General features: G+C 35.7%; 6 protein-coding genes and 1 pseudogene across 7 annotated transcripts; 3 read left to right on the top strand and 4 right to left on the bottom strand.

The window, feature by feature from the left end:
• Nucleotides 1–28,759: 28,759 nt before the first annotated feature.
• LOC130949529 (protein FAR-RED IMPAIRED RESPONSE 1-like) lies at nt 28,760–31,055 on the bottom strand. The gene is made up of 5 exons (XM_057878219.1): nt 30,981–31,055; nt 30,178–30,342; nt 29,672–30,008; nt 29,130–29,516; nt 28,760–28,989 (listed from the first exon to the last, which is right to left on the bottom strand). Exons 1-5 carry the CDS (start codon nt 31,053–31,055, stop codon nt 28,760–28,762), a joined length of 1,194 nt encoding a protein of 397 aa, XP_057734202.1.
• Nucleotides 31,056–31,466: 411 nt separating this feature from the next.
• LOC130948380 (cysteine synthase-like) lies at nt 31,467–37,872 on the top strand. 2 transcript variants are annotated; one of them, XM_057877096.1, is made up of 12 exons: nt 31,467–31,534; nt 31,629–31,677; nt 31,967–32,024; nt 32,145–32,254; nt 32,365–32,422; nt 32,569–32,832; nt 32,911–33,048; nt 33,196–33,247; nt 33,895–33,974; nt 34,511–34,570; nt 34,670–34,750; nt 37,568–37,872. In XM_057877096.1, exons 3-12 carry the CDS (start codon nt 31,977–31,979, stop codon nt 37,655–37,657), a joined length of 981 nt encoding a protein of 326 aa, XP_057733079.1. In that variant the 5' UTR covers nt 31,467–31,534; nt 31,629–31,677; nt 31,967–31,976; the 3' UTR covers nt 37,658–37,872. The 2 variants fall into 2 exon arrangements, 1 of the variants encoding a protein (XP_057733079.1); XR_009073029.1 differs by having other exon boundaries at nt 31,525–31,677; nt 33,343–33,974; nt 37,568–37,595.
• On the top strand, nt 34,244–34,393 carry LOC130953225 (U1 spliceosomal RNA; annotated as a pseudogene).
• A 2,842-nt stretch (nt 37,873–40,714) lies between the features above and the next one.
• LOC130949528 (protein FAR1-RELATED SEQUENCE 5-like) lies at nt 40,715–41,230 on the bottom strand. Its single transcript, XM_057878218.1, has one exon. It carries the CDS (start codon nt 41,228–41,230, stop codon nt 40,715–40,717), a length of 516 nt encoding a protein of 171 aa, XP_057734201.1.
• A 7,284-nt stretch (nt 41,231–48,514) lies between these two features.
• On the bottom strand, nt 48,515–49,876 carry LOC130949527 (uncharacterized). The gene is made up of 2 exons (XM_057878217.1): nt 49,552–49,876; nt 48,515–49,311 (listed from the first exon to the last, which is right to left on the bottom strand). The coding sequence occupies exons 1-2, from the start codon at nt 49,874–49,876 to the stop codon at nt 48,515–48,517; spliced, it is 1,122 nt and encodes a 373-aa protein (XP_057734200.1).
• Nucleotides 49,877–50,702: 826 nt separating this feature from the next.
• LOC130947682 (proteasome subunit beta type-4-like) lies at nt 50,703–54,635 on the top strand. Its single transcript, XM_057876384.1, has 6 exons — nt 50,703–51,017; nt 51,173–51,249; nt 51,803–51,932; nt 52,206–52,365; nt 52,440–52,625; nt 54,241–54,635. The coding sequence occupies exons 1-6, from the start codon at nt 50,974–50,976 to the stop codon at nt 54,352–54,354; spliced, it is 711 nt and encodes a 236-aa protein (XP_057732367.1). The 5' UTR covers nt 50,703–50,973; the 3' UTR covers nt 54,355–54,635.
• A 1,364-nt stretch (nt 54,636–55,999) lies between these two features.
• LOC130947699 (probable rRNA-processing protein EBP2 homolog) lies at nt 56,000–58,475 on the bottom strand. The gene is made up of 2 exons (XM_057876400.1): nt 58,236–58,475; nt 56,000–57,233 (listed from the first exon to the last, which is right to left on the bottom strand). The coding sequence occupies exon 2, from the start codon at nt 57,226–57,228 to the stop codon at nt 56,359–56,361; it is 870 nt and encodes a 289-aa protein (XP_057732383.1). The 5' UTR covers nt 57,229–57,233; nt 58,236–58,475; the 3' UTR covers nt 56,000–56,358.
• Nucleotides 58,476–71,911: the final 13,436 nt, after the last annotated feature.

Here is a 71,911-nt window from a genome sequence, read left to right as displayed (position 1 = left end):
GAAAGTATCTTTGAAAAAGAAAAGAAATTGATTTTGAAAAAGATTTGATTGAAAAGATATGATTTGAAAAAGATTTGATTTTGAAAAACTTTGAAAACTTGAAAAAAAATTGATTTGAAAACAAAATCCTCCCCCTTGTGCCATCCTGGCGTTAAACGCCCAGAATGGTACACATTCTGGCATTTAACGCCCAATGCACTACCTTTTTGGGCGTTAAACGCCCAACCAGGCACCCTGGCTGGCGTTTAAACGCCAGTCTGTCCTTCTTCACTGGGCATTTTGAACGCCCAGCTTTTTCTGTATAATTCCTCTGCTGTATGTTCTGAATCTTCAATTCTCTGTATTATTGACTTGAAAAGACATAAATTAAAAATATTTTTGGATTTTTAATAATGAGGAATAATCAAAATGCAACTAAAATCAAATAACAATGCATGCAAGACACCAAACTTAGCAGTTTGTATACTGCTGACACTAACAAAATGAGAATGCATATGAGACATATAAACACTCAAGTCAAGAGAATTAAAAGATCAGAGCATGGAAATCATCAAGAACATCTTGAAGATTAATGAAGACACATGAATGAATGCATGAAATTCACACCAAACTTAACATGAGACTCTAGACTCAAACAAGAAACATAAAATATTTTTGGTTTTTATGATTTTATAATTTTTTTGGATTTTTCGAAAATTGAGTGAAAAAGAAAATAAAGGTATCAAAATTCTTAATGAGAATTCCAGGAATCATGCAATGTTAGTCTAAAGCTTCAGTCTAAAGGAATTAGACATGGCTAGCCAACCTTCAGCAGAACATTGCATTCAAGAGCTAAATTGATGAAGATCAATCAGCTTTGGTGATGATAAGAACATCACCTTGAAACACTAGAATTCATTCTTAAGAACTCTGAAGAAAAATACCTAATCTAAGCAACAAGATGAACCGTCAGTTGTCCATACACGAAACAATCCCCGGCAACGGCGCCAAAAACTTGGTGCACGAAATTGTGATCATCAATGGCGCCATCAACATGGTACGCTCATTGCAATCTCAACTCTCTATCACAACTCCGCACAACTAACTAGCAAGTGCACTGGGTCGTCCAAGTAATAAACCTTACGCGAGTAAGGGTCGATCCCACGGAGATTGTTGGTATGAAGCAAGCTATGGTCACCTTGTAAATCTTAGTCAGGCAGACTCAAATGGGTATAGATGATGAATAAAACATAAAGATAAAGATAGAGATACTTATGTAATTCATTGGTAGGAATTTCAGATAAGCGTATGAAGATGTTGTGTCCCTTCCGTCTCTCTGCTTTCCTACTGTCTTCATCCAATCCTTCTTACTCCTTTCCATGGCAAGCTTATGCAAGGGTTTCACCATTGTCAGTGGCTACCTCCCATCCTCTCAGTGGAAATGTTCAACGCACCCTATCATGGCACGGCTATCCATCTGTCGGTTCTCGATCAGGCCAGAATAGAATCCAGTGATTCTTTTGCGTCTGTCACTAACGCCCCGCCTTCAGGAGTTTGAAGCACGTCACAGTCATTCAATCATTGAATCCTACTCAGAATACCATAGACAAGGTTAGACCTTCCGGATTCTCTTAAATGCCGCCATCAGTTCTTGCCTATACCACGAAGATTCCGGTTAAAGAATCCAAGAGATAAACATTAGAGCCTTGTTTGCTTGTAGAACAGAGTGGTTGTTAGTCACTTGTTCATAAGTGAGAATGATGATGAGTGTCACATAATCATCACATTCATCAAGTTCTTGAGTGCGAATGAATATCTTGGAACAAGAACAAGCGGAATTGAATAGAAGAACAATAGTAATTGTATTAATACTCGAGGTACAGCAGAGCTCCACACCTTAATCTATGGTGTGTAGAAACTCCACCGTTGAAAATACATAAGAACAAGGTCTAGGCATGGCCGTGAGGCCAGCCTCCCAAAGTGATCAAAAGATCTAAAGAACAAAAGATTCCAAAGATCAGAAGATTAAAATACAATAGTAAAAGGTCCTATATATAGAGAACTAGTAGCCTAGGGTGTACAGAGATGAGTAAATGACATAAAAATCCACTTCCGGGCCCACTTGGTGTGAGCTTGGGCTGAGCAATGAAGCAATTTCGTGTAGAGACTCTTCTTGGAGTTAAACGCCAGCTTTTATGCCAGTTTGGGATTTTAACTCCCATTTTGGTGCCAATTCCGGCGTTTAACGCTGGGAAATCTGAAGGTGACTTTGAACGCCGGTTTGGGCCATCAAATCTTGGGCAAAGTATGGACTATCATATATTGCTGGAAAGCCCAGGATGTCTACTTTCCAATTCCGTTGAGAGCGCCCCAATTGGGCTTCTGTAGCTCCAGAAAATCCACTTCGAGTGCAGGGAGGTCAGAATCCAACAGCATCTGCAGTCCTTTTCAGTCTCTGAATCAGATTTTTGCTCAGGTCCCTCAATTTCAGCCAGAAAATACCTGAAATCACAGAAAAACACACAAACTCATAGTAAAGTCTAGAAAAGTGAATTTTAACTAAAAACTACTAAAAATATACTAAAAACTAAACCAAATATACTAAAAACAATGCCAAAAAGCGTACAAATTATCCGCTCATCAGCCAACCATACCGTTGCATCTATCTCGGGAGCTCAAACCCTAATATCGAGCAAGTGGAACAATGGCAATGCATCTATCCAAGCAGGTATATCTCAATCATAGTCAATTTTTTTTTTATCAAATTCACCCTAAATCTCATTTCACTTCATTCAAAATCAAACTCAAACTCAGTCATCGTTATCTCTCATTATCTTAATCATTGTCATCATCCTCAATCAAAATCAATCATCATCATTTAGCATTATCATAATCATCCTCATCATATCTCTCATTACATTTAATCTATCTTTCTCCAATTCATTGTCTCGCATCTCATTCTTAACTCCTCTTCCCTCTATTACACCGGTTCTAGACTCATAACAAGGTTTATAGAGGTTTAGAAGGCTAGAAAAATGTTTGAGAACTTAAAAATTTATTTTCAGCAAAACAAGGTGGTCATGCGTATATGTGCCTTCCGCGTACGCGAGAACATTGGATAGAAGCAGTTGCTCGCATACGCATGACACTTCTGCATACGCATGAGTTTCAAAATGGAATTGTCGCATACGCGAACGATGTTTCATACACGATTGCACTTGGCAGAACCTGTTGCTCACATACGCATGACCTACCGCGTACACACGAATACAGATTTTCAGAAAAGTTGCTATGGTGCAAAAATTTAGTTTTCAACCCGAACTTTGAACTTTCATAACTTTTAATACAAAACTCATTTTTTCACCATTCTTGAATCATTGGAAAGATCATTAAATAAATTCTTATAAAAACTAATTTCATTGAATTTTTATCTCCGAGGGCCGGGTTACGGCCAACTGAAGTTGGCCAAAAATCAGTTTTTAACCAAAAATAGAATTGATCAATTTCCAAGGGGTTCGCAAGCCATATCCATTTCTTTATTAATATAATACCTCTCAACTATCCCATTCACTCCTTTACTTTCAACTAAATTTAAGCCTACTTAATGTACACACTATAACTATAAATCATCATTTTCACACCTCAATTTCACGCTTTAGAATTCAAAGCATTTCATCAACTTATTCATTTTAAAAACCAATTTAAACCACATTTTAAACCTCATTAATGACCTATCATCGTTCTCAAATTATATCAAAATCATTCTAAGCCTAATCATTTCTTCCTAACTATTTCAATCAACAATTCAAAAATCCAACAACTTTTTACATAGTCAATACCAATTTCAATAATTACCAATCCAATAAATCACACATTCTAATCCATCACACTTATCCAGACTTACCCGGTCACAGGTCAGGCCCAAAATTCACAGCCTCCAACCCAACATTCATCAATTCAACTCATAAATTATAAAGGCATAATCACCTTCCAAAATCAATTTCAACAATGCATCAATTACAACATATCAATTCCATCCAATTACACAATTTAAGCTTATTTCTAGGGGAACCTAGCCTAGGACTTCATATCATATTATATGGTATTTAAATGAAACTTAAACCATACCTTAATGTCAGTGATTTTTAAACTCTCGGAACTTTGTAATCACTCTTGCACCAATATCACACAGAGCAAGCTTTGCCTTACACCCAAAATCAATCCAACAAGCTCTAATCCATCTAATTACATAATTTCACATAGTTTCAACCTAGGATTTTTTTATTAAATGGAGAAAATTGAAAAAATTGAAATTTTTTACCTTGCTTCACCTTACCTTAGCCTGAAGCCTCATCTTACCTTGGGCTAAAACTTCAAGAGCACTTAAAGTTGGACCTCTCCTAAATGCCAAAAAAACCTTCAATATTTAACCCCAAAAATGTGAATTAGAAAGAATAGAAAACTGGGCAAATAATTTAAAGTTTTTTACCATTTTATTCAGATAGAATCAAAGAGAATTTTGAGATAAATACATGACCACAAACGGCTCATCAATTGGAGCTCCGGAGAAAAAAATTAAGGGCGAAAGAAGGAGAAGATGAATAGTAAAAATTACTTCTTCTCCGTCTCACTCTCTTCTCACTAACTCGTGCTCTCTCTCTTTCCTTGTTGAAATGAGCTAAATGGCTCTTTGGGTGAGGGTTATAAGGATTGGGTTGTGGGCCTTAGGTCCAATTTGGGCCTAACTTAGATCCGGTTCATTTGTTTTAGCTCATTGGCTCAATTTTGGGCCAAAACCTTTAAGATTAGCGCTTTAATTCATATTCCAATTGTTTCTACTTTCCAAATTATAAATGTTAGTTTCTTAACCTTCTTTACTCATAATTAATTGTCTCGTTTGTAGTGCCAGACAGACTTAAGCCAGTACTACCAGTTAAATTATGAATATGCATTTTTACGCGTTTTTCCGAAATACATTACATGTTCCCACTCGAAAAAATTCTCCGAATCTAATTATTATTGTTAAATTTTTAAATTTCTAAATTTTAATTTTTGACCCCGTTCGGGAGCATTTTTTAACTATTTTAATTTAATGATTAATTATCTAATTAAACCTTTTATAATTTTTTCGAGCCTTATGGTGCGCGTAAATTGTGATCATCAACAATAGTGCCAAAGACTTGGAGCTCTCAAATGTGAATCACACTTTGTCACAACTTCGCACAACTAACCAGCAAGTGCACTGGGTCATCCAAGTAATACCTTACGTGAGTAAGGGTCGATCCCACGGAGATTGTTGGTATGAAGCAAGCTATGGTCATCTTGTAAATCTCAGTCAGACGGATTCAAATGGTAATAATGGTTTTCGAAATTAAGGATAAATAAAACATAAAATAAAGACAGAGATACTTATGTAAATCATTGGTGGGAGTTTTGGATAAGTGTATGGAGAGGCTTTTGTCCCTTCTAAATCTCTGCTTTCCTACTACCTTCCTTCAATCATTCTCACTCCTTTCCATGGCAAGCTGTATGTAGGGCATCACCGTTGTCAATGGCTACTTCCCATCCTCTCAGTGAAAATGGTCCAAATGCTCTGTCATAGCACGGCTAATCATCTGTCAGTTCTCGATCATGTCGGAATAGAATCCATTGATTCTTTTGCATCTATCACTACGCCCAACAATCACGAGTTTGAAGCTCGTCACAGTCATTCAATCCCTGAATCCTACTCCGAATACCACAGACAAGGTTTAGACTTTCTGGATTCTCAAGAATGGCCGCCAATAATTCTAGCTTATACCACGAAGATTCTGATTAAGGAATCTAAGAGATATTCATTCAATCGAAGGTAGAACGGAGGTGGTTGTCAGGCACACGTTCATAAGGACGGATGATGATGAGTGTCACGGATCATCACATCCATCAGGTTGAAGTATGAATGATATCTTATAATAAGAATAAGCTTGAATTAAATAGAAGAATAATAGTAATTGCATTAATTCTCGAGGTACAGCAGAGCTCCACACCTTAATCTATGGTGTGTAAAAACTCCACCGTTGAAAATACATAAGTGATAGTCCAGGAATGGCCAAGAGGCCAACCCCCAAAGCGTGATCAATAGTCTCCTAAGATGAACAATCGATTAAAACTGAGACCAAAGATAAAACGTGGTCAAAAGACGCCTAGTACAATAGTAAAAAGTTCTCTTTATACTAAACTAGCTACTAGGGTTTACAGAAATAAGTCTGAGTGCAGAAATCCACTTCCGGGGCCCACTTTGGTGTGTGCTTGGGCTGAGCTTGAGCTTTACATGTGAAAAGGCTTCTCTTGGGCTTAAACGCCAAGTTGTAACGTGTTTTTGGCGTTTAACTCTGGTTTGTGACATATTTTTGGCGTTTTACTCCAGAATGCAGCATGGAACTGGCGTTGAACGCCAGTTTGCGTCATTTAAACTCGAAAAAAGTATCGACTATTATATATTGCTGGAAAGCCCTAGATGTCTACTTTTCAACGCCATTGAGAGTGCGCCATATGGGGTTCTGTAGCTCTAGAAAATTTATCTCGAGTGCAGGGAGGTCAGAATCCAACAACATCAGCAGTCCTTTTTCAGCATGAATCAAATTTTTGCTCGGATCCCTCAATTTCAGTTAGAAAATATCTGAAATCACAGAAAAACACACAAACTCATAGTAAAGTCTAGAAATGTGAATTTTGCATAAAAACTAATAAAAACATCCCTAAAAGTAGCTAGATCCTACTAAAAACTACCTAAAAACAATGCCAAAAAGCGTATAAATTATCCGCTCATCACAACACCAAACTTAAATTGTTGCTTGTCCCCTAGCAACTGAAAATCAAATAGGATAAAAATAAGATAATATACTATAAATCTCAAAATATCAATGAATATTAGTTCTAATTAGATGAGCGGGACTTGTAGCTTTTTGCTTCTGAACAGTTTTGGCATCTCACTTTATTCTTTGAAGTTTAGAATGATTGACATCTATAGGTACTCAGAGTTCAGATTGTGTTATTGATTCTCCTAGTTAAGTATGTTGATTCTTGAATACAGCTACTTTTATGAGTCTTGTCTGTGACCCTAAGCACTTTGTTTTCCAGTATTACCACCGGATACATAAATGCCACAGACACATGACTGGGTGAACCTTTTCAGATTGTGACTCAGCTTTGCTAAAGTCTCCAGTTAGAGGTGTCCAGAGCTCTTAAGCACACTCTTTTTGCTTTGGATCACGACTTTAACCACTCAGTCCCAAGCTTTTCACTTGGACCTACATGCCACAAGCACATGGTTAGGGACAGCTTGATTTAGCCACTTAGGCCTGGATTTTATTTCCTTGGGCCCTCTGGTGCACGAAATTGTAATCACACTTTTGCAATTCCGCATAACTAACCAGCAAGTGCACTGGGTCGTCCAAGTAATACCTTACGTGAGTAAGGGTCGATCCCACGGAGATTGTCGGCTTGAAGAAAGCTATGGTTATCTTGTAACTCTTAGTCAGGATATCAATAATTATCAGGTTTAATTGTGAAAAGTAAAAGAACATGAAATAAGTACTTGTTTTGCAGTAATGGAGAACAGGTTGAGGTTTTGGAGATGCTCTATCTTCTGAATCTCTGCTTTCCTACTGTCTTCTTCTTCATGCACGCAAGACTCCTTCCATGGCATGCTGTATGTAGGGTTTCACCGTTGTCAATGGCTACCTCCCATCCTCTCAGTGAAAATGTTAAACGCGCTCTGTCACAGCACGGCTAATCATCTGTCGGTTCTCAATCAGGTTGGAATAGAATCCAGTGATTCTTTTGCGTCTGTCACGAACGCCCAGCCTTCAGGAGTTTGAAGCTCGTCACAGTCATTCAATCCTTGAATCCTACTCAGAATACCACAGACAAGGTTTAGACCTTTCGGATTCTCTTGAATGCCGCCATCAATTCTAGCTTATACCACGAAGATTCTGATTAAGGAATCCAAGAGATATCTACTCAATCTAAGGTAGAATGGAGGTGGTTGTTAGGCACACGTTCATAGGTGAGAATGATGATGAGTGTCACGGATCATCATATTCATCAGGTTTAGGAACAAGTGATATCTTAGAATAGAAGCAAGCGTGATTGAATGAAAAACAGTAGTAATTGCATTAATCCATCAAGACACAGCAGAGCTCCTCACCCCCAACCATGGGGTTTAGAGACTCATGCTGTAGAAGATACAATGAGAAATGTGTAAAGTGTCATGAGGTAGAGATACAATGTCAAAAGGTTTTATTAATAGTGAACTAGTAACCTAGGGTATACAGAAATGAGTAAATAACATAAAAATCCACTTCCGGGGTCCACTTGGTGTGTGCTTGGGCTGAGCATTGAAGCTTTCATGTGTAGAGACTATTTCTGGAGTTAAACGCCAGCTTTTATGCTAGTTTGGGCGTTTAACTCCAATTTTTGTGCCAGTTTCGGCGTTAAACGCTGGGAATTCTGAAGCTGATTTGTAACGCCGGTTTGGGCCATCAAATCTCGGGCAAAGTATGGACTATTATACATTGCTGGAAAGCCAAGGATGTCTACTTTTCAACGCAATTGAGAGCGCGCCAATTCGGCTTCTGTAGCTCTAGAAAATCTACTCTAAAATAATGCCAAAAAGCGTATAAAATTATCCGCTCATCACCCTCCTATCCATTGATGCTCAAAGCCTTGGATTTTTTACCCTTGTCTTTTGGTTTAAGGGCTATTGGCTTTTTCTGCTTGCTTTTTCTTTTTCTTTCTTTAAATTTTTTTTTTTGCCATTTTTTTCGCAAGTTTGTTCTTTTTCACTGCTTTTTCTTGCTTCAAGAATCAATTTCATGATTTTTCAGATTATCAATAACATGTCTCTTTTTCATCATTCTTTCAAGAGCCAACAATTTAACATTCATAAACACAAGTTCAAAAAATGCATTGTTCAAGTAATTCATTTAGAAAACAAAAAAGTATTGTCACCACATCAATATAATTAAACTAATTTCAAGGATGAATTCGAAACTCATGTACTTCTTGTTCTTTTGTATTAGAAACATTTTTCATTTAAGAAAAGTGAAGGATTCATGGAATTATTTATAGCCTTAAGACATAGACACTATACACTAATGATCATGTAATAAAGACACAAACATAGACAAACATGAAGCTCAAAAACCGAAAAATAGAGATATAAGAACAAGGAAGTTAAGGAATGAGTCCACCTTAGTGATGGTGGCGCCTTCTTCTTGAAAGACCAATGGTGTCTTTGAGCTTCTCTATGTATCTTCCTTGCCTTTGTTGCTTGATCCCTAGTGATTTTGGTGCTCCTATCCTTAGTTGCTCCCAATAATTGTGTGGAGGAAAATGTATCCCCTGAGGTATCTCAGGGATTTCTTGATGATGGAATTCCTCATGCTCTTGTTGAGGTCCATGAGTGGGCTCTCTTGATGTGCAGTCAAATGCTCTACTACTGAGCTATGGACCCTTGAGATGAATCTCTTCATCCCCCATGACTCGGAGGCGGAAGCGTTTGTCTTTCCTTTCCTCTTTCTAGAGGTTTCTCCAGCCTTAGGTGCCATAAATAGTTATGGAAAAACAAAAAAGCTATGCTTTTACCACACCAAACTTAGAATGTTGCTCGTCCTCGAGCAAGAGAAGAAAGAATAGAAGAAGATGAAGAAGATATGGAGGAAAAGGAGAGATGTGTGGATTTCGGCCAAGGGGGAGAAGAGAGGGTTGTGTTGTGTGAAAATGAAGAATGATGGAGGGGTTTATATAGTGGAAGGAGAGGGAATGGGGTTCGGTCATTTAGGGTGGGTTTGGGTGGGAAAGTAATTTTGAATTTGAAGGTAGGTGGGGTTTATGGGGAAGAGTGGATTTAGATTGTGTGAAGAAGAGAGAATGCGAGTTGAGGTAGGTGGGGATTCTGTGGGGTCCACAAATCCTGAGGTGATTCTGTGGGATCCACAGATCCTAAGGTGTCAAGGATTTATCATCCTTGCACCAATTAGGCGTGTAAAATGCCCTCTATATGCAATCCTGGCGTTTAACGCCAGATTGATGCTTGTTTCTGGCGGTAAACGCCAGCTCTATGCATGTTTCTGGTGTTAAACGCCAACTTGGTGCTTGTTTCTGGCGTTTAATGCCAGCTTTCCTCAGGGTGCAATCCTGGCGTTTGAACGCCAAACTACTGCTTGTTTCTGGCATTCAACGCTAGCTTCATGCTCTGTTCTGGCGTTGAAATGTGAATTTTGCATAAAAACTAATAAAAACATCCCTAAAAGTAGCTAGATCCTACTAAAATAATGCCAAAAAGCGTATAAATTATCCGCTCATCACCTTACTGTTTTTCAACTCTTTGATTTTCTCTCCGAATGGACTTAAGCTTTAACCAATAAACTAAGCTTTCACCAAGTGCTCCGCAAAAAACTCAAGCACCAAAATTCACACCAAGATCAACCAAGCACCCAAGCTATTCCCTATTATCTAGTTACATCAATCATTCAACAATTACACTAGTGTTTGCACTCAAAATTGGAGATAATAGATATATTGAGTTTTCTTACCTTGTATCACATACTCTTGGGTTAAAACCCCGATAGAACTCAAGGTTAAGCTTCTCCTAAACATCAAAATCATAAAAATTTTAACACCACATAACCAAAACGTGAATTAAGAGGAGAAATGAAAAATAGGGCAAGAATTTCAAAGTTTGTTACCATAATCTTAAGATAAAATCTAAGAGGAAGTTGAGACGAATGAGTAACCACAAATGGGTCATCAATCAAAGCTCCGGATTGAGAGAAAAGTGAAATTGAAGTTAGGAGCAAATAATAGCTAGGGCTTGGTTCTTCCCCTCTCTCAATCTCTTTATGGCTCTCTCTTCAAAATAGGGGGATGAGTTGTTGAATTGTTAAGTTTGGATGGCTTATAAGCCTTGGACTTGGACCCAATATAGTCTCGTTTGTGATTTTTCTTGTCATTTTTCTGGGTCTTACAATAACACCATAATTGTAAAAATTGAAATTGACCGACCAATTTTTCTGAAAAATTAATGAACCAAAGTTTAAACCGTTTTAATTCATTTCTTGGACCGTTTAGGGATGAAAACCAATAAAAATCAGTCAAATTCGATTAGAACTGACAAAATCTGATCCAACTGAACTGTTTTGGTAACACTATGTGCATGCTCTATGGTGCTCCATAGCACTACTTGCCTCCCAATTGCCACTCTACTATCATGCTTTCTAATATTATGCATGACAAAAACTAATTATACAATAAATCTTGAATTAAATAATTTTATAGATATCTAATTTAATTTTAATTTTATATTCTCTATTTTTTCGAATTAGTTATATTTTTAATTATGTACTATTATTAATAAAAATATAAACTTTACTAAAAACTTATGGATTTCCTATATCTATTTTAATGCTAGTGTTGTAATTAATATTATCTTTTTTGATATTAGTGTTAAAATCTACTGAAATTATGGTTAAATGATAGATCTTGTGAATTAATTAGGTAATGTACTAATGTGATTATTATTCTTATTCTGTTAAATTAAAATACTATTGTAATAATATTGATAAACTTAATATAAATTCATATTTATTTTTGTATTAGTTATTTTTAAAATTTGAAATTTGATTATTTTTAAATATTAACGAAGATGTATATTTTAAATTTTAAATTTTTGATTATTTTATATTTTTTATTTAGATAACACTAAATCAATTGATTTAACTAATAATTTATTAATTGAGTTAATAAACCAAAAACGAACATGTTCAATCACCAATTGAATCCTGACAATTATGCATAACACTACCGTAACACACGTACAATCTTCGTCTCAAGAAAAAGAGCCATATTTTCACTCACATCAAAGGGCAGACGTATATATATTTATTATTTCAGTCATGCTACAAATCTGTGTATCCATGTATCCAAGTTAGCCCAAGCCCAAATAGAGTCACACGTATTAATGGCGAGTGAAAACATGTGCCCGAAAACCTTTCGTTACTTCACGCACATTATGAAAAAATATTACTTCTTCCTCAACACGAAACCACTACACGAAATCGCTCATTCTCTTCGAATTTCTCTCAAAATCACTCAAACTTCAGTCACGTTCTCTGGGGAAACCACTACTGGAGAAGAATCGCGACAAAATTTCGCCACAAACAAGCAAAAATGAATGAAAACAGCAATAGAGACTAACAAAGGTATGAGAAAATTATTGTTCATTTGAAATCTTGCAATGTAGCATTTTTCCTAGTTGTATTTTACCTTTACTGGATTGATTTCCTTCGTTCAGTAGATCGACGTATTCTGATTGCATTTTTACAGTATAACTAGGGCTTTGAATAAAATTTTGTCTTATTTTCATTCAGTTCAATGGATAGTGTAACTAGGGCTTTGAACTTGATTGTTACTCTGTTCAATTCTTCTTTTGCATGAAGAAATACTATTCTTGATGATTGAAATTTATGAAATACTATTCTTCAAGATAGAAAGCTTATTATGATTTATTCACCACATGAATTCTGCTCAGTTTGGTGGCCTTGTTGGTTTTCATTTACTTGATATTTAGTGTGTTCAGGGTTATTCTGATTACATTTTTACAGTGTAACTAGGATTTTGAATGAAATTTGTTCTTATTTTCATTCAGTTCAGTGGATAGTGATGACAAGTCATCATATACCTATTTTTCTATGCTTTTCATACAATAAATTGATGATTTGTGCTTAAATATTGAATACTTTTGTACTTAAATGATAGATTTCCTTGATCTTTTAATTTTATAAATCTTGTAGGAAATAAGAAGAAAAAGAAGCAAAGAAGCACAAAAAAGGGAGAAAAAAAGAGCTTTGGGACACACTTTGAAGTTGGGGTACACTTTGGAGCTTTAGGCCACGCTTTTAAAAGCGTGGCCCATGACAAAATCAAAGAAGAAAGCAACCAGCACGCACACTGCCCTGCCCTTGCCAAGGGCAGGGCAGAATCATGATGAAACAAAGTGAGGTTGGAGCAAATTTTCGCTAAGTTAAAATCTGGCCGCTCACAGCATGACCATGCTTCCTTCAAAGGGCTATAACTTGAGCTACAGACGTCCAATTGATGTGCTTTCAGTTGCGTTGGAAAGCTGACATTCAGAGCTTTCCAACAATATATAGAAATTCATATTTGGCGTACAATTGTGGCAGGAACGAAAGGCATCTTTAAGGGCCAAAAATAAGCAAAAATAAACCAAGGAAAAGAAGTAGCGTGTGCATCCACCGAGTTTCGAACACGGAGCTTCACTTTTGGAAACATTGCCCTGCCCTCCGCAAGGGCAGGGCAGCATTTTGGTGATGCACACACGCGCACCATTCTGGCGCACCAAGGGAAGGCTCGGCAGCACCAGCAGCACGCACAGGCACCAATCTGGTGCACCAAAAAGTTCTGCCCTGCCCTCCCCGAGGGCAGGGCAGCATCCTGCAGCATCACACACCAAGCACGCAAGCACCAACACGCACCATTTTCTGCCCTGCCCTCCACAAGGGCAGGGCAGCCTCCTGGGAGCAACACCCATGGGCCAAAATTTAATTAAAATTCCCTTTGAACTCAATTCTTCACCAATTGAACCAAGGCCATCCAAGACCCATTTCTCCTCAAATCCAAAGCAAGCAAAGCCCACATCATCACTCAAAGGCACATGGATAAATTAGATTAGGATTTTTATTTTAATTGTAATTTGTTTTAATTTCATTTTCATTTTCACTTTGAAAAGCCTATATAAAGGCATCACTCTCATTTCAGAGGGAATAGCTCTTTCCTTTATTTTTTTTTCTGTCTTAAATCTGGGATTGAGAGTGAAGGAATTCTGTTTCCCTCTTGGTCTAAGATTTCTCTTGTTATTCTTCTGCAAAATTTCAGTGAATTAAGGATTTCTCTTGTTTTGAACCAAAACTCTCTTTACTGCTTTCATCTTCTTTCCATCTGCAATTGTTCTTGGTTGGATCAAGGAAGGGAGTGAGATCTAGACTTGTTTTCTAGTCTCTTTGATTCCCTGAGATCTTCAATTTTATTTTGCAATTGAGTTGAGTTCTTAGCTGCTCTTCTATTTTTACTGTTCCATTGGCTTTCAATTTACTTTCAAGCAATTTAATTCTTCTGCACTTGTTCTTCATTTTACATTTCTGTTCATGATCCCAATTTACTTTCCTACAAGTTAAGCTTTTTGCAAGCGTTCTGAGTTTTGATCTATTGCTCCTTTAAATTTCCTGCACCCAATCCCCTTTACATTTGATGCAATTTACATTTCTTGTCATTTAAGATTTTGTTAATCTACTTTTCTTGCTCTTTAAGTTTCCTGCCACTTTACTTTCTGCAATTTAAATTCCCTGCAAATTTACATTCTGTTGCTCAACTTCACACAACTCATTCAATGTTAGCTTGACTAAACTATTCACCCACTAAAGTTGCTTGATCCATCAATCCTTGTGGGATCGACCTCACTCTAAGTGAGTTATTACTACTTGATGCGACCCGGTATACTTGTCAGTTGGATATGTGTGTTGGAAATTCATTTTTCCACAAAAACACCATCAAATTTTTGGCGCCGTTGCCGGGGATTGATTAGATCAACAATGATTAAGTGGGTGAGAAGTCTAGATCAAGCATTTTTTTTGTTTTTGTTCTCTGTTTTAAAGTGAAACCAAGGTGTTTGATTTTTTGCCTCACTAAGAAATTCTCATCTCTGATATGAGTAATTTCAATTTTCCTTGGTGTTGTGTTTTCCAAAATTTAAATGGAGTTCAACTCATCTTATGATCAAACAAATTTTATGGGATATTACCCACCATCACCAATCTCTAATGGTGGTTGGGAATATCACCAAGAAATCACAGATTCTGAGCACTCCAATCCATGGAGATTTGCTTCACAGACACAAGATGAGCAAGAAAACCATATGGGATATTTTCTTCTACCACAAAATGATGCTAGTCATGATTCTAATGGTGGCTGGGAAGAAAATTCTAATGCTCCATATGATATTCATCCAAAGATATCATCACTTGACCATGCTTCAACAGAAAGCCTCTATCAAAATTCACCACCCACACAAACTTCCATGAACCAAAGCCTCTCAAAGCTTGAGACCATGATTGAAAAATATGAGAGGGAGGCACAGATATCCTGGAACGAGCAAGAGAATTCATTCAAAAACATGGAAATAATGTTAGCTCAATTGGTGAGTGCAACAAGGAAAGAGGAAAAACAAGAGGAAGAGGCTACTGAGTCAAGTGAATTTTTAGTGAAGAAGGAAGAGGTGGTGGAAATATTTGAACCTGAAACTACACTTGAGATGACAAGAGCACATGACAACTCACAACTCTCACAAACTTCCCTGGACCAAAACGCCTCAACACTTGAATCCATGATTGAAAGGTATGAAGAGGAGATGAAGAAAGCTTGGGAAGATCAACAAACCTCCTCCATGAAAGAGCTATTAAAGCAAATGTTGAGTGTAAAAGAGGAAGTGGAAGAACAAGCTAGTGAGGAGGACAATCAAGAACGTCCAAACTCAAGGGAAATAGAGAGGCACATGAAGGACAAGCTCATTGAACCACCAATTCAAAAGGCTCTGGATGAAGATCAAACTCCAAAAATCACACAGCAACCATGTCTTGACATCCAAGAAGTGAAGGCAACTAACAAAAGCACCAATCCTGTCCCTGAACCAGCAAGCAAGCTCAATCAAGCCAAATTCAAAAGGAAGCTTGCTGAGAAGAGGCCAAGAGAAGGGACAATAGCTGAAACTTCTCCCCCCTTGAGGTCATTCCTCTTAATAAACTGGAAGAAGAGGAAGAAAGTGAAGAACAACATGTCAAGCTAATGACACTAAAAGAGCACTTGTTGGGAGGTAACCCAACCGTAGGTAACATTTCTTTTCTGCTTTGTTTTCTTTCTATGCTTTGTTTAAATTCAATAAATTGGCATATGGTTACATTCTAAGTTTGGTGTTGCCCTGCAACAACTTGTCTTCAACTCCTTTCGATGATTGCATCAATTCTACATGAAAGTGTCACACTGAGATTCTAAGTTTGGTGTGCCACTTATTTTTCTATGCAACTCATCCAGCAACATCACTTGTCTGCATAATCATATTGCCTTTGCATTGTTATTTTTTTTTTTTTTTTTGACATTTCGTTTGCATTCTCTTTGTTTTAGTCATTTTTTTATTTTTTTTTGTTTTCTTTTATTAATTGTTTTTGTTAATACATCACCAAGAGATCCTTATTCATGACAAATCTTGGCTTGGTGATTGTATTCAACAAATAACAGTTTCTTTTGTTTAGTTTTAGTACAAATAAATTGACATATTATTGCATTCTAAGTTTGGTGTTGCTATGCAACAAAATTTGGTTCTAATTCGTACAAGATACTTGCATCAATTCCAAGTGAAAGTGTCACACTAAGTTTGGTGTGCCACTTATATTTTTTTATGCAATGTATCATGCACACCATCTTATGTTTGCAATCATAGTGTTTTTGTTTCTCCGTGCCTTGATTGTTATCCTCAATTTTGCTTGCTTGAAACACATGTACTACTAACATTTCATTGTGTAAGACATTCATGATCCATCTTAGCCCCATAGCCATTGTTCTAATTATTGCTTGAGGATGAACAAGCATTCTGAGTTTGGTATGGGAAGGAGGAAAATGGGAGGAAAATGACAACAATAGAGAAGATGAACTACAAGGTTGTAAAGTTCCTTTTCCTCTCATTTGTTTCATAAACTGCATGATTGTCTTTACCTTCTCTGTATACATGTGTGTATGAATAAGCATAGCTTGAATTTTGATTTATAATATGTTGCTGTGGCATTATAACTACCAACTTGAGCTTTGTGAATTCAAAAGCAATAAAGCATCATGATCATAAATAAACAAGGCATTAAAGAAGAATTTAGCATGTGCATACAAGTATTGGAAAGCTAGTATGATTGATTGTTGCTCAATTGCATTGGATTTTATTTAATTGAAGTTTTTCATCTAGTACATTTTGTGAAATCTTTTGAAATCATGAAAACCTTGAAGAAGCAAATACAATTAAAGCAAGAAAAGAAAAAGGGAAAGAATGAGAAAGCCGAAGGCTCTGAGTACCAATGGCAATTTATTTGTTAAGTGCTTGTGGTGTTTATGTATCAAGCCAAATGCTTGAAAACAAAACACTTAGAAGTCAAGGCTAGGCTCAAGTGCAAAAGCACTCCCTCAAAGCTCAGGTTCTGAGCATCAATAATTAGAGAGTCAAGAAAAGAAAAAAAATGATGAGCTTAATGAAGTCCTCTAATTAAATGCTTGTGGTGCTTATGTATCAAGTGGTAATACTTGAAAACAAAGCATTTAGAAGTCGTAGCTTTGTTATTAACTCATGGGGCAAAGCACCCAAAAGGAGAAGCTTAAAAAAAAAATTCAAAAGCTTGTTTCAAGGAAGAATTATAAGAAAAAGATTTCATAAATTGAGCTAGATAGAAGCATCAATCATTTACATTTCTTTTGTGATTGAAGCATGCTTAGAAAACTAGCTTACCATGAACATTGAGTTGCTATTTTTCTTACCTTGGATTGTCAATCTTTATTGCATGATTCTTTTCTTGCTTGGGGACAAGCAAGGTTTAAGTTTGGTGTTGTGATGACAAGTCATCATATACCTATTTTTCTATGCTTTTCATACAATAAATTGATGATTTGTGCTTAAATATTGAATGCTTTTGTACTTAAATGATAGATTTCCTTGATCTTTTAATTTTATAAATCTTGTAGGAAATAAGAAGAAAAAGAAGCAAAGAAGCACAAAAAAGGGAGAAAAAAAGAGCTTTGGGACACACTTTGAAGTTGGGGTACACTTTGGAGCTTTAGGCCACGCTTTTGACAAAATCAAAGAAGAAAGCAACCAGCATGCACACTGCCCTGCCCTTGCCAAGGGCAGGGCAGAATCATGATGAAACAAAGTGAGGTTGGAGCAAATTTTCGCTAAGTTAAAATCTGGCCGCTCACAGCATGACCATGCTTCCTTCAAAGGGCTATAACTTGAGCTACAGACGTCCAATTGATGTGCTTCCAGTTGCGTTGGAAAGCTGACATTCAGAGCTTTCCAACGATATATAGAAATTCATATTTGGCGTACAATTGAGGCAGGAACGAAAGGCATCTTTAAGGGCAAAAAATAAGCAAAAATAAACCAAGGAAAAGAAGTAGCGTGTGCATCCACCGAGTTTCGAACACGGAGCTTCACTTTTGGAAACATTGCCCTGCCCTCCGCAAGGGCAAGGCAGCATTTTGGTGATGCACACACGCGCACCATTCTAGCGCACCAAGGGAAGGCTCGGCAGCACCAGCAGCACGCACAGGCACCAATCTGGTGCACCAAAAAGTTCTGCCCTGCCCTCCGCGAGGGCAGGGCAGCATCCTGCAACATCACACACCAAGCACGCAAGCACCAACACGCACCATTTTCTGCCCTGCCCTCCACAAGGGCAGGGCAGCCTCCTGGGAGCAACACCCATGGGCCAAAATTTAATTAAAATTCCCTTTGAACTCAATTCTTCACCAATTGAACCAAGGCCATCCAAGACCCATTTCTCCTCAAATCCAAAGCAAGCAAAGCCCACATCATCACTCAAAGGCACATGGATAAATTAGATTAGGATTTTTATTTTAATTGTAATTTGTTTTAATTTCATTTTCATTTTCACTTTGAAAAGCCTATATAAAGGCATCACTCTCATTTCAGAGGGGAGAGCTCTTTCCTTTATTTTTTTTCTGTCTTAAATCTGGGATTGAGAGTGAAGGAATTCTGTTTCCCTCTTGGTCTAAGATTTCTCTTGTTATTCTTCTGCAAAATTTCAGTGAATTAAGGATTTCTCTTGTTTTGAACCAAAACTCTCTTTACTGCTTTCATCTTCTTTCCATCTGCAATTGTTCTTGGTTGGATCAAGGAAGGGAGTGAGATCTAGACTTGTTTTCTAGTCTCTTTGATTCCCTGAGATCTTCAATTTTATTTTGCAATTGAGTTGAGTTCTTAGCTGCTCTTCTATTTTTACTGTTCCATTGGATTTCAATTTACTTTCAAGCAATTTAATTCTTCTGCACTTGTTCTTCATTTTACATTTCTGTTCATGATCCCAATTTACTTTCCTGCAAGTTAAGCTTTCTGCAAGCGTTCTGAGTTTTGATCTATTGCTCCTTTAAATTTCCTGCACCCAATCCCCTTTACATTTGATGCAATTTACATTTCTTGTCATTTAAGATTTTGTTAATCTACTTTTCTTGCTCTTTAAGTTTCCTGCCACTTTACTTTCTGCAATTTAAATTCCCTACAAATTTACATTCTGTTGCTCAACTTCACACAACTCATTCAATGTTAGCTTGACTAAACTATTCACCCACTAAAGTTGTTTGATCCATCAATCCTTGTGGGATCGACCTCACTCTAAGTGAGTTATTACTACTTGATGCGACCCGGTATACTTGCCGGTTGGATATGTGTGTTGGAAATTCGTTTTTCCACAAAAACACCATCAGATAGCATAACTAGGTCTTTGAAATTGATTGTTACTTTATTCAGTTAACTTCTATTGCATGAAGAAATACTATTCATAATAATTGAAAGCTTATAACAATTTATTCACCACATGGATTGTGTTCGGTTCGGTGGGCTTGGTGATTCTCATTCACTTGATATTTAGTGTGTTTAGGGTTTAGGGTTATTCTGATTATATTTTTACAGTGTAACTAGGGATTTGAATGAAATTTGTTCTTATTTTTATTCAGTTCAGTGGATAATGTATGTGAGTAGATAGTGGATAGTGTAACTAGTCTAGCTGATTCATTATTTATCACGTTTTATTCAGTGCTTGAAGCAGGTTCGGTTCGGTGAGATGGGACATTTTAATTGATTTGATTAAGATATGCATGCTTGTGCTTGTCAATATATTGAGTGAAGTATTGACCAAATTTTTTCATTACAGCAAAACACAACAAGACAATGGTGACAAAAATGGAGAAGCCACACTATAACGTAAGCACATTAAATATATTTATCTGCTTTCATTCAAATAATATCTATTTTGTATTATAAATATATCCTCACATTCTGTTTCAAAACTTGTAGAAAACTCATGATTGCAGATGCCAAACAAAGGCAATAGCAACAGTGTTCAGGAATATAAGTTAAGAAAAGAAAGATATAGTTGAACAAAGGAATATAGTCATGATTTGGTGCCTTGGCACATGTCCCAAAAATGAATGTCTCTCACGCCCTCTTGAGAGAATTGATTGATTGCTTTGATGACTATAAGGGATGCTTGAAAACTCTCCAGGAAAAAATATACATAACTCCTCGGAAGGTAGCAGCTACACTAGGCATAAATAACGGCGGTAATACACTTTCCACTTCCTGTTACTTTCAGTTCATTGGTGTACAGAAAATTAAACTAAGCCTTTTTGTCAAATTTTTTGCTATTAAAATATTATAGGAAAATATTTTGATGAAAAGGTTGATTACACTAAACTGAATCCAGAAGATAAGGCGATATTTGACAGCGTCAAAAATATTACGTTGGCGACTTTGACAAGGTCCGTTCTGGATATGAGTGTTGAAGGGGACGAGAATCGGCAAAAATTCAAGAGGAATTTTGTTGTCTTCGTACAAAAGTGGGATTGGGTATTTCATGTAGACAACATCCGAGAGTGGGATTGGGCAAAGCATGTGCTCAACTTCTTGATGAAAGGAATTGAAAACAAGATAAAGGGAACGAAACAGTCCGTTGATGGCTGTGTTTTTGTTTTGATGCTGATATACTTCCATGAAACCAAGTTCCCTCGCCCGTTCGGACCCGATGCTCCCCCAGCACCATGGATGGCCCATTGGACAAAGCAAATGATGCTCGATTGGATTTCGAAGGAAGCAACAGACCCATTCGTAAATTAAACAAAAAATTCCCCCTAAAATTTTGTTTCAAATGCTTCTAAAATACTCTGCTAGCTAAATAAACTTGTGTTTTAGGTTATAATTAATTTATTTCTCCTACTTACAATTGTTAGTGTGTTCATTTGAATCTTTGTGCATTTAGAAACATTTTTCTTGATGATTAAATATTTGTCACATTTTATTCACCATATGAATCTTGTTCGGTTTGGTTGGCTTGCTCCCTTTTGTTCACCTGATTGTTAGTGTGTTCTTTTGAATCCTTTCCATTCAGAAATATTTTTCTTGATGATTAAATATTTTTCACGTTTTACTCACCATATGAATCTTGTTCGGTTCAGTGGGTTTGCTCCCTTTGGTTCACCTGATTGTTAGTGTGCTCAATTGAGTCCTTGTACATGCAAAAATATTTTTTTGATCATTAAATAATTACTATCATTCGATTCAGTGGGTTGCTCATGTTGATTCAGCTGATTGTTACTGTATTTCTCCTTAAATAAATTTCTGTTTTAGGGACTTCTGTACAGGAAGAAAATAAAGAAGGAAAAAACAAAAACAAAGAAGTTAGATAAGAAAGAAAAAGGAAAGAAATAAAAAAAGAAAATTGTTAATCTGGATTCTTCTTCGGAAGAAGAAAGATTTTTCGAATCTGAATCTGAATCCGAATCCGACAAAACACCACTAGCAAAGAGAACAAGACAAAAGACGGTGGTTAAAAAACAAAAGCTTGTTGAGACGGATTCAGAAAAAATAAGAGAAACTGAAAGCAGTCCAACGGATTCAGAAAGCAAAACTGAATTCGAAAACCAGTAAGTTTGATCTTCATATTGATTTCATTTAACTTGTATTTAACCAGTAAGTTGTTCTTATGCGCTTGTTCTTATGTATTGCAGAGAAGAAGAAATCAAAAAAAAAAGAAAATTAAAGTAAAAAAAGGAAGCCTGTGCCGACAGATTCAGGAGGCACAAGCAAATCTGAATGCCAGTAAATATGATTGTATGATACTCATTTGGTTTAGTTTTGCATTTCCTTGCTGAAAATTGTTTATGTATGCTTGTTAAGTAAATTACAAATATGATATTGTTCAGTGGAGTTGCTCAAGTTGAGATCTTTTTAATCCAGAAATATTTTTCTTGATGATTGAATGAGTATCACATTTTGTTCAGCATATGAATTGCTTTCGGTTTAGTAGTCTCTCTAAATTCGATGTGTTTCTCGGTCTTGCAGAGAAAAAGAGATCGAAAAAACACCCATAGTAAAAAGAAAACAACCACAGAGGGTGGCAACAAAACAATCCAAATCTTACAAGGAGTAAGTTTCTCGAATCATATTTTCTTTTATTGATGCTTTTGTTTTAGGTTCCTTGATACTTATTTTATGAACTTTCATAACTGAACAAGTAAAAGACAGCGCTGCGGAAACAAGAAGACAAGCGTTGGAGATGATAAGAGAAAAGAGATCAAAGAAAAGAAATGATGGAGCTCAGACAGCAAACGTTGCTCTGGATCAGTTTGACTCGACGGATGCACAAAATGATTTTTCTGAGACGTAAGATTCGGTTTCTTATACCAAGATATTTTTCTCTCTTTGCTAACTTTTGCTAGATCCTTTTCTAATTACTCTAGATTCAATTACTAATATTTATTTATCTTGCTTAGACTACCGACTGTAAATCTGGATAGCGAACCTCTCTTACAGACTCAGGCAAGCTCCACACCGTCCGTAAATGCCCCAAACAATACCAGGTAAATTGGTTCATTATAGGCTTTACTTTCGGTTCAGTGGTTTCCTAAAATGAATTTCATGTCTTTCTACCCTAAACCCTAAACTCTAAACCCTAAACCCTAAATCCTAAACCAAGAACCCTAAATGCTAAATCCTAAACCCTAAACCCTGAACCCTGAACCCTGAACCATGAACCAATAAACCCTAAACTCCTAAAACCTTAAACCCTAACCCATAAACCCTAAAATCCTAAACCCTAAACCCTAATCTAGGTTTCTAATTTTAATATAGTTTTAACTTTAATTTGTTATCTTTTATTTAGGAAAAATCTCCCGAAAAGCCCGGTAAAATATTTTAGAAAAAAGAAAATCCATCCAAGAAAGAGTTTTAAAACTCCACAAGTGTAAGTTAAAAATATTTATGTTACTCTTTTAGATGTATGTAGTAATTTTTGTTTAATTAATCACATGGAAAACGTGTTTAAATGTCAATAGCGCTACACCTGATTCTAAGCTACAAATAATTGAGGATTGACAAAAAACTCGTTCTGAACCTTTGGAAATGTGAGTTTTTCAATATGCAGATTCCTGTTTCTAAGAAAAAATTCTAATTATTCAACATTAACTTCTTCATTGTTACATTCCTTAGATCTCCTCTTGCATTGTCTCTTCCAAGTTATGTTCAGGAAGAGTTGATCAAAGATGACTTTATTTAAATCCCTCCAGAAAGTCAAACACAACAAACTTCTGATAATCAGTAAGTTTATAAATATTTATTCACCACATGAATCTTGTTCAGTTCAGTGGACTTTGTAATTTTAAATCACTTGATAGCTAGTGTATCCAGGGTTTAAGGTTATTCTAATTACATTTTCACTTGATAGTTAGTGTGTTCAGGGTTTAGGGATATTCTGATTACATGCAGCAAAGCTTTTCTAGCTGTTTCATTATTTATCATGTTTTATTCAATGCATCAAGGGGGTTCGGTTCGGTGGTCTCATAAAATTCTTTTTATTAATTTTAATAAAATATGATAATAGTTTGGGATCTTTATTGAACTATTTTCTGTTTAATGCAGCAACCCTTTGGAACCGCAACAGCAGCTCTGCGAAGAAGCACCGGCACAATAATCAGAACAACAAAAGCAGGCTGCTAAGGAATCTTCACCAAGGAATACAGAGCCAGAACTTCCAATGAATGTGTAAGTTTTAATTAATATCATTTTTATAATCTTCTGGTCTAGTTGTTAATTAGAATTCTTTTTATTAGTTATAATGATACAGGATAACAAATCTGTCTCATTACTAAAATCATTTTTGTTTAATGTAGCAGCCCTCCCAAACAACAATAGGAACAAGAAGCTTTGGTGGCACGACAATTAAAAGAAGAATCACAGCCTGAATTGTAAGTTTTATCATTGTTCACCACAATGTATCATTTCGATTCACTGGGTTGTTTCATATCATTTTTGTTTCATATCAGAACAAATTCTAATTATTCAACATTAACTTCTTCAATGTTTACATTTCTTAGACCTCCTCTTGCGTTGTCCCTTCCAAGTTTTCTTGAGGAAGAGTTGGTCAAAGATGACTTTATCTATGTACCTCCAGAAAGTCAAACACAACAAACTTCTGATAATGAGTAAGTTTATAAATATTTATTCACCACATGATCTTGTTCAGTTTAGTGGGATTGGTAAATTTAAATCACTTCATAGCTAGTGTATCCAGGGTCTAGGGTTATTCTGATTGCATTTCCACTTGATAGTTAGTGTGTTCAAGGTTTAGAATATTCTGATTGCATGTAGTAATGCTTTTCTAGCTTTTTCATTATTTATAATGTTTTATTCAGTGCATCAAGGAGGTTCAGTTCGGTGGTCTCATAAAATTCTTTTTATTAATTTTAATGAAATATGATAATAGTTTAGGATCTTTATTGAACTATTTTCTGTTTAATGCAACATCCCTCTGGAACTGCAATAACAGCCTTACGAAGAAGCACCAGCACAACAATCAAAACAACAAAAGCAGGCTAATGAGGAATTATCACCAAGGAATACGGAGTCAGAACTTCCAATGAATGTGTAAGTTTTAATTAATATCATTTTTTATAATCTTCTGGTCTAGCTGTTAATTAGAATTCTTTTTATTAGTTTTAATGGTACAGGATAACAAATCTGCCTCATTACTGAAATCTTTTCTGTTTAATGCAGCAGTCTTCCCAAACAACAACAGCCACAAGAAGCTCTGATGGCACGGCAATTAGAAGAAGAAGCATAGCCTGAATTGTAAGTTTTATCATTGTTCACCACATTTTATCATTTCGGTTCACTAGGTTGTTTCATATCATTTTTGTTTAGTATCATTGTTTAATATGTCTATCGTCTTGCAGTGTTGCTCATGCTAGGCAATGGGAAGATGATATGCCTTCCTTTAGCCTTGGGATAAGATCCCCAGCATCTCAACAAACTCCCCCCTCTCAACCAACTTAGCCCTCTTAGCCGAATGTTTCACAGCTTGAAATCCTATAAGAGGCGGTGGTAGATGCTGGGTCAACGGCAACATTGAATTTTGCTGAAGCAACAACTGCAGAGCCAATCTTCACAGCTGCTGAAGTTTACAAAACTCTAAAGAAAAAGAAGGAAATCACAGAGGAGTTGATCAAAAAATGTTATCATTGGATGACACATGTCAAACAAACCAAAAATAGTAGCAACGAATATGACGCCATATTCGTCTTGAAGCATGAGGCACTTTAAGAGAGGGTTAGACAACATTTCATGTCTTTAATGCCGAAAGAACAAGTGGAAAACACGGTAAATTCTTTGCAAATTGTGTTAATGTTAATAATTTTTCTAAAGACACTTATACATTATATCTCATAAAATTTTTTCATGTAGGTGGTGACTATACATAGCATAATTCTTAACCAAATAGAATGTCGCCGGTTTCAGGAACAAATATACACTGTGCCACAGGATATTGTGGTAAGCTAAATTTCTTATTTCCTGCTGATTCATGTTTATCGCATCTTATTCAAAACATGAATGAAGTATGTTCAGTGGAGTTGATTAATCACATGATTACTGTTCGGTTCAGTGGAAATGTTCATATTCATTCACCTGATTTTTATATATTCTGTTGATTTCTTTCGCATCAAGAAATGTTTTCTCTTGATGATTGAATGTTTTTCATGTTTTATTCTGCATATGAATTCTGTTCGGTTCGGTGGAGATGTTCATACTGATTCACTAGTCTGGTCGTTTGTGATTTAGCTGATGTTCATTTTACAGATGTTTATGTTGGAAAACCATGGCATGGACTACACTGATTCAAGGACAAAGAAGGCCTATCGGTTTGATATCGATCAGTATGCCCGCCACCGTCGTTTCCTTGACAAAAGAAAACTGGCATCGCATCCATTTGTATGTTGTCATTTTTAGAAATTCTTCAATAATTTTCTCGTTTGCTATTGTTTCAATTGAAATATTGTATCATTTTCTCAAACTTCAGCTGTTTCTGCTAATTTGCAACGGAGGACATTGGTGGTTGTGAATTGTCGATGTCGGAAAAAAGAAATTCTATGTCCTTGACCCTGTCAATAAGAAGAAAAAGGATATACCTAAATCGAGAGTGAAACAGAACAAATTTGTTGTAAGTTATTTTGTTGAATGTTATCTTGTTGTAAATTATTCAAATTATTCAGTACATGAAAGGAGTTTGGTTCAGTGGTTTTGCTTCTCTTCATTCACTTTTTGTGTCCCTTCAGGGATTAATAATTTTCCAGATGAGGGTTTACGCTGGGCGGAACCCTTAATGGAGGACGAAGAGGGAGAAGAAGCTGAGTATATCGCGCTGAATGGTCAACGTACACCATAAAAATCTTTCTCTTCTATAATGCTATTTTTAATGTATTTTATTTTGTATACTATTAATCGTATTACACTCAACTCTTGCTTAGCTATGATTGCGGCATATACGTCATGAAATGGCTTGATCAATTAATTCAAGAAAGATCAAAAGTGGGAAGAGATATCAATATAAAGCTTGGACATAAGTAAGTACTTTCTAAATTAATAGTGTATGTAAATTTGAACTTGGTTATTACTCTGTTAAGTTGGCTTCTTTTGCGTGGAGAAATCCTATTCTTGATGATTGAAAATTTATAATGATTTATTCACCAAATAAATGTTGTTCGGTTTGGTGAGCTCGGGGATTTTCATTCACTTTATATTTAGTGTGTTCAGGGTGTAGGGTTATTCTAATTGCATGCAGCAATGCTTTTCTAGCTATTTCATTATTTATCATATTTTATTCAGTGCATCAAGGGGGTTCGGTTCAGTGGGTTGGGACATTTATCATTTCAATTCTTTCATTTATCATTTCAGTTGCGTTCATTTCTTATGTAACTAATTCCTTTCAATTGAAATGTAGGAAGAGATTGATGGCTTTAAGCATGAATATGATCCGAATATTCTGTTGCACGAAATGAACAAAATTAGAGACCAAGTGATTCGGGCATCTGAAGTAATAAGACTCCCAAAGTCATCTGCTACCTTCTCCAGCCCTTATTGTAAATTCTCATATGGGGATTTAGATAGCAAATAGGATATACTATGATTGACTGGTTGTAATTAACAATATTTTGTCTAACTTAATTAAAAAAGCAAACAATGCTTCTTTCAATGTATATATGTCAATATTAATGTAAACGTTAATGTATATATCTATTCTTAATATCAATGTATATCTAATGTTAATATTTATATCTGATTCAAGATGGATTACTCCTTGTCCTATCTGCCAGAGATGTTCATTTATATATCTCTTGGAACTGTCTGGCTGTTATTTTGTTCCAAGTTCACAGTGATTGGAATCAATGTATTTACAAAGACATTAAGAACCCCCCAAAAAACACAGTGAATTGAAATTAATACACTGGATGAATCGAAAGTTACAAACACACAGTATAGAAATTCAGAGAGCTAATTATAAAAAAATGTTTCTATCAGTATTTGGTTTCAGAAACGCCTGAACTCTCTGACATAGCACAATAAGTTGACTATTCAATAAAGAAAAAATTGACTTTTAAATAAAGAATTTCACAAAAAACTGACTATTCATTAAAGACTAATAACATTTAGAAATTAACCCTCCTAAAACCTTAGTCAACCGAAATTTGCTCATGGGTGAAAAGAAATTTATATTAATAAGAACTAAAACTTGTATAATCCTCTCTGGGATAATTCATATCTGGTGCATTGTAAAGACTGGAGCTTGACTAAATCGTTTATCCGCCGTCTAAAAGGTTCAACTACAAAAGACATAATTAATTGTATATTAGCAAAATGCACAAATGAATTTTTTCCTAATCGAAAGCAAGTCAATTTTACCTCGCTTGGAGCTGTCTTTTTCTTTTTCTTCATGGCATTTGAGATATTTTTTCCAAGTTTAATCCAAGTTTGTTCTTGGGCTGGCCTCTTGTTTTGACGCGTGGCAGGCTTTAAAAGTCGTTCACGTCGCTAAACGTCGCTTCTTCGTGGGATAACGAACCTTTTCCTTTGCTTCTCACTTGATATTCTTGCATCTCAGCCATGACCATGTCAAACACCCGGTGCATAATTCCGGTCAGCTCCTCAGACTCGGATGCAAATTCACATATATTGTGCGAACGAAACACCAATTCATCAAATCTCTTACTTCTCGGATGCAATAGAGGCTCATCTTGGCTACTCTTGATGTGTGTGTGCCTCTTCTTTATGTTCTTACTCCAGCATTCTAGTATGTATTTCGGTGCCATGTTATCAACTCGCTCAGCTTAGAACACTCAGGCAATGGCGACACAATATGCCCCTTGACTCGAACAGCAAGCACTAGCACTTTACCTTTCATGATACTACGTCGTAGGTGAGGAAAAACTTGTTGAATGTGAAGTTGGAAACCTGCTCTACGACTTCGTATGTTGTGAAACCTAGGGTGGAATGCATTGATCTTGTGATGCAGTTCACTTTACCTCTGAATTGTGCTTGAACTTCCCTGAACTTCTCGTTGGTATACACATGCTAAAACTGGGCCTCTATTGCTAATTTTGTTGCGCACGGTATCACGGTGTGAAAATCTGCAGCATCGAATTCTCTCTTTCTTTGCTCCGTGCTTGCTACATAATTGTCGTATTGCTTCACGAATTGTCTCAGGGAGCTATTGCGTGTGATGAACTTGTTAAAAAATACATACCTGCTCTCACTCCTTTGTGTGCTTCTCATCCCAGCCCAGAAGTGGTGATCCAGGTAAACTGGAATTCATATATGTTGATCCTCGTACAGCTCCACAGAATAAATCGAACCAATACGGCATGGTGAACCGAAACCAGTTCATATTTTGAAAAAAAATAGGTATGGGTATGAAAATAATTCGAATTGAAACCTTGGTTACCTGAGAGCCACTTATTGCCTCCGAGGCCGTACTTTGTGAGGAAATCATTCCAGTTTCTGTCAAATGCGTCTTTTGTGTACGAGTTCCAAACAGCATAGCTCATCTCTTGTTCAATTTTGTCATGTCGCTTGTACCCGTTTAATTTGTGTGGGATCTTCTTCATGATGTGCCAGATGCCCCATCGGTGAATTGTTGTTGGCATGCATAGCTCAATTGCCCTTTGAATCAATGCGCATTGGTCGATAAGCATGCCTTTTGGTGCCGTCCCTCCCATGCAATGGAGCCAACAGTTGAATAGCCATTTGAATGATTGGATGTCCTCATTTTTCATCAGCGCGCATCCGAGAAGTGTCGACTGACCGTGGTGATTCATGCCAACAAAAGAACCTAAAACCATATTGTACCTGCATAAATAGACGAACCCAGACAGTGGTGAACTGAAATTTGTTCATTCACTGAACATAAAACTATTTGTGACTGAACGGAATACCTGTTTGTGTTGCAGGTGGTGTCGAATTAAACCACGACTCTGAAATACTCACATGCGGCCCTGCTTCTTGCGTCAGCCCAGAATGCATGTTTAATACAATGATCGCCTTCGAGGTTGAGCTCAAAGAAGAAATCCTGGTTCTTCTCTTTCATTCTTAGTAGGTACTTCCCAAATTCTTTGGCATCGCCTTGTTTGGAAATATTCCGTACTTCCCTTGTGATGTAATTTCTCACGTCTTTTTCTATAAAACTTAGTTCACGATGGCTGCTGGCTGTTGCCAGAAATGATTGGTAAATTTTGCTCGGTCTGATTCTGGCTTCCTCGTTGGTTTCAATTGTGCAATGCACGAACATGCTAAGCTCCCTGTGTTGTTTGAGCACCTTCCTGGTCTGGACAGCAATGATGTGAGTGATTCAGAATGACTTTGGAAATTGTCCAAAGACCGACGTCTTTCATTATGTGTATGTAAATCCTGGCTGGACAGTTTAACCCAGCTGAGGGGTTTGTCGTCAGAGTTGGAGATATCTTGGATTTTCACCTCCCTTCTCTGCTGCATACGATTAGCTGATTCTTAATCTTGTCTCTGTCCCGAGTCATGTTCCTTATTTTGGTAGAAAAGCCGGCAAGTTTGAAATAATGTTTGTAGAACTTTCCAGCTTCTTCTAGTGTCTTGAAAATCATCCCCACTTTTGGGACAAATTTTTCATCCACAACACAGCTGGTCTGCATAGTGAACCGAAAATGTCAATGCGGTGAAACAATTTTATATTACTCAGTGAACAAAACATAATCCATTATATATATATTCAAATTCAAACTCCTTTATGCATAACGAACCAAAACACATACTCATAGTGAAACAACTTTATAGTACTGAGTGAACGAAACATAATCCATTATACAAAATCAAATTTGAATACAAAAACACAAACACCTTCGTCCGTTGAATTCAATTCAATTCAATTCAGATTCAAAAACACCTATGTCCATTGAATTCAATTCAAATAAAATTAACAATTACATTCAGCTCGTCTACATAGTGAACCGAAACTATCAATACGGTGAAACAATTATATATTACTCAGTGAACGAAACATAATCCATTCTATATATTCAAATTCAAACTCCTTTCTGCATAACGAACCGAAACACGTACTCATAGTGAAACAACTTTATAGTACTGAGTGAACAAAACATAATCTATTATACAAAATTAAATTTGAATACAAAAATACCTTCGTCCATAAAATTCAATTCAATTCAGATTCAGATTCAAAAACACCTATGTCCATTGAATACAATTCAAATAAGATTAACAATTGCATTCAATTCAATTCAATTCAAAATTGAATAATCCAAACCTCATCAGCATGATTCGTTTCAGAACAATAATCTAAATCGTTCTCATTCAACTTATTTGAACTCGAATCTTTCATTGTTTTGATTCAGAAGTGAAGATCGAAGAAGAAAACGAAGAGGAAGAACGACGAAACTTATTACATTGAAGACAATGCAAATCAATAAAGAAGAACTCAAACAAAGAAGAAAAAGAAGAACGATTAAGAAAACGCAAACAGAGGAGAACGACGAAGCTTATTACGTTGAAGAAGAAGAACGAAAACGTGCAACGGAAAAAAAGGTTTACATTACAGCAAAAGATTTATCATGCAGCAACAAAAAAAGATTTAGGTTATATGTGGCGCGTGTATGACAAACGAGCTAGGGAGTGGGGGAGGCGCCTGAGAGACAAGTTACTTGGATGAATTATTTACGGATGTAGAGCTTTTTTATTATTATTTTATATGAAGAATGCCGAAAATATAATTCATTAATTATTGGATAACATTAATGGGTGACTCAGACTTTGAACGATAACGTGCAGACAAATCCATAAAACAAAAATATCTTAAAACATGTAATCTTCTGAAGTTAAATTGTTGACATGGTTATGCATTTATGCTTTTGTTTTGTGTCTCTTCTGATTCGGAGTCTTTCTCCTGGCTTAACAGGTTCGCTTACCTGTACTCACTGAAGACATAGCAACCGAAGTTCAACTAGGTAATCACCAATTACACCTTTGCAATCACCATGTTTTACACCTTTACACTTTTGCAATAACTGTAATTTCCTCTGATGGTGCTTCATGGTTGCTGCAATACTTAGCTTGCTTCCCGTTTTTTAGTCCAAGAGCGAGGAGTCAACCGTCAATTTTCTTTATTTTTATTTTATTTATTTATTTACCTTTCTGGGTGTGGGGGTGTGTGTGTGTGAAAAATCTTGACTGAGTTGTTCATACTCTTGGCCAACATTCTTTTCTTCTTATCATTTTCACTTGATCTGCTTGTAGGTTTTTTTTAATGGAAGACATGGAGCCAAAGCTTGCAATTAAGAAGGATTTTACTGAAGTAATGCTTTGCCATAACAACTATAACTTCTGCACTTTTTATATTTGCCAAGCTTGCAGAATTTTGATCTTTATGTTCAAGAGAATTATTAAAATTTTTCTCCTTTTCTTCTATCTACAGTTAATTGGGGCAACCCCAATGGTGTACCTGAACCACATTGTGGACGGTTGCACAGCGCGAATTGCTGCTAAGCTAGAGTCAATGCAACCCTGTTCTAGTGTCAAAGATAGGCATGAAAATGAAATCTCTCAATTTCAATAATTAAAGGCAAAGCTGTTTAGTATAGGGTTTAAGGATATTTGAGAACTTGCAATGATGATATTCTCTTTTACTCCTTCAGGATAGCGTTGAGCATGATTGAAGATGCTGAGGCAAAAGGCCTCATTACACCCGGAAAAGTTAGTAATTTCTTTCGTACATATGCAGAGATTCTTCAGTGTTCATGTTCCTCTCAGGAGTTAAATTAAATGTATTGTACTACATATTGATATTGTTTGATGTATAACCTAAGAAAGTTTAATCTGGTTGAATGATGGTTGGAAAGACCGTTCTTGTGGAGGCGACTAGTGGCAATACCGGTATAGGACTCGCGTCGATAGCAGCATTGAAGGGTTACAAGCTCCAAGTGACTATGCCATCTCTTGTGAGTCTTGAGAGAAAAATTGTATTGTTAGCCTTTGGAGCTGAGGTGTATCTGACAGATCCTGCTAAAGGAGTCGCTGGGGTTTTCCAGAAGGCAGAAGAGCTAGTAGCCAAGAATCCTAATAGCCATATGCTCCATCAATTTGAGAATCCTGCAAATCCAAAGGTATTCTCTTCATTCATTTTGCCTAATTTGGTTTCTAGGTTGGGAATTTCGCAGCATATTAATTTTTCAACCCTGTAGATTCATTACGACACCACTGGCCCAGAGATTTGGCGAGACTCGGGAGGCAAAGTTGATGCTTTGGTTGCAGGGATCGGAACTGGGGGTACAATTCAAGGCGCTGGAAAATTCCTCAAGGAGAAAAACCCAGATATCAAGGTGGGCTTCTTATTTGCCACGAATGCTTTCTGCACTGACTGATTGATCGAATGTTTGAACAAGTTTTCTACTGTTTGATACTTTGATTGAGCTAACTCTATTATTTTTGCTGTTTTGTTTTTTGTTTTCTCTTTTGTTTTCAAATAGGTGTATGGTGTTGAACCAGCTGAAAGTGCAGTTCTAAACGGAGGAACCCCAGGTGATTTTTTACTTTACCTTTCTGCGTATTTCTTTTTAGTAATCTATTGCTCTTTCATTGAGTAACTTCATGGCTCTATGATGATGTTCATGAAGGATTTAGAAGTCAAGGAATACAATGCTTTACTTTCATCAATGTATCAATTACTATATATCAAAGTACATTTGTTTATCTACCGAAGAAGAGAATCGGAGCAATAGAAGATAATGAAGCCCTGCTGCAGGAACAGGAAGACTGTCAACAAATCAGATATCTGGTCTAACTGATTCAGATTAATTGATGCAGGTCAATTTCATTGTCTTCAGACCTGAGAGTGTGACTGGATTAATAGTAGGTGGTTGCCATGAAAACCAATGTGAAGTCTCAAGCATGGAAGTCACATTGTTTAATTTACTAGTCTCTCGACATTGAAAAACAAAGATAGACAAATTAGTCCTCCTATGCATTTATTTCGTATGGAAGAACTAAGCTGTAGCCCCTTTACGAATGGTGCAAGAGCTGAGAGGAATGTCATTGTCAAATCCTAAGCAATGACTTTGTCCTTCATGTGTTTTGTCAGGCATCAGGGGTTTACTCTATTTTTATATTTATTATTATGACATGAAGCTGTTTACTAATTGTTCTCTCTATTTGTGCAAATGTCAAAGGTAAGCATCTTATCCAAGGGATTGGTGCTGGTATCATTCCCCATGTGCTTGATGTTAATCTCCTAGATGAAGTTATTCAGGTAACTACTAATACATTTGGAGATTGTTTTTCTATTATGATTTAAAACTTGACCATTCCCTTTCTTTGGAATGATGAGATTTTGTGCTTTATAGCAATCTCACTTGTTCTGTTTGGGATAATACTGTCATTATTTGTATTTTTCAGTGAATTTACTAAAAATAATTTAATTAGATTATGTGCAGAGATCTTTCTCACTTAGCATTGGATGGTACAATAGTACAATATCTAGGTATCAAAACGAATTCAGAAGATTGCAAAATCAAACTTTTATATAATTGACAGGTCAATGGGCGATCAATAAGGTCCATGGCCTAGGTTGGTGACTTCCATTGCACTTAGGGTGCGAGCGAGCCTAAGGTCTACCCATGTGGCGTCATAATTTGTCTTAGTGGGGGCCTATGTTCGCGCTGCCCTGTTCAAATATAAGTTTAAATATTTTCGTTGCATGGTTTATATAGTATATAATTCTTGAAACATGATATGTAATAAGTTTTTGGTTTCTGTTTTGACCAAACAAGGTTTTATGAGCTGCAGGTTACAAGTCAAGAAGCTATTGAAACAGCTAAGTTGCTCGCCTTGAAAGAAGGTTTGCTGGTATGAAATGAAGTTATTGTTGTTGGCTGTTTATATCCTATTCAATCAATAATAATTGTTTCAACTTTACATACTGGCTGTGTGTGGATACTTCTGCAGATGGGAATTTCATCAGGAGCCGCAGCAGCAGCTGCAATAAAATTGGCGAAGAAACCAGAGAATGCCGGAAAGCTCATTGTTGTAAGTTATGATCCTCAGTTTGTCTAAGACTCTAGCCTGTGTTTGTTTTAGGGTCTCAAAACACAAAAATATATGTGGTAACCGCTTCGCTAGGTAGACAAGTGAACAACGGGATGGAAATTTAGCTCAAAAAAGTTAAAAAAAAATACTCTACCCTAATTACCCAACCAAAAAACTCTATTTGGTAATTCAAAAACTTAATCATCGTGATACCTAGTAAATTGAACATCCAACGTATTTTAATTGTATCTAACTAAACTCGTTCCAATCAAATAACCATCTACATAAGAATTAAAATAACTATCTAAGTACCTACTAAAAATGACTATCCGACTAAGAATTAAAATAATCATCCACATACCTACTAAAATAACCCAAGGAGGCAGCGTACCAGATAATAAACAACGAGTTCATGCTAGACGGAAATAAAAGTGATTTAATGTTATCCTGCCGTCAATTAAAATAATAAACCAGATTGTATTTTTCAATTATTCTCACTTGGATGTATTCATTCTCAATTAGGTCTCACTTGGATGTATTCGATTTTAATATTGTACCCACTATTTGTGTTTAAGTTCAATTATGTCCCTAAAAAAGTGAATTATATAAATGTTGCAAGAATTAGTTAACTTTTGATGAACTATTTTTTTGGAGTGGATCATTAGTTCTATTCCAAACATTTGTATTCTAGCTTTAAGAAGAGATTTTCAAAACTCAAACTAAAGCTCATAATGTGTAATTGACGGCAGGATAATATTGAATCACTTTTACAAATGTTAGGAATATGAATAGGACGATTTAAACATTAGAGACACAAATAGGACTTACTCCAAACATTAAGGACAAAAATGATACTTTGCGGTAATACATTGTGTAGGTACCAAAAGTATTAAAATAATATGATAATAATAATTTAAAGAGAAAAATTATTCTTTGTACATTTATTTAAAAAAACAATTGCTCTGTTTAAACTATTATACTTTTATTCTTTAAAAATATGCAACAATGATTTATATTCAATAGAAAACTTTTAATAAAATTTTTGTTTAAAGTGGGTGGAAATTTTTTTATTTAAAATAATTAATGGTTGTACAGGAAAAATTTTTTCAATAATAATTTTTTTTATTAAAGGTAATATTAGAACTTAAATTTGGACATCAAAACTTCTGATATTGTCATTATATATTGTTATAGATATTGTTATAGATAATGAAAAACTAATTTTATCCTTAATAAAGAAAAAGTTGTTAGTGTCAATGAGTTATAGTTCAAATGACATAATATTCCCATATTCATCTAAGAGGTCGCGGGTTCGAGTTTCCTAATCTTTGGTAAAAAGAAAAAAAAAAGTTGTTGGTGATAAAGGTGATGAAAATACTAGATACATGTGTTTTGTGTGTCAGCATGTTTTTCTAAACATACCGTGATCATGTGCCATCATATTCATGTCTAATAGGCAAAGACATCAGCTAAACTCACAGTAAGAGGTTGTTTATTGACTTTATTCTTAGGTTAATTTTTTTTTTTGGTCAAAAGTTTTAAAAATATCAATAATGATTAATTTGATTCGATTTTCTCTCTTATAAATTCCAATTCTATTCTTATTATATTGCTTTTTTAACAATCAACAAATTGCCAAATTTTCTTTTTTCAATTTTGTCCCTCTGTTGTCATCATCAATATCAATATCATATTACCACTCATCACATTCTTGTCCCTCCATCATCATCAACACACCACATCTGATCCATCAACAACCCATCCCATCCAGTCACTGTTATTGCCACCACGACCCTCAACCTCAGTACCACAACCAGTGGCGGAACTTGAAATAAAATTTTGGGGGCCACATAGAAGATAATTGTCAAAATGCTTTTGATATGGACTCCATTTAAGATAAGCTCGTCTAATCTCATTTCTCTGGTTTTGGTGATATTGCCAAATTTAAAGCCGTTTTTCAGGGTCTCGTTCCAAAAAATTAAGGTCAAACTTATCAGATGTAACTTTTTGAACTTTTAAAAGTTGTATCTCACTTTTTTCGCGATTCATTAAAGTAGAAAAACTATCTACATGTGTTGATATTGTAAAAATTATATGTTCTCCTTCTTAAATATTAGTCTTCCTCTTAAAAAATGCATCAATTCTTTAATTTTTCATTATTATTTTATAATAAAATTTGAATATATATCCTGTAGAATATGTAAAGAAGAAGTTAGAAGAACAAATATTAAAATTTATAATATTTATTGAATTTTTTTTTATCAATTTATACAAATACAATAATATTAATACTTATTGAATATTCAATTATTTTTTATCATATAAAAAATTAAATTAAATAAATAGTAAAATATAAAATAATATTAAATTAAATAAATAAAAATATCTAATTTTTTATATTTAAACTTAAAGGTAGAAAGAGTGTTGCTTATTAAATTTATTGGGTACTTTAAGTCATAGTAAAGTATTTAAACCAATTGAATTATTTTTTATCTTTTGAAAAAGTACTACTAATTTTTGTATAAAAAATTTGGGGGGGCCGTGGCCCCCCCTTGTCTGAACTAAGCTCCACCACTGACCACAACCCCACTCCACCCAACAGCCACCTCCACCACCCTAACCTCAACCTCACAACCACTGATGGAGGGACAATCATGTATGAAAATTAGAACCAAATTTAAATATTAGGGACAACATTAAATTAAATTAAATATTAGAAGTATTTTTAAAACTTTTTTAAGTTATGATCTTGGAGCAGAAGTGGTTATAACTCCTTTAATGTCATTGCTCAGAAATTTTATTACCATTGTTTTGCAGGTGATATTCCCCAGTTTTGGAGAGCGTTATTTGTCTTCACCATTGTTTGAATCCATCAGGCACGAAGCTGAAAAATTGACATTTGACTAAGGTCCCAATTCGATAATAGTTTGCATAAATTTCTTAGCTCCATTGTTATAATCCATAGTGCAATCTATATACTATATAGTAAGTTAGATGATTTGCAGACCGATGATACTTCGGGAGCTGTCTACGAAATAATGGGAATTTTTATTAAATTAAATAAACCTATAATTTTAAAAACATAAAATAAAATTCTGACAAGCCTAGCTTAAAATTATAAAAAAATGGTGATGTTACATGACTAAGTTATTGTACATTGAGGTCCCGTATGACCTTGAAATATCATCTGATTATTCTCGTGCTTTATGACATTCACTGCCTTCTCCAGGCCTGTCCAAGAGAATGCCTAACCGGCCTCCTACACGAGTAGGCATCCAGTCCTTCCTTTCTCCCTATACGCCTATTCCTTCCTCAAGGTCCTCAAATTTCTTATGGAAAACCTAGCACTGGGATGCATGTTGTAAGCAAATATGCTAGACCTTTCTAATGCCTAATACCTCTCCATCAAGTCATACTTTTTTTTAGGTGTGTAGTTGATCTCAAGAGGAAGCACTGGATCATAAAACCTATCAGGCCAGGGAATACTCATCCTTCTTACTTATGAAGACTTTTGTATTTAGAACTGATGGTATTTATAGGAATGGGTGAAAGAGACTTCTTTGATAGAGAGACCTTCCTTCAAATATTGGCCTAACAGGCTCACAAGGATCACCAGAGGGCTTTACTTGCGGTCCGTGAGTTCCACATTCAGCAGTCGAACTTGTCTGAGTTGTCACTCATCAGATGCTGCTGAAAATGTGATAGAAAGATTTAGTCTATGGATTCGACCACATGGTACACCCTTCAACCTAGTTAAGACGGGTAAGGGAAGCAAGGGGTGATATTTAGGAAAGGGATACAATAAGAAATTTCTCGCAACCCACGGTCCGTGATTTCGACCGTACACAATAGGATAGGTATATGAAATTTTAAAATATTATAAGAATTCGGTCATAATGTAACATTGATCTTATTAGAGCTACACGTACAGCGAAAGGAAATGCAGCGAAAGGAAATGCAACTGTTGAGGGAATAAAATTTCAGACTATAATTGCTAAAGGAAAAACACTATTTCAACACGTGATGACCAATGAAAAGAGATTCTAAATTGTTGGTTTCTGACCAAAATATAGTGAAAATCTACACTGCTCACTGCAAAGAATCCTACAGCAAAGAACTTGCTATAGATCGATGGAACATGTCGTAACAAGTGGGCACATGTTCCAAAAGTAAGAAGGAAGATATCATGAAGATCTTCACCTTCACATGCCCGATCTTCACCTTCACATGCCCCTGCCTTATGCGAAGGAACATCTACTTATGTGTAGAGGTATCTCCGAGGTCAATCTTGATGAATATTTTAACCAATATTTGACACCCGATTTGACGGAGGTGCAACTTCCAATGAAGTTTTAAGTGTTTCCTTCCAATGACAAGACAATAGCTCACATAGGGTTTTCTGATGCAACTCTACTAGTCAATCCTGAGAATATTCCGGAGCTTATTTTCGCACATGTTCGAGATTTTATTCTCCCACCATGGTTTTACTCATCTTGGGAATTACAAGAAATAGTCCAGCTAGACATGTTACGGGAAAACAAAGAAATAATGGTGAAAAAGAACAGAGGAAGCAAAATAGATCTATATCGGCTAATATAAACATGCCTCATTATCGAAGTGGATTTCAACTCAAACAACTGAATCACTTTCATGGCGATACAATAAGTAGTATCCCATGTATCCCTAAGCCTTACCATGATCGAGAATTCTTCCAGGACGGCTATATCAACATGCTGGACCGGGTGTACTAGCAGTATGAGACCATCGTGCCTGAGGAGCTTGAGAAGGAGGCTATAAGGCGAGAAAATGAGTTCCGTGTGAAAGAGCAAGATGATTTCAAAAAAGACCTAGAAAGGCTTGGTGGGGCTACGCCAAACTTGAAGGTTCTAATGACAATTATTATGAAATCTCCCTCCTAAGAATCCGTAAGGAGAACAAAATAATAGATATTGTATAGGTAGATTAGCCATAAGGAAAGCTTGCATGAAGTGGGCAAAGGCAAAATAAGTAGAAGTAACAGAAAATGTTGAAGACAACTTCATTGGTAATGAAGACTACCTTTCAAACCCTGACGACGAGTAGAATGTGTATGACCGTGATCCAAACAAATCTACCTCCACTAGCTATGACTCTGCACCACATTCTACTATCTTCCAACCATGAATACTATCCTTGGTTTTACTATTGATGCTTAGTTTATGCTAGTTTTTTTCTGATGCTTAAATTATCTATATGTGATACTCCATGATGCTTTGTTTATGTGCCTCTAATGCTTAGTTTGTGTATGTGTGACGCAATAGTGTACATGTACCTGATGCTTTGTTTATGTATCTCTACGATGCAAAGTTTATGTGTTTGTCTTTATGCCTATGTTTCCTTCCATTTAACCTTCATGGGACTACAGATGTTGAGATTGGTGTCCGTTTCAACTCTACCACACTCGCTTACTCCTTTTCAACCATGATTAGCGGATGCACCGCAGTCACTGCAAGAAATGTTTTGGGGAAGACGGGCATGGAACTCCTTAAGCAAGTTGTATAGGAGGTTACTATACTGCTTAGAGCATACAACTGCTTCTACAACCTTTATGAAATAGTTTTGAAGGCGGTCATAATGCTTCACGTGCAACAGTCTATGGTCTACCATGTAACAATTGTTGATGGTTGAATGCCTTTTGAAAATCCACTTGCTCCACCTCGGAAGTAAATACCATTTAAGGATAGCCGAAACTCTCTCCTGTTAAAGCACAACCAGTAAATGATAGCACATAATGTCCTTAAACTCACATAGCAGGCAATCACACTATATAGACCCCGTCCCTCTTGAACTTGACTCGGTGCCTCACTTCTCATCATCGGCCTGCTATCTTAACATCATGGACCACCTCTAGACTTGGTTATCGTCTTCATCCTACGTCAACGATACAACGCAGTTCATCTTCTCTCGAAATTCATGCTGCACCTTCTAAAAGATGTCATTCATGTATTCGAACTGAAACTGCACTTTAGTTTCGCTGTTAAAGGAGCAACATGGCACAACTTTATTCATAGAGTCAAAATTCTTGCGGCCTCCCAAGGTTGTCTGCGGGTTTAGATACTTGTCGAACAAAAAATGGACGCTCTCGCTTCTTTGAGTGGATGATATTCTAGCCCCAAAGTCACCCTTCAGATACACTGGAACCCAGCATCTGCGATTATTCCACATCCCTTGCAACCATTCGTTGTCCTCGAGACAGTAAGTGTTCACAAAACCATTCCAATTGTCTTCAAAATTCTCTATAGTCAAACATTGGTGAACGACTTCACCCATTGTAACCTGACTATGTTCGTAGCAACCGTATCCTTTGAACTTTTCACGAACCTTCTTCATTATGTGCCACAAGCACCATCTATGCCTAGTATGTGGCAGGGCCTTCCTAATAGCAGCTTTCATAGAGGAATATTGGTTAGTTACAATAGCTGGTGGTGGCCATCCGGACATACAGTTCACCCAAGAATTAAACAACCACAAAGAGAAAGCCTCATCTTCGGAGTTAAGTAAGCCACATCCAAGAAGTACAGATTACCTATGATGGTTAACTCTGACAAAGACAGCAAATGGCATGTCGTACTTGTTTGTTAGTTATGTCGTATCAAAGTAACAATATCCTCGAAGCACTCGTACACGGCAATGCTCTGAGGATTAGCAAAAAATATCCGAATAATTCAACCTTCTCATTGTAATCAACTTTATAATAAAAACGATTGTCTCGCTCCTTCATCAGTTTGAAGTAGTCCATCACCGCTTTACCATCGCCTCCTTTCCCAATTGACCTCCTATCCAAATCAATGAAATTCCGCACAAAAGTTCTCGTCGGCTAAGAAAACCGGAGTTTTAAACAAAATTAAATAATAAATTTTTCAGTTATTATTTTCAAATGAAAGAGTTTAATTTTTTTATTTTATTTTAACATTCGTTATAAAAAATTTCAAAGAATTTGACGTGTATATTTTTATATTTAATTAGGTATTAAATTTGTTGCACAAATAGGGATAATTAATTTTTATTTTTGCTATTTAAAAATAATATTTTTTTCTAGATATATAAAAATATAATTAGATATTAACATAAAAAAATTATATTGATAATTATAAAATTAACTCATTTTTTTAAAATAATTGAATCTTGATTCTGACTTCTAATCACAACATTGGTATTTTCTTAAATTATATGTAATAAATATTTAAAAAAAAAGAAGTAAAAATATATATTAAAAAGATAAGTAGTAAAAATTTAAAAATTAAATAAAAAATATGTATATAATAATATTTTTATTTAAATTCGATTATGTTGTTAATTTTATTTTTTGTAGAATATAAAGGTAGAGAAAAATAGAGAATGAGAGAAAAGAGAGAGAAAGATAAAGAAGAAGAATGAAAGAGGGAGTTTGTTAATTTTGGAAGCTAAGAAAAATTTTTATTTTAATTATAATAAAAATATCTGGTAACATATTTTGATTTGTCAAATTACTAATATAAAATAAGAATTATAAATTATATATATATAGTGAGAAGGATAGAAGGAAATAGAAAAAAAAGAGAGGTAAATAAGAAAATATAAGAAGGATGTTTACTAATTTTAGAGAAAAATATTTTCTCTAAATTTTAATAAGAATGTCATGTGACACATTTTACTTATTAAATTAGATAGTAATATATAAATATAATATATAATATAGCTATATTTTAATTTTAGTATTTTAATTTTAATTTTAATTTAATTTAAATACAATTAGAGAATATTATGTTATATATTTTGATTGTAAAATTTGTAATTAATTATTGATAATGATATATAAGAGAGATAGAATGAGTGAAGGAATAAAGAAGGAGGAGTTTTTTAATTTAAAAAAAATTAATTTTAATTATAATAAGAAAATGACATATGACATATTTTGACATTAAAATTAATAAGATATAATAAATATAATAGATAATAGATAAATAATAGATAGATGTTTTGAATGCATGGTGAAAATTGGAATAACACATGGTATTGTACTTAGACCGGTGGATTTATTTTAACACTTAACCATGATCAACTCCCGAACTTCATACACCGATTACAACCTTAATCATTACCAGCTTTTGTTAACACCTTAACCCTCAGAACTTTAAATATCCAGCAACTACTAATCACATGCACTTTCACTCGATCGAATTTAAATCCTCTAAATTTTTTATTTTTATTAAATTTTTTATTTTTATTTTAAAGGATAAAGTATAATTTTTTATTATTAAATAATTTTTTTCTTATATTTATTTTTGATCTTATTTTTAAAATAAATGATAAAAGATCACATTTTACTCCCTAAAATAAATTTTAAAATTTAGATAATCCAAATCCCACTCAATCAACATCTATTTAACACATTTCCGTATAAATTACGAAACATACATGTGTACCTAATGTTTATGTCTCCATACATTATCGATTTATCAATTATCCTACCTGAATTTTTAAATCCAATCAACTGGTTAATTACTAAATTAAATCTGTTTTTTAAATATAAATAAAATTATCAGTATTTTTTTGTCTTAAAAAATTAGTTGAGATAAAAAATAGTATTTATCTATTAATTAATATTTTTTATTTTAAAATGATATAATATTTTTTAATTTTATCTTTTAAATAATCTTGTTTGTAATAACTATTTTAGATTAAAAAGTATATTATGTCATAAATATTATAAAAAATAAACTTTCTAATTCAATGTGAGGTAATTAATATTTGAAAATTATAATGAGTAGTAGAACAATTGTTTAAAAGCGTAAAAGTTAATTTTGATATTTTAAAATATATATCTTTTTTTACATAGTTATTTGATTATAGTTATTCTTTTAAATAATTATTTACGTGATAAATATAAAAGATATTTTTAAATTATAATATATAATTAAATAGATGTATAAATTTTTTTATCTAATAGTATATCAAAATTAAATTAAAAAATATATAAAAATTAATTATTTCAAAAAGAAAGAGAGAAAAATAATTGTAAATAAGTTTTTATTATTTGATATAAACATATTTTTCATATATACTTTTATTTTTTTATGCTATTTATATACAATTATAGTTTCAAATTATAAATGCTAGTGTATTAATAGGCGCTATCGTGCCAATTGATTCAGTATTTTATTATTAAATGTATATAAAATACATAAAAATAAAATTAGTTATGAAGATAAATTATTTATAATTTAATTAAAATATTTTAAGTTTAAATTTTAGAAATAAAAATATATTTTTATATAAATTATATATAATAAATAGTATTTAAGAAGGAAAGTGTTTATTAACTCTTTTTAAAATTTTATATTTTTATTATATTTTTAATATAATTAACAATGTCCAACGAAATTTATTTTAAGATATATTTTTGCCCATACTCTTAAAATTTTCTGGGTCCATCACTGGCTGAAATTCTAAAATGATCTTACATTGCAACAATAAGGAATAAGTATTATTTTGGTCCCTAACGTTGATGCTCAGAATCGAAACCGTCCCGATCGTAATTTTTGACTTAAAATCATCCTTAACATTTTTTTCGTATTAAAATCGTCCTTTTTAATAAAATTTTTAATTTTATTCCTAAACTACCCTTATTTTAAAAAAATATATAGAATTTAAAAAAAATAAAAAATAGTAGAACGTGTTTTGGGGGAGGGGGAGGGAAGGAAACGCGTTTTTGTTGGGGTGGGGGGAAAGCAAACGCGAAGGAGGGAGGGGAGGAGGCCATCGCCTTCACCGCGGGTCTCCGCCTTTACCGCAGGTCTCCACCGTCGCTCCTTGCCATCGTCGCCACTTTTGGGTTCTTCGCTACCGAGCACGAGCAGCGAGAGAAGATATTTGAGAAAGAGAGAGGGAGCACCAGTGGAGGGGAGGAGGCCGCTACCATAGCTGCCGCCACCATCCAACACCTGCATCGTCGCTGGTCTGTCTACGAGCTGCCGCCAGAACTGCGAACAAATGAAGACGTGGCCGCCGTTCATGCATGCTTCTGCCACCACCGTGGAATGCGTCGGCGGGAAGGGGAGCCTGAGCTGTCGATCTACCCAGCCGTGGAGTGCGTCGCTGTCGTTCATGCATGCTCCAGCCACCACCGATCTGCCCAGCTGCCGTCGCTCTGCCGTCGCTTTGGCTTCTACATCTACTTCTTCTTTTTTTGCTTCTGCTTCATGTTGAATTTGTGTTTTTGCTTGAGTTGATTTGGCTTTGTGCTTGAGCTTCTGCTTCTGTTTCTATTTCTATTTGTGTTGATTTAGTTATTGAATTTGTTGAATTTGTGTTGATTTGTTAAATTTTTTATTCCTTAATTTGTTGAATTTCTGCTTCTGCATCTATTTTTGCTTTGTGCTTGATATTGTTATTCTTGGTGGTGCTGATGCTGGTGCTGGTAAAGGTGCGGTAGTGGTGGAGGATATTTTTGTCCAGATAAAATTAAAAGGACGATTTTAATACGAAAAAAATGTTAAAGATGATTTTAAGTAAAAAATTACGATAGGGACAATTTCAATTCTGACCCTCAACGTTAGGGATGAAAACAATACTTATCCCCAACAATAATGTTCGACCTCATCTATGATCACAACTTGTCACTTGCAATATTTTTTTGTGACTCGAGTATTTGATTATAATCACTCTCACCAAATAAATATTTTTTATTTAATATAACATTAGTAAAAGTTTTAATATTATCAATATACTTTGAATAGTACTCATGTCAATGCTTAGGAGCCGCGGTTACGCTTTTTATTTTTGTTATGGAGCTAGGAATGGTGTGAGATATCATTATGGGGTACATGGGTGCAATACTGGAGTGTGGTATCAGCATAACTAAAATCGGACGGTTCGGATTTAGGGTGAGTAATCGGATGGTTCGATTAGAGGGGAGTAAATCGGACCGTTCGATTTGTTGGTTGCAGGCCAGGTGTCGAGCATGCAGTCTCTCCAGCAGCGGTGCCCCCTCCATGCGTGACTATCTCCTTCTTGAAGTCCCACTCTCCTTTAAAAGTCATTTTTCCTTCCTGCATTTTAAGTTTCACCATTTCTTCTCTGCTTCTTCATCTTTACTAGGACAAATTTAGGACAAATTTTTTATCTTGGTATAATAATTTTATAGATTATGTGTTTACGGCTAGTCTAATTATTTCTTCTAATAATTTTGAGAATTATGGTTAAGAATTAGATTTTGTATAATATATGATATATGTTATTGATATATTTTGTTATGGTAATTTCATATTTTTATTTATTGTTGGATATTTAAATTGATATAATGTAAATATATTGTTGTAGTTGAGGATTTAATAATAGGTGAAATGTTATTAATTGAATAAGAATTAGATTTATTTAATTATTAGTTGTTATTAATAGTTAGTTAGTAATTATAAATGTTGGTGATCTAAGAATTATTATTATTCGTTCAACTATGAATATGTAAATAAATAATTATGTAACAAGAAATTTAGTCAAATATTTACGTAACAGTATGTTGGAGTTAGATTAAAAAGTTAGAATTATTAATAATTATTAATAATTTTGATGTAAAGTGTTGAATTAGCATTATTATAAAAATTTAATTAGCTACTACTATTAGGGAATTAGTTCGATCGAAATGTTTTTAATAATGATAGTTAAATAATTACTAAGTTAGTTGTTTCTATATATGCGCATGCATGTTAGTTACTAAATTAGTGTTAGTATAGTAAATTAGTTACTATTATTAGAGAATTAGAGCCTTTTATATTGACTATTAATTTACTAATAATTTGTTATGTTTTTGTAGAATTCACGAAATTTGATATGTAATCATCTGTTGTCTTCGGATAGATATAATCATGCTCTAGAGGAGCATTTACTGTTTACTAATTTTTATTATGTTTCTCAAATTAGAATAGTTCAATGTCAGAAAGGCTTAGTAAATGCTCTTGTTGAGAGGTGACATCCGGACACACACACTTTTCACCTTCCAGTTGGTGAGTGTGTTGTGACACTAAAAGATGTGGCTTTGATTCTCGGTCTTCCAACCAACGGTATGCCAGTGACATGAGTGACTTTGAGTAGCCATGAAGTCTTAGAAGCTGAGTGTTTGCACCATTTTGGAGCTGTGCCGAGTAAGTCAGACTGTAGAGCAAGCTTTATAAAGTTGGTATGGCTTCGGAATTTAAAGGAGTGTATTCAGTGCATTGATGAAGACAGTATTCAGAGGTACGTGAAGTGCCACATTATGTTGTTATTTGGTACGATATTATTTGGAGACAAGTCTGGGATAGGTGTGCACTGAAAGTTTCTGCCTTTGCTTCGTGATTTTGGCAGTATCGAACAGTATAGTTGGGGTTCGGCATGCCTAGCACACCTGTACAGGTCGTTATGCAGGGCTTCTCATTTTGACTACAAAAAAATTGATGGTCCGCTGTTGCTAGGTTGGGCTTGGCTCCGTCTACCACATCTTGCACCGGTTCCTAGGGAGCCCCACAGTTTTTCACTTGCAAACAGGTAACATTATTGACTTACATCGTACATTCATAGTTAGCATTGAATTGTGTTAATGAGATAAATTATATTAGGTGGCGTAACTAGGACTGTGGAGGTGGACGCTATAGATATCTTAGTCTTGCTCACTTTAGGAAGGCATTTGATGATCTTCAGGAAAGCCACGTTTGTTTTGAATAAAGGAGTATATGTACGAAATTATAGTCTAAATGTTGGATGTTTAGTAATTATTTATTTCTTTTGTTGTGTGCAGTTTGTGTGGCAGGCCTATGCCATTGATCGCATTGAGCCAAACACAATTCCTCCAGAAATCTACATGGACTCAGTTGTGTGGAGCACTATGGTGCCATTAGTATCATTTGAATGCATTGAGTGGCATGCAACCGATCAGATTATGCGACAATTTGGTTTCATTCAGGTAGTCCCTCATCAGGAACGGAGTATGGATCCGGCACACGGGGAGGTCCTTACTAGTCCTAAGAATCTTGACTGGGCCACAGCCCCAACTCATTCATTTTGGGTGATGCAGTGGACAAATAGGTATAATCACATTCTTACTGAGAATCCAGTGCCTCCACAGCATCCTTTAGAGATTTACATGCATTGGTACCGTAAAAAATATGGCAACCACCTGAACTTGTCGGATCTTGTGGTGCAAGAGAATGATGAGGGTAATCCAGTTAGAGAGGATGACCCCCAAGAGTAGGAGAATGACACCCAAGAGCAGGAGAATGATGAGCCACAGTCACCACCACCCCAACCTCAACCTCCAGAAGAACAACCACAGTCCTCGAATTCATATGTACCTCAGACATTGTTTACTCCGTCTATGCCTTTACATCAGTAGTACTGGGGTTCTCCACAGTTTGACACATGAGAGGGGGCTTCATTTAGCCAATTACTTGGGTTCATGACTGCAGATTCTAGCCGGTCACATACTAGCCATCAGCCTGATATTATGGCGGGTAGGTATTCCTTGGATGCAAGGTTTCCATGCCGCACCCCCTCAGTAACTTCTGGAGGGGTAGTATCTGGAGACTCTAGTAGGAGTGAAGGTGGTCGATGAATTCTTATATGCCTGATGCAAAATATGTGGAAGGCTTTAGGAGGCCACCAAGCTCCCTTACTGCGGGCCACAGCTGCATTGATGGATTCGTGTCGGTTAGAGATCAATCCCACACCATCTCGAGTAACCACATGTTGTCGCAGGTTACTAAGAAAGAAGTGTCATGCATCAGAAGTCTCTCCCTCCACAATAGCAAATGCAATTGGGACAATATTGTTGTTACCATCCTGTGAAACTGCAACCAACAGACAACTCTTATACTTTTCGTACAAGTGGGTCCCATCTACCTGGACAATGGGTTTACAATGTCTGAATGCTCTAATAGATGGATAGTAACTCCAGAAGACTCGAGACAACACCCGGATATCAATAACCAAGTCATCACCTTGATATGCAGGCATAGTCTCAAAATAGACGAATGCTGATGGATCCTTATGACACATTGCCTCAAACCATATGGGCAAAGTTTCGTACGATGCTTCCCAACATCCAAATTTTTTTTCCACTGCCTTTTGCTTAGCCAACCATGCTTTTCGATAGCTGATGGTGTAATTGAACTTTGACTGCACTTCCGCAATAACTGATTTCACCTTTATCGAGGGGTCAGCCTCAACCAACGGCTTTATCGCTTCTGCAATAGTGTTCGAATCCAGCTTCGAATGATCCTGTGATATGGTTGCTCTATTACAAGTGTGACTACCATTATACCTCCTTATAACCCAACAGTACTTTTTGCTGATCATGCTAACCCTGATAAGCCAATCACAACCTGATCCATACTGCATACACTTGGCGTAAAAGGTTAGCGGCTCCGACTCATACACTCTATAGTCTACACCTCTTCGAATAGTATAATCTTTCATCGCCATAATAACAGCTTCCTTGGAACTGAATTCCATTCCAACAGGAAATTCACCATCTGCGACAATAGAAATTTCTGCCACAAAAACAGTCGTACCTTAAAAATTTTATAAACAAATATTTCATAACTGAAATTAAAAGTCAAATCTATATATAACTTGTAACTCAATCATACCAAAAATTTCATACTAACATAAATAAATCTTCATATGTCAAATCGATATCTACCATGTTAATATATGGTTTAATATTAACATAAAGAATCGTTACTCACTACAGTTATACTAACATAAATAAATTTTACATCAAGTAATTATCTCAATTTTACATTACGTACCTGCATTCATATATTCAGGAAACTCCGGAGCATGCATGGCTTCCAAATCCAACGCTCGCATGAAAGATGGTTCCTCAAACGGATGGTCGTTCGCCAACGCATTTGCCACGTCCGTCACACTTGCCTCCCAAGTGCCGTCACCTTGAACTTTATCTCCCTCTTGACCAACAACTTCGTAATTGCTTTCAAACTCTTCTTCACTATCACTATTGTAATCTTCTCGTTCGATATTTCGGTCGGCCTCAGATTGCTCAAACTCAATATACAACTCAATGAACGGCATCTGAGCGCGACTTTCCATATACACTGAAAACATCTCTTGCATGCTCGCTTCATCAGTTATATATCTGGTTTGAAATTGAACGAATCTGCCAAATACCGGTATAAGATACCTGTATAAAATGCATGATATTTTTCTTGCTTCCGCAGGATCTATCTTCTCACAAATCACACCTTTTAGTTCCTCGAATGAGATTATGAACGGAATAACAATATCTAATGGATTTTCACAGACAAATTTCACTCCTTCAGATGTTTGTAACAAAATCTGACCAAAATAATATACTTTTAAGAGGCTCTATCATCCATATTTCTCACTCACATTACTAAAAATTTTCCACTCTTAATTTTTTAATACTCAACTGAAACAATGGAAATACACCTAAAGACTAAAGAAAGAACTAGAACAGCTCCAGGAAGAAGAAGAACAACTCGAAAGAAAAGAAGAGATTTGGAAACTCGGATGGCACACAGATATATATATACACTTATAAACAAAAGGAATCGTACTACCTAATTTGTATTTGGACCGTTGAAATATTCATATTATACTAAATTCGGACGGTCCGATTTGCATTTTGCATGATAAAAAAAATTAAAATCCACTAAAATCGGACGGTCCGATTTTAATATCCAAAATTCGAAATTTTTTCTCCATACAAATCGGACCATCCGATTTATAACACTAAAAATTCATATCAAAAAAATCGGACGATCCAATTTGTCTATTCTAAGATTAAAATAAATACCTGTATTGCACCTTAGTGTCCATAACGAAGCATAACACACACAGGTTTTCAATATAAAAAAAAAAAAAGAGCCCTTAGGTTACTCCTAATGTTAGTTATTTTTTTTCTTCTGCCTCCTAAGTCCTTCCAGGTCTCTACTGCAGCGGAACAGCTTTTGTCTGTGCGTATACGTGTCCACTAAATGATGCCGCCAGCGCAGTTTATCAACTGCTGAAAAATAAGGGCTTCAGCACGGTAGCAACGGCCAAATCGAAAATCCGTTTAGTGAACAAAAAAAGAAACGAAAAATAAACTCTATAAACGACGCCGTTGTTTGCTCCCCCTCCGTAAGACCTTTACATGCTTTACTCTTTACCTTTCTCTCTTGCTTGCAATTGTTTTCTTGCTCACTACGATGGCCTCTAACTCGGACTCAGTCTCTGATACACAGCGAACTCTGTAAGTTCTCTCTACTCCATCAATCTTCATTCCTTTTTCTTCAAATTTCAATGCTCCAATTCGATTTTTCGTTTCAATGTATCTGTCCCCGTTCGCTTTCGCGTACAAAATGGATGGATTATTGTTGACCCTGAAATTTTGATTTCACTTGTTAGGTATCCCTATGTAACTGGAACCTCTGTGGTTGCTCTCAAATACAAAAATGGGATTCTTATGGCTGCTGACATGGGAGGTAAGATTCTGTCAAATATTTAAATTGATTTTTTTGTGGGAGGGGGTTATCGTTAGAAATCGGGGTGAGTGTATTTGAATTTGGTTTCAGTTAACTATTATATGTTTTCCAGCTGAAAAATTTTATGATAATATTATGGTCAAGTAAAAGTTTCTTCTTTTCGTTTCTCTAGAAAAAAAAAATAAATAAAAAAATGTGCTTGTTGAAATAAAGATGTGCATTTTGTTGTTGGCTATTGAACTTTTGTCTGGTAGTTAGTGACTTAGTGGTGATTATTTGGTGCTACGTATTCTTAGATATTGTGGTTATATGTATGTTGTTTATCTTTATACCCAGCACCCAAAGAATGCCGTATCAGTGGCATCTGAATCTGATTTCCACGGGCATTCACAGTGCTTTTGAAAAGGTTTTTTGCTGGGAACAATGATATGTGATGATATTTTTTACATGTTCTGGTTTGGCAGTTGTGATCTGTTCTATGTTGCGAATGTGTTGTTTTATGTTAGTATTGGCCTCAGTCTGCATCTCATTTCAATTATCAGTACATTAATAGGTTCATATGGCTCTACCTTACGGTACAAAAGTATTGATCGTTTGAAGCCTATTGGGAAACATTCTCTTCTTGGTGCTAGTGGGGAAATAAGTGACTTTCAGGAGATTCTACGCTACCTTGATGAGCTTATGTAAGCACTTTGTATTTATGTATTTATATCATTACTTAAATAAGCGCATATTTTGTTGCATAAATGTGCATTTGCTATTTGAAAATGAAGCAGAAAAGGATCTGTTTAGGTAAAATAATCTTAGATGCTTTTCTTTGATGTTTATGGTGTTTATATTCTATATTATGTTTCAAACATCGAGTTAAAGAGTATATCTGCATTTTCTCCTCTTTTCTATGTTACATGTTTTAATTTTCCCATGTAACAGTTGATTTTGACCTTTTACCCCTGCAGCCTTTATGACAACATGTGGGATGACGGAAACTCCCTGGGACCTAAGGAAGTGCATAACTATTTAACTCGTGTGATGTATAATAGACGTAACAAGTTCAACCCATTGTGGAATGCACTTGTACTGGGTGGTGTGAAAAATGGGCAGAAGTACCTTGGCATGGTACGATGGTTTATCTTTATTTTTATCACTGTGAGTTACCCGCATGCTTATTCCTTTTTGTGAATCATATCCAGGTCAACATGATTGGCATTAATTTTGAAGACAATCATGTAGCCACAGGGCTTGGGAATCATCTTGCAAGGCCAATTCTACGTGATGAATGGCATGAAAATTTAACCTTTGAAGAGGGAGTCAAGCTATTGGAGAAGTGTATGCGTGTGCTCTTATATCGTGATAGGTCTGCTGTCAACAAGATTCAGGTGTGTGCTTTTTCCTCTTCTTGCCTCTGGCAAAAAATTATGAAAATATGCCATACATCTTCCCGACCAAGGACTAGGTGCTGCTGCACCCATTTCCTAGAATACGTTCCTATTGGTTTTGCCTTCACTATTTCAAATTCATCATTTTAATACAGTGCCCGATTCTATTTGTTTTGGACTATGAATGGATTCTTTCTGTGAATAGTAAAGCAGGCATCATAATATAGATAGGGAGTTATGTGTGGAATTTGAAAGTAGGTGTTTGGAATGGAATGATCATTTTCTGCAGCTCACTATGCCTAGTATTTCATAATCCATATTCCCTTTTTCGGTTATGTTAGAGATATAACTATTAATGTGCCTCTTCCTATCACTTTAAGCTTTCACATGATAATCACTCTCTAAACATGGTATTAGAGCCTCCATGACCAAAAGGTCTAGAGTTTGATCCTTGTTATATCCAAAATGAAGAAATTCAGCATAAAGACAAACTACAAAGAAGAAATAAGAAAGCCTATGCATAATCACATTTCAAGCCCAAAAGAGGCTGTTGCGTAAGGGAGCATGTTTGAGATGTAACCATTTATATGGCTCTTATCACTTAAAGCTTTCACATGATAGTCACTCTCTAAACAAGTATGCACTGTGATCACATGGTTAATCTATTGACAAGTATAGGGTTCTGGTCTAGTGCTTGTTATGAAAGTTTGGTTAGTAGCTTTAAGCTGTTATCAATAACAACCATGATCTCTAGGCCTCTTATCTACATGCACCTTGTCTTCCTAGGTTTGGATACTTGTAGTCTAATCTCCACTCATCCCAAAGAAGTTAGTAGGTTTCTAGATGTTAACGTAACAATATAAGTATGTGAACTTACTTGGAAATCAGGAGTAATGACCAAGGTTTCTTTGCATGCATAAAATAATTTATGTGCGCTCTGCTCAAATTAGCTTGGCATACAGAGATTCACAATCTAAGAAATGAAAGTTTAACTTGGAACCTTATTGTGACAGGAAAAATGACTATCTGATATAAAATATTGGGTTGTGTTTGAGTTTCCTTCATCTTGAGCAACTAAATCAAGATTTTAAATTAACTGGTCAGGAGTTATTATAGGTTTACTAGCTCATTAGTCATTACCCAATTAAGAAACCACGTAAGTGGATCAAAAGTTTTTTTTTTTTCCTTTTTTTTGTTTGGTAATTGCCTGATCTTCTGGAAGAGAACGACACCTAACATATTGTTGTTCATAAGTTATCATAGCATTGAGTGGTAATGTTTAAAAGTTGAATAAGTTGAATATAACAACTTGTTTGTGATCAAAATGTGAAAATTTCATTTTCTTTTACATCAGAGTGCTTCTTATTTTTATGTTTTCAAGTCTTTATTAGAGAAACTACTATATACAAATTTTTATTTACTCCCAAGTTAGGAATGTTAGATGATTTTCCATCAGGGATGTGAACTGTGGTTCTTACAATGCCTAATCTGAACTGAATAACTTCTTTTTTCATTGATTTTTGGATTTATTTTGTATATAAATTCTTTTTTCAATTACAAAAGGTTTATTTATTGTGTGATGATACTTATCACATATGTAATGTCAAATTTGCAGATATCCAAAATTACTGAAGAAGGTGCTACCCTCTTCCCACCATTCTCATTGAAGACTTACTGGGAATTCTCTGCCTTCAAGAATCCAACTGTCGGTGCTGAAGGTTCATGGTAGCTTGAAATGTGAAATGAGCAAATTAATATCAGTTGGACATGAAATGGTTTCCTGGGAGATCTCTTCATTATGTTAAAATGGATAAGAAACGGATCAGCCTTTGAAAATTGATATGCTCATAGCTAGCTTTAGTTTCAAATGGTTGTTTGAGTTGACCTCAATTTCACAGTAGAATTTCTCAGTTATCGGAATTCTTTCGTTATAGTATCAGCCCATTGCATGTCTTTGAAATGAATTAACATGGATTATCTTAAGATCTGGGGACCAATTTTCTTTCTGCATATTTTCAGCTCCTACCGTTTTTGGTTCTTGCTAGTTCAATGGCAACAGTATCTCCTTTCAATCTGGTTGGAATAATTAGGACAGAATTTGAAAAAAAAAAAAAGAAAATGATTTGTGGATCAAAGTGTGCTTCTTGGTTGGACAACCAAATAAAATTGTGTTTGAATGTTTAAAAATGGAAAACTCTATGAATGTTAAAAAATGAGAAACTGTATGAAATACTTTGGAAACATACACTTACAGAAATCGTCTTTTAATCTTGAGATTTAATTTTACGAAATGGTCTTTATACACATACTGAATAGAGGGGTAGCGTGTTATTGAACCACACTTTTTTTTGGTAATAGGTTCTTGAGCCACGCTTGTCTGTTACTGAAAGTGCTATCTATTTTAGATGTTACAAAATCCCCAATCTTTCATTTTCGAAAAAAAAAAACACTAAAAAACCGAATAAGAAAAAAGAAATTATTTTATTTTTTACACAAATACCCATGTCATTTCCCTCTAGCATTTGGCGGTGACCACATCCATTTCCGTGGCTAGTTAGTTTCGAGTTAGAAACAACCATGTTAGGCTAAAGTCTAGCTTTTCACTCTTCTATGATAGAATCAACACAAGACATTTCAAATTCTTGTCCTTTCCTTTGCGTGATGAAATCACTAATGTTGTTGGTGACTGTTGACGAGCAACAATTTGTGAGTAACTAAGAACCTTGCTTGGATTTGGCAATAATTAATAGTTACTCTTCACACAAAGTGAAGGAAAACATTTTGAAACGAAACGATGATAGATACCATCGTGGAGTGAAAAGCTAGACTTCGGACTAATGGAGTTGTTTGTTTACATAAAACCCAAGCTAGCATTACAAGAGGGAGCAAAGTAGTGGCCTACAATGGAGATTGTGCAAGCGTTGAGAGAGCCATAGATGACAATGGAGATTGTGCAAGAAAGAACCGACAACTGTCCTATCCATCCTTGTTGCTAATGCTGCAAGGAGCTCGCCAGAAAATTTTCAATGACTAAAGATGCATTTGACATCATGTTTTACATCAGTTATCCATTAACATCGTTAACTTCGCAACTGGCACAGAGGAGGAACTAGCTCAATTCACATTTTAAAATTGAATGACTAACTAACCATTTTAAAAACTGATAGATCAATTTATTGAAATGAAAATTGAAAAACCAAGTTTATTGTTAACTCTCTATTTTAATGAAACTAAGTATATAATGTAATATCTTATACAATGAAATATCAAACTCTATCAAATGTTATCATATCCTGTTGAATTTGATAAATAGTACTTCTCCTATAACTTTTACTCAATATGTGGTTGAGTTTGTAAACAATTCAAGCATGCTGTCAAAGATAAAAAAGATATTTGATCTTTGAGCAAAAACAACAAAATATATTTGAACCAGCTAAACAAATATAACAACTAAACCAGAAAATAACAGTAAATAAATCACTCCGAATATACGCCTAAGTTACACTGTCTTCAAGTCAAAAAAGAGCTACAATTAATACATGCCATGCAACGGACAGCATATAGTAATAGATCATTGAACTACCAAGCACCAAAACTGGAGTAAATATTTAAGAATTTGTAAAGAGTTCAAGTAAAATAGAACTAGAGTAAATAAAAATTTCAGGGGAACCACCACCATCGGCACATACCATAATATCCATCCCTCGAGAAGCATATAAGAAACGGGTGTATTTTACCTCTTTCTCTTCTTATTTCCTTTGCCTTCGCCCTTGTTGAATCCCTTAACATCATAAGTCGTGTCAGCGGTGTTCTGCTTCTTCATTCCCTTCCTGCCTCCAAAACCGAATTTGGAATTCCTAAATTCCCTTTTCTTTTGTGTCTTTCCTTTTCCAAAGGCTTGCTTCCCCTTCCCTCCTGACCGATCACCCGGAGACACTCCTGGCCTTTTGCCCTTTGACCTCTCAAATGACTTCCCATCCTCAAAGTCAAAACCCAAATCCGCATCATTGCTATTGTCAGCAAACCCACTCTGTTGCCTTTGTTTCCTCCATTTCTTAACAGATTCAATGTCCTGCTTTTTCTGCTTGGCCCGTTCTTTCATCTTCTGGGCTTGAATCTCTTTCGCCAACCTCTTGGCCTCCCTAGCCTTTCTTCTCTCTTCGGCCTCTTCCATCTTCCGCTTCTCTGCCAGTACACGTCCTTTCACCTTTTGCATGTGGTTATCAGTCTTCACCATTTCAGCGTAATAATCTGGAGGCCTCAGAAAAGGGAGACCCATTGACTGGAGTTTCTGATATGCCTGCTTTGTTCCCTCAAATGCCTGGTTGTAAAATGCAAGCTCACGTGTTAAGTCATCATTGACATCTACTTCTTGCTCTTGATCAATATCAATGGAGAGTGTGTGAATCCATCCCACGTTCTCTGGCCAACTGATATCTCCAAGTTTATCCAACAGAGCATCTCTATTATAAACTGCAGTTTTCGACGGTTCAGTTAATTTCACATCTTCGTCAGATTCTGATTCTGATGCAGACATTTCCTCATTAAGATCTTCAGCTACACCACCAATGGTGGTATCATCATTTACCAAATGCTCCTCCATTCAACCTATAGAAAAAAATGGGGAAAACTTCATTTTAGAGCAAAATATTGCAGTCTAGCATTTATAACAATCAATTTCGTTCTTGCACTTTGGCTAAACAGAACTTCATTGAAAATAGGAGACTGTGCAAGGTATAAACACCCAGCACCCAGAAAGAGGGAAGCATGTATTGCATCAAAAGCAGAACATAACTTGAGATACACATGCCACGCAAACCAGTTAAATGCTAACAGACATAACTTAGGGAAACACGGAGGACAAGAATCCTACATATTCTGCTTAACAAATTAATGATTTAGGACAACTATAACTATAATAACACATACAATATCAGAGCGGCATAGGGTAATTCAAACTACTCTTCTTTTCATATCACCAAAAACATAAAATAAGAAACAAAACAATACTATGCTTCAAAAAAAATAAACTAAGGTACTTGAAATTTTCAAATTACTGGAACATAGAACCTAAAAACTGTATACCCTTTTGCCTTAAACAACAATCACATTCAAGGGGATACTGTAAGTCACCAAAAAGGACATAAAAAACAGAATCAACACAACTTCGTTCTAAATGGGAAGTAAAATCAGAAACTCAGTGCATTGTGCAAGTGACAAGCAATAACATTTTTCTTCCTTTTTGGATTTTACATTATAAGAAGCTCAAACTTTGCCCATTATGGGTAAGGAGGCACCAAAACAGAGTATCCAACAGTACATTAAATAACATAACGACCTCGGAGCAACACGAAGGCACAAAAGAAGCTACAAATATTGGTCCACCCTGATAACAATAATAATAAAATTACATAATGAGAAAACAAAACCGGAGAAACCAAATCACAGCTTCATCTCCTTCAATTTCAGTTCAAATTAAAAATATTTGGCAGCCTCCTAAGTTCTAACAAATATGAATTTTAAACTCAACAGTAGATATTCAGAATCCTAATTAACAATTAACAATATATAAACAAATATTAACAATGAACAAATATATAATATATCTACCTGAACTGCGAACTTCAAACCGCGAAAGGAGAGAGAGAGAGAGAGAGAGAGAGAGAGAGAGAGAGAGGAGGAGGAGGAGGAGGAGGGGAGGGATTAAGGTTTAGGGTGAAGATGAGCAGCAGCAGAAAGCTTGAGGAGGCAGTAGGTTTCGAGCTTAGGGTTTAAGAGAACGGAAGAAAAGGGTTTGGGAACAAAAGGCTTGCGACAGGCTGACGGCTGTAGTATCACAATTTTTGATAGTCTTTCATACATAATTGTTGTTCGAACTGAATGGGTGATCATCAAACAACTTTTTTTTTTTTTTTTACAAAAGAAAATATAAGAGACTCGAACTCGCAATTTTTTAATTGAATATGAAGAAACTATGTCATCTGAACTACTATTACTCATTGGCTTACTAATTTATTGATTTACTTATTCAATTCATAAATTATTAGATGAATCAATAAAACGGATTTTATATATATAAAAATACGGAAAAGCTCTGCATACAAGCCATTAGGGCTTGTATGCTTTACAAGTTTATTAAACAATAAATTTAAAATACGCGCTTCTCCACCTTCGTTGATTACACGCGCTATATAATATGCCGCGTATATCTAACTTCCAAATTTAAAATATTTGTTTCCTTCTTCGTTTTCGTTATTTTGAGATTTGGTTGTTCTTCTTCTCGCGCATCTTCCCTCATTCTTCTCCATCGATCTTTTCCTCTTCTTTTCTCACTGGTATGTTCTTCGTTTATGTTCTCTTTTTCTCTCTCTGCAACTCGAGCTTCGTTTTCTCTTTTGATTTGTTGTTTTCTGAAATCAAAGTTCGAACTCGTTTTGAAGATGATGGATCCTTCAAGCTCAGATTCTGTGCTGAATCCAGGCGATGTGGATTATGAATTTGAATCTAACGAAGTTCCTGAGGTTTGATTTACAGTAATTTGTATAGTATTGTGTAGTTTAAAAATTGCTGAACATTGTTTAATTACCTGGAATTTATAGCAGACGCTCGGGTGTAGATCAATTCTTCTTTGGGTATATTTTAGCTATAAGTGTGGGTGTATATACACTTTACTGGTTTTTTGTTATTTTTAATTGAGTTGTTGTTGTTCAGGTGTATTATATCAGACATGATTGGGTGTGTTTTTAGTTTTTGACATGGTGTATTCTGCAGCCTGTGTATTGACAGTTTATGGCTTTAAAGGTCATTCTGTAGTTGAATTGTTTCGGTTCGGGTGTATCATATTAGACATGATTGGGTGTATTTTTATCATATCTATGGGTGTATTCACAGTTCTGACCAGGTGTATTCTGCAGCCTCTCTCTGTTGTTGATGACGAGCTTGTTCCGAAGGTCGGAATGACCTTTACGACCCTTGAAGATGCCGGAAAATTTTACAGGAACTACGCTAAGGCTGCAGGTTTCTCTACAAGAGTTCGGTGCACAAATAGGAAGGGAAACGAGATTAAGAATCAACTGATTACATGTAGCAGAGAGGGAAAATGGAAATCTAAAATATCTCCAACCGAGAAGACCAATCCGACAGCCGGTTTAAACTGTCCTGCAAGAATTTATATACACACATTGAAGGATGTCGGTGCTTGGATCATTTCAAAGGTTGTGCTGGATCATTCACACCCTGCTGTCCAAGCAAAGCAGAGATGCTCAAACAGCACAGGGAACTAAGCATGTCCATTCGTCGTACGATAGAGAATAACGACGAGGCCGGTATCAGACCAAGCAAAACCTACCAATCATTTGTTGCGGCTGTCGGGGGTCACCGCGAGTTAAACTTTATCGAAAAGGACGTGAGGAATTACATTACCAGGGAAGTGCGGAATGTTTCCGAACAAGAAGATGCAAAGGAATTCGGGAAATATTTGTTACGAATGAAAGAGAAGAATCCGAATTTCTTTTTTGAGCTCGAACTCGAGGAGGATCAATCGATTAAGCTGGCTTTTTGGGCCGACGCAAGAAGCAGAGCCGCGTTTGAGTATTTCGGAGACGTCATTTCATTCGATACCACCTACAATACAAACAGGTAACAAAATGTCCCTGTTTATGATGCTAAATTAATTTATTTTTACGAATCCGCAGCAGAGGTGTATATTGGCTGTGTCATTGGGTGTATTCGAAGCATTTGTTGGGGTGTACCTAATGATTTTGCATTCTGGACCATGGTAATTCGTTTCAGGTATAATTTGGTTTGTGGTTCTTTTGTCGGGGTGAATCACCACGGTCAGTCAACACTTCTCGGATGCTCTTTGATGAAGAACGAAGAAATTGAATCATTCAAATGGTTATTTCAATGCTGGCTTCGTTGCATGGGAGGAAACGCTCCGAAAGGGTTTCTCACCGATCAGTGCGCATCAATGAAAAGGGCTTTAGAGTCCTGTATGCCAACAACAGTTCACCGCTGGTGTATTTGGCACATCATGAAGAAGATTCCAAGCAAATTAAACGGGTACAAGGGACATGCCGATATCGAACAACAAATGAGCCATGTTGTTTGGAACTCTCACAGCAAAGACTCTTTCGATAGGAATTGGAACGATTTTCTGGTGAATTTTGGTCTTGCGGACAACAAGTGGCTTTCAGGTAATGTGTTTTTAAAATCTGCAGCAGAGGTGTAAATTGTAGGATCACTCGGGTGTATTTTACTGTGTGTGTTTGGGTGTATTATGCAGATCTGTACGAAGACCGTCACATATGGGTTCCTATCTATCTGGACCACCACTTCTGGGCAGGGATGAGAAGCACACAAAGGAGCGAGAGCATGCATTCATTTTTTAACAAGTACATCACCCGGAACAGCTCGCTCATTCAGTTCGTCAAACAGTACGATAATTGCCTCGGAAGCAGGGAGCAAGCAGAGAGAGAATCAGATGCTGCAGATTTTCATACGGTCATACCGTGTGCAACCAAATCCTCCATCGATGCTCAGTTTCAAGATGCGTACACCCACGCAAAGTTTAGGGAAGTCCAAGCCCAATTCAGAGGAAAGGCAAATTGCATCACCAGATTAAAGAATTCCGCTCTAGGCTATTCAGTATACGAAGTCGGAGAACAAGTTTCCAGCTCAATATTCGACAAGTTCACGGTTACCTACGACTCAGTTGCAGCCGAGGTAAAATGCCAATGCTTATTATTCGAGTCGAGAGGGATACTGTGCCGTCACGCACTAAGCGTTTTAAGCTTCGAACAAGTAAGCCAAGTGTCCCCTAGATACATACTGGAACGATGGAGCAAGAAGGTAAAGAGGCGACACACACACATCAAGAGCAGCCACGACGAGCCACTAATGGAGCCAAGAAGCAAGAGGTTCGACCAATTGGTTTTTCGTTCGCAAAATATTTGCGAATTTGCCTCCGAATCGGAGGAGCTGACTGCAATTCTGCACCGTGCGTACGATAACATCATGGCCGAGATGGAAGCGATAAAAGGCAAAAGGAAGGGGACATCTTCTTTATCCCACGAAGACGCCAACTTGGAATCCGTTAACGAGCTTCAAAGCCCGCCAAGGATTCGAACAAGAGGACGTCCAAAAAACAGGCTAGGTTCAAAGCTGGAGAAACAGATTGCAAATGCCACAAAGAAGAAGAAGACGAAAGTTTTAAGCGAGGTAAATGTAATGTTCTTTAAATTTGTGGCGATTGAGTTTATTTTTCTAGTTAATAGTTTAGCTAATGCGTGAGTGTTATATTCAGATAAACCTGTTTGATGCTGCATCAGCGGCGCATTCAAGTTGCAGCCAATATCAGGGACAAGTTATAAATTATCAGTTCAGGGTACCAGCAACAGGGGATAACTCTTTGGGTGTATAGTTATAAAGAGTATGGGTGTAAAATCACTGTTACTTTTGGGTGTATTTTTGTTAATTGACAATTTACATATAGACACATATATAGATACATATAGAACAAAAGCTGTAAAAATTCACAGGTTATGGGCGTATATTTCAGTTGATGTTTTTTTTTTTCATATTTTAGTACATGTAATTCATTCATTTTGAATACAGCACAGACAATTGGGTGTATATTTTATTCAACTTCGGGTGTATTATTAGACTTGCGTTGGGTGTAACAGTTTATAATATGCGTATGCTTTGATTTTTTGCTTTATGTTTTACCACCTGTAATACAGTTTTTGAATACATCACAGACAGTTTATCAGCACAGATAGTTTAACTATGGGAAAAAATATACATGGAATAGAAGTTGTTGATAAATGGCAAACATTTACATCATTTGTTCAATTTACAAACTACCCAGTTTCTATATCAGCAGAATTAATCTGACAAAACGGACTCAATAATACAGAGGATGGCTTCGACAGTCTTATAGCACTACTCTCTCTAATTGCCCGATCTCTCTGTGTATTCAACTCACTGAATAGTATCCGGGAAGCATACTCCACTCTATAGTGGTCCACCTCCTCCTACAATTAAAAAGTATGTTATGTTTAAACAGAAATATTAATTCAGTAAAGTAATACAGAGTTATATAGTTCTAAAGACAGTTACCTGTGTCCAATTATCCCATTCATACTTCCCTTTTTTAATGTTTTCCGGCTCTATTAACTCAAGCCACTTCATTACGTAGATAGCGCAGTCATAGCTGAAAACGAAGAAAATAAATTACAAATCTCATTTAGGAAAGTTTAATGTTCAGAGTCACAAATTTATACCTTGTTTTTTGGCCTGAAATTTTAACATATGGTGCTTTAATTTCCTTCTCCTTCTCGCCTTTCTCGAGAGGTTTTCCGCCGGCATATGTTATCAATCTTGAAAATACATATCCCTTAAATACCAAAACAAATCAGTAATACACCCGAAAGAATGGACAAGACACACCCAACTTAATATGGAATATACACACAATTGAATATGGAATATACACCTAACTCAACTTTCAAAATAGACCTATCTATTAAAGTAAAGAAGACAGAGGAAACTTACAGTGAATTTATTAATGTCTTTTCTCTCAGCGCTTGGAGCTTTTTTGTGTAGCGGGTCAAGTATTTGACATTTCCGCGTTCTTGTATTTATCAGCCATAACCATCAATGTCCCGAGTGGCAAACAGGAGCAAAAATCTGAAGGATTGCCACATTTCAACAGTCTGTTATTTTATTTGGCATATAAGTAAATAAGCGTACTAACAAATTTACGAAACAAAAACTTACATATGGATGCGAACTTAATTTTTTTCTATCTATGAAGTGAATGAAACTCGGGTAGGCTTCCACCCTGAATTCTCTGTTCGTTTTCGGAGATATGAATTCCCCCCTTGGGTGATCCGAAAGTGCCATGCTCTGCAAGAATTGCAATACAAGAAATGAAAACATGAAAATAAACAACTTACACCCAATCTAAGCTAAAAAAATACACCCAAATCAATCCATAAAATACACCCAAAGTTCGTAGAAGTAACACTTACCACAATATCGGGGGGGGAGACAGTATATTTGTGCCTGAAACCTCTTTTCCTTTTTCTGGTTTAGGATGAGGCAGATGGCAGATACAATCTAGAAATCAATTTTAAATTAATAAACATTGCAGTTGACTTTGGTGTAAAAACATTAATGTTAGTCTAAAATTACCTGAGATTCTATATCACTTTTTGCCTGGAGGGATGCAAGGTGCGTTCTCATCAAAATGTATTTTCCTTGGCCAATCAGAGTGCATATCTCCTCAAACTCGTCAGTATTGCCCTTTGCATCTTCCTTCAGTCTCGTCCCCCAGATGTAGCACTTTTCTTTCATATCATCCGGAATTTGATTTATTCCCCCCGGGGTTTCAAACTTTGCAGAACTTTCTCCCCCAGTCTCCCTCTGAATTTGTGGACTTTCGTCTTTTCCCTTTGACGCACTGCTTGCTAACTTTTGGACCAAACTGTCCAATTGTTCTAGCATAGTTGCAGTTTCTGGAGATTTTTCCCTTTCTGTCTCCTGCGTCGACGCCCCCTCCTGGCTTGAATCTGTCAATCCGAGGCTGAATGATGGCATCCCCGGATCTGTTTTAGGAACATAGCTTGCTGTCCGTGCCATCATCAACAGGGCAGCAGCGTCCTCGGCGTCTGGATGACTGCATCATTATGTATAAGAATAAGAGTAAGAATAAGAATATACGGATGACAAGCAAAGATTGATTCTAGTCTAATTAACTTACATTTTTGTTGGAGTTGGGGGAAGCTTGGGTGTTGTTTCTTGAAGTTGTTTGGGGGTTTCAGGAGTGCTGCACAGTTACACAAAATCGATCAGGAAGAGTATACACCCAAACTCTTAGCAAATATACACCCAAACCCTAAACAAATATACACCCAATACTATTTTCTTACGTTTCTCTAGCCCCTTCAATCTGTAGCATAGGGGTTGGTTCGGAATCTGCGTCAGTGGTTGTTTGCTGGGATGGCGGCACAAAAAACTGGATCGGGACTCTAAACAAGAATAAAAATGAAAGGTTAACAACGTATTTGAAAATAATAAGGTTATAAGGTTGAAATATTCTTGGATAACTCACATTGCAAGCGCTTCCGACGGCGTTTGTTCCCTAACAACCATCATATTCGAATCATCCGGAGTCAACCTAAAATACACCCAAAGAAGGTCAAAAAATACACCCGAACAATTCAAAAAGAAGACGGGCTTTGTTTTTTGAGAACTTACATAATTGCAGTTTTTGCTTTTTTTTGCTGCCTTTTTTTTCTTGAATAAAGTAATAAAGGGCTTTTTTTTCTAAAAAAAATATATACAGAATTAGAAGTAGAAGTTATTAGAAGAACAAAAGTAATGGTTATTTGAAAGAGAAATTACATGCTCTGAGACAGCTGGTTTACACTACTCTGTTCTGTGCGTCCTTGAGAGGAAGGATCATCACTTCCCAAGTTCACAGCCGGTAGTCTAAACAGATTTCATGTTATTCAAACGAAATATACATCCAACTTAGTAAACAAGATACAACCAACTTGATCCACAAAATACACCCATATTGTTTCACAGAATACATCCAAATCATGATAACAAGATTTTATTAAATAATAAAGCTTCTTACGTTTCAGAGAACACATAGCGACCTTCTGTCGATCGCAGGTCAGCTTGGTTGTCCCTGCAAAACAAGATACAATTATTAGCAAACAAAAGACACCAAAATCTCAAATACACAGGACAGCAAGACATACCCCTCTGCAGCAGATTTATGAACGTTTTCCCCTAGCAATTCATCAAGTTCGTCACTTGATATTTCATATGTCTCACTACATTCATAAAATAAGACGTTAACAAAAATAATTACGATGAAAGACCGTAGTATAGCTTACGAGGTACTGTACCCGTAAAAGTATTGATCTTCTTCAGGAGGTGAATCCTCCACAACTACTTTTTTCTTTTTTTGTGGTGTTCTGGGTGGAAAAAAAAAACAGTACCAATCAGAAATAAAAAATTAATTTTATCACAGAATATTAATGAAAGAAGTGCTTACTCTTTTGGTGTTGTTTTTATTTTTTTCTTTTTCTTCTCCTTCTTCCCAGGTGATGATTCTTCACTCCTATAAGTCAATAAAAGACACCTCAGTTAATACACAAAATCTTTATAAAGAAGCTAAAAGAAAGGAGTAATAATTTCAGGACATTACTCATCACTTGGTTCAGATTCAGATTCTGAATCAGAATCTGACTCCTCTTGCCTCTGCTTTCTTTTTCTTGAGTCCATTCTGCAGGCAAACAATTGTCATTTAGAACATACTAAAAATACACCCAAATGGATTCACGAGATACACCCAACTAAATATACAATATACACCCAAAACAGCAAACGAAACACACCCTGCTTAATAAGCTACATACACCCAACGTGGATAAACAAAATACACCCAAACCGAAAAAGAAATTACACCCAAGTATGGTACTTACTTTTTCCCCTTTTTGCCGGGGTGTTTAATTCCCGAATCCTCCGAGTCTTCTTGAGCCTCAGACTCAGAGGTAGAAGTGTCACTGTCAGTAGTTTCTGTCTCCGAAGACGATGTTGAGCTCGCCTTCCTTTTTTTTTTGTTTTTTTTATTTCTTGTTTTTTTTGTTTTTTTTGTTTTTTTCTCATTTTTTCTTTTGTCTCTGCCAAATTCAGAATCCCCTGAAACATGAGATATTTTAGTTAGCACCATTCGGGTAAATAAAATACACCAACTTATTATGATTACTCACCAAAATTTCCTCTCTCTCTGCATTCATTCTTTCCACCAACTGCTCCTTAGTCCAGTTGGCAATCCATGGCTTTGGTGGTCTTTCAACCCTGTTCTTGCCTTTGTTTTTTGAAAGATGAAAGTAGATTATCATCAGGGCGAAGAGGCAGCCATTGATTGCCTTCTTCTTCTTCTCTTGATAGTCTGTTATTCCCTTGATCATGAAGGTCAAAACATGCCCCCCAGTTTCTCTCCTCTATGCCGTCCATCTTAAAAATTGGGACCAGGTGCACGGGCGATATTTTGTTTATCGTCGTTGGCAAAAGGAATGCCATCTGTATGTAGAGGATGAATATCCTCTTGAACATCAGGCGTTCCTCTTCGTTGCCAACGCCGATGTCCATCATTTCATCGGTTAGACTTTTGAGGGTCTTACCCTGGAATCTTCTATAAATTATTTTGTCATCATCAGAAAGTTTCTTATAGTCAACTTTCTCAGGAAATAGATCTCCTACAAAAAGGAAGACAACAAAGCCTCCAAGTCGGTTCAAATACACCCAAGCAACAACCTAATATACATCTATAATTTTGAGCTAATTACCTGTTGCATTGATGCCAAGCGCATCACCTATTTTTTTTGGGGTTATATGGAAAGAACCATATTCTGTCTTCAGTTTGTTCTCCCCAAGTTTGAAGTTGTTTGCCAGCTCCCTTAAGAGTTGGTGATCCACCCTCAGTGATGGGATGTGCATCAACCCACCGAATCCAAGATCCCTCACAATCGCCTTCTTCTCCTCAGTCATGTTTCTGAACTTATCATTCAGGAGATGTGTGGCACATTTCAGGTCTTTAGTTTGGTTTCTTGCTGCCATTTTCTCTGAAACTAAAAATACACCCAAAGATATCAGTAATATACACCCATATATATATGACTGAGATACACCCATTGATAATAATAAGATACATTCATTGATAACAGTAAGATACACCCATATATATGAGTCAGATACACCCAAAGATATTCGCAAGATACATCCATTGACAACAGTGAGATACACTCATAGATATTATTCAGATACACCCAAAGATGTCAAAGAAGATACACCCATTGATTACAGTGAGATACACCCATAGATATTATTCAGATACATCCATATAGATATCAGACAGATATCACTCAACCATGCTTCAATATAAAGCCACATTACAAGGTTAAGCAGTTTACACCCCCGAATCTACGGAATAAACCCCCAAAAATCAACAAAAATAGCAGGAGAACTTAGAATAACAATGTAGAACGACGTAGAACTTAGAAGAACGACGTATAACTTAGAAGAACGACGTATAACAAAGAAGCAAGAGTAATAGTAAACCCTAGAAGAACGACGTAGAAGAAAAGTAAAATATACAGTATTTTAATGGACTTACGTTGAGTATTCTTGGTTTGTTTTTTCTTCAGATTCTTCACAGAGAGGTTGATGGTGTTTTGATGCAGTTTTCGAACTACGATTTCTATATTTTGAAACTTGATTTTCGCTCGAAAATGAGAGGGTTTCGTTGTTTTGAAAGTGCCTTGAGAAATGGAAGAAGTGGAAGAAGTGGAAGAGTCTGCCATACGTAACCGTTCGAATGTTGAGCGCGTGATTTTGACGCGCCATCTTATCTCTCTTCATGCGCGTGATTCGTGTTTGGGCTGGGCCAACTTGTTTGCTTGTAGGCTTGTATGTGTAGCAGGCCCGATAAAAATAATAAAATATTCAATTAATAAGTATTAAATTTAAATTAATAACAAATACATAACAATAATCAATATCTTAAAAATACCTAATAAAAAAATTTCAATTAGTATTAAACTTACATTAAAACAATTAGATAAAAATAACAATTGAAAATTATACATATATTAAAACAGCATCAATCAACTATCAAACTTACGCTAAAATACCAATAATCAAGTATTAATACAGCAACAATCAACGATAATAGTCAAATGGGTTAATCACCGAAAACGTTTTGAAATTATTCAAACGCTTGTAAAAATACATTCGAATTTTACTATCGACAAAAATAAAAAATATCTTTAAATAATTTAAAAATGGCATTAATTACAAAAAAATGCCCTAAATTATTTAAACGTCAATAAAAATACACTCGAATTTTACTATCGACAAAAATAAAAAATGTCTTTAAATAATTTAAAAATAGGGTTAACCATAAAAATGCCCTAAATTATTTAAACGCCCATCAAATAATTTAAAAACACAGCAATAATACCCAACAGTAAATATATATTTTTAAAAAATACCTTAGAGATTGAATTTTGATATAATTTTTTGCAAACATGATTATAAAAATAAGATATTATTATACATAAAAATTGGCGATTTTTCGTCAAGTATATATTTATTTATAATTATTTTTGTTAACAACTAATAATACTTTTAAAAAATCACAGAACTATATACACTTAACAAAAAATTACCAAATTTTAAGAATAATAATATCTTATTTTTCTAATCATGTTTGCAAAAAATTACATCGAAATTCAATCTCTAATGTATTTTTTGAGAAATACATATTTAATATTAGTTTTTTTTACAAGATTATCTAACATTAAATATGTATTTCTGAAAAAATACATTAGAGATTGATTTTTGATACAATTTTTTGCAATTATGATTAAAAAAAAGATATTATTAACCTTAAAATTTGGTGATTTTTCGTGGAGTATATATATATATATATATATATATATATATATATATATATATGTAATTTTTTTGTTAACAACTAATAATACTTTTAAAAAATCATAAACAATATATACTTAAAAAAAAAATTACCAAAATTTAAGAATAATAATATGTCATTTTTTAATTATGCTTGTAATAAATCACATCAAAATTTAATCTCTAAGACATATTTTGAAAATATATATTTACTGATGGATATTGTTGTTGTGTTTTTAAATTATTTAAATGCATTTTTATCGATAGTAAAATTCAGATGCCTTTTTATCAGCATTTGAATAATTTGGGGGCGTGTTTGGTAGTTAACCCTTTAAAAATGTGACAAAAATGTCCAACAGTAAATATATATTTTCAAAAAATATTTTAGAGATTGAATTTTGATGTAATTTTTTGCAAGTATGATTAAAAAAATGAGATCTTATTATTCTTAAAATTTGGTAATTTTTTTCTAAGTATATTTTTTTATAATTTTTTAAAAAGATTATTAGTTGTTAACAAAAAAAATTACAAAAATAAATATACTTAAAGCAATCCCATTTTCTTGGAGACAACTTTGCCATTAACTTCAGTTTCTTTGGAGAAACGTGAGGTGCTCTAGAAAGCCTGGCAGAGAAGTGGCCAACAGGTTGGCTTGAAGATGTGGCAAGGGTTGGCTGAGATGAGGGAAGTAGAGTTCTGGTGGTTGGCTATGATGAGGATGAAGGAGGTGCTGAACTTGTTGGGCTGGCAAGTTTTTTGGGCTGTGGATCATGTTGGGTTGAACAGTTGGGCTTAGTGGTTTTCTTGGGCCTGCCTCTAGGCCTTTCTGACTGTGCTGTATTGTTGGACTGGACTGAAGATGATGGCTGTGTTGCTGAAGCAGCTTTCCTCTTGACAGCTAGTTTAGGAATGGGTTAGAAAGAGGCAGTCTTCCTTCCTCCCTTGGCAGCTGGAGGCTGTGATTTGGTGCTTCCCTTCTACTGTTTGCCTTTGTTGCTAACCTTCTTTGAATGCTGGGCCACATAAACAATTACAATTTATCACAACAATATTATGCTTAAGATAGACCAATACCTAGCAGGAAAAAAAATTAAAAATCATACCAAATCCTCAATAGGTTTAAGGTATATGCTTTTGTTGTGTCCAACAGATCCACATATAGAGCACCTTTGTTCCCCCCTTTCTTGACAAGTGAGTGCGACTGCTCTGTGCTGGTCTCCTCTTTTTCACTGGCTTGTGACTAGGCCTTCTATAAGGGGGCGGCATAACATCAAGATATGTTGTTCTCTCCTAAAAATCTGGTCTGTTCAACGGGTATATGACTGACTCGTGGCACCTCAAGTATGCTTCTTTCTTATAACAGCCATCCACAAAAAGTTTCATGTCAATCTCCTTGAATTTGATGCAACTAATAGCATGGGCACAAAGTATGCCACTCATCTGCCACCTTCTACAAGAACATTCATAAGTGCCTAAGTCAACAGCAAACTTGTCCAATCCGTTAACAACCTCATATTTCTGAGCTGCAGACCAGTATGGCCGCCACTCCCCAGCTGACCTAGACATCCTCTCCAACCTGATTCTAATCCTAGGTAAGATTGTCCCTGAATAATTCTGCGCAAGTTCCCTATTTTTTGCCCATCTAGTCATTAGTTTAACCCTGATCTCCTCTAACATCGTCACTATAGGCTTCTCTCTTGCATCAACTATGGCAAAATTAAAGCTTTCAGACATGTTGTTAACCAGTGTATCTACTTTAGAGTTAAAGGTGAACCTAGATCTAGACCAATACCTAGGAGGGATAGCATTTAGGTACCTAAAAGCTTCCTGATTCACAGCTTTAAGTTCGGTCATGTATCTCTCCCAATCCTTCCAGTGAGTCATATTAGCACACTTCCACATTAGTTGCTTCAAGTGTAACCCTAGAAACCTTTTCCTGAAGTTGCTGTATAAGTGTCTTACACAGAATTGATTGTCCACTCCTGGTATAACATCCTCATATGCTGGCAACAAACCCTGCACTCATGAAATGAACGAGTATATAGTTAGGGAGACTTGAGTTGCAATAATTCACAATGTAAATGAAGTAAAGTATCCTTACTTTTTGTTGGTCATACATAAAGGTGGATCTTCCCATCTTCTCAAACCCAATATCAGATGCAAGATGATTTAAAAACCAAGTCCACGAGTCCTTGGTCTCGACCTCAACAACCGTATATGCAATGGGCAACATTTGATCATTCAGATCCCAACCAATTGCAGTGAGCAATTATTTTTTCTGTGGTGTCTTCAAAAAGCAGTCATCTAGACCAATGAAGGACCTGCAATGTTGGAAGCTTTGCTTGCATGCTTCCAAGCACACGTAGATCCTTTGGAAGATGCAGTAATTGGTCATGAATGAGGCTGATGCTTCATTATCAAGATCTGGGGACCTTTGCACTTGTAGGTGAACAGAGGAGCCTGGATTTGCCCTCAAGAGCTCCTGTCCATAGTCATAAATCCTCTTATACTGCTCTCGAAAGGTTCCCTGAATTTCATCCAGTGCAATCTGATTGGTTTTACTTGCCATTGACTTAGTGACAGTCAAGTTCCACTTTTTTTGAGCCTTTGAAACCAACTCCCTTATCTTCACCTTGGGATTTGCTCCAACCTTCTTCTTAAATGCCTTGCCGAGCCATTTTGAGTGTAAAATCCCCAACTCTGTGTGCTTGTGTACATGTGTGAGTCAAATTCATGCTGTGAAGCTGCCAAGTATCCTCATCTCCAATTTTTGCAACATACAACCAAAA

This window comes from Arachis stenosperma, chromosome 9 (assembly GCF_014773155.1).
Source record: "Arachis stenosperma cultivar V10309 chromosome 9, arast.V10309.gnm1.PFL2, whole genome shotgun sequence".
Classification (NCBI taxonomy): Eukaryota; Viridiplantae; Streptophyta; class Magnoliopsida; order Fabales; family Fabaceae; genus Arachis; species Arachis stenosperma.
The sequence above is the reverse complement of the archived record's forward strand: the minus strand, read 5'-3'. Positions and strand labels throughout refer to the sequence as shown.

Excerpts from the sequence above, each read along its gene's own strand:
- LOC130949529 (XM_057878219.1), bottom strand. The coding sequence starts at position 31,055 with ATGAAAGATTCGAGTTCAAATAAGTTGAATGAGAACGATTTAGATTAT. Across the intron at positions 30,009-30,177 it reads AGATTAAGAATCAGCTAATC|ACCAGGAAGGTGCTCAAACA; the intron begins GTATGCAGCAGA and ends ATTGCTGTCCAG. Across the intron at positions 28,990-29,129 it reads AGGCAATAAGTGGCTCTCAG|TTTACCTGGATCACCACTTC; the intron begins GTAACCAAGGTT and ends TATGAATTCCAG.
- LOC130948380 (XM_057877096.1), top strand. The coding sequence starts at position 31,977 with ATGGAAGACATGGAGCCAAAGCTTGCAATTAAGAAGGATTTTACTGAA. Across the intron at positions 32,833-32,910 it reads AGAATCCTGCAAATCCAAAG|ATTCATTACGACACCACTGG; the intron begins GTATTCTCTTCA and ends TCAACCCTGTAG. Across the intron at positions 34,571-34,669 it reads CCTTGAAAGAAGGTTTGCTG|ATGGGAATTTCATCAGGAGC; the intron begins GTATGAAATGAA and ends ATACTTCTGCAG.
- LOC130949528 (XM_057878218.1), bottom strand. The coding sequence starts at position 41,230 with ATGTCCGGATGGCCACCACCAGCTATTGTAACTAACCAATATTCCTCT.
- LOC130949527 (XM_057878217.1), bottom strand. The coding sequence starts at position 49,876 with ATGCAAGAGATGTTTTCAGTGTATATGGAAAGTCGCGCTCAGATGCCG. Across the intron at positions 49,312-49,551 it reads TCCTGAATATATGAATGCAG|GTACGACTGTTTTTGTGGCA; the intron begins GTACGTAATGTA and ends AAAATTTTTAAG.
- LOC130947682 (XM_057876384.1), top strand. The coding sequence starts at position 50,974 with ATGGCCTCTAACTCGGACTCAGTCTCTGATACACAGCGAACTCT. Across the intron at positions 51,018-51,172 it reads TCTGATACACAGCGAACTCT|GTATCCCTATGTAACTGGAA; the intron begins GTAAGTTCTCTC and ends TTCACTTGTTAG. Across the intron at positions 52,626-54,240 it reads CTGCTGTCAACAAGATTCAG|ATATCCAAAATTACTGAAGA; the intron begins GTGTGTGCTTTT and ends TCAAATTTGCAG.
- LOC130947699 (XM_057876400.1), bottom strand. The coding sequence starts at position 57,228 with ATGGAGGAGCATTTGGTAAATGATGATACCACCATTGGTGGTGTAGCT.